This window comes from Cherax quadricarinatus, unplaced genomic scaffold, assembly GCF_038502225.1.
Source record: "Cherax quadricarinatus isolate ZL_2023a unplaced genomic scaffold, ASM3850222v1 Contig1324, whole genome shotgun sequence".
Taxonomy (NCBI): domain Eukaryota; kingdom Metazoa; phylum Arthropoda; class Malacostraca; order Decapoda; family Parastacidae; genus Cherax; species Cherax quadricarinatus.
The window spans coordinates 25,822-95,272 of record NW_027196350.1 but is presented as its reverse complement, the minus strand read 5'-3'; the positions used below and the strand labels follow the sequence as shown (position 1 = coordinate 95,272).

At 45.3% G+C, this 69,451-nt stretch overlaps 1 protein-coding gene across 3 annotated transcripts; it reads right to left on the bottom strand.

Annotated features, from left to right (window-relative positions):
* Positions 1-15,865: 15,865 nt before the first annotated feature.
* On the bottom strand, positions 15,866-38,596 carry LOC138850900 (uncharacterized). 3 transcript variants are annotated; one of them, XM_070080951.1, is made up of 6 exons: positions 38,456-38,596; positions 17,932-19,400; positions 17,787-17,842; positions 16,970-17,075; positions 16,421-16,563; positions 15,866-16,099 (listed from the first exon to the last, which is right to left on the bottom strand). In XM_070080951.1, exons 2-6 carry the CDS (start codon positions 19,388-19,390, stop codon positions 15,923-15,925), a joined length of 1,941 nt encoding a protein of 646 aa, XP_069937052.1. In that variant the 5' UTR covers positions 19,391-19,400; positions 38,456-38,596; the 3' UTR covers positions 15,866-15,922. The 3 variants fall into 3 exon arrangements, with proteins under 3 accessions (XP_069937052.1, XP_069937050.1, XP_069937051.1); XM_070080949.1 differs by lacking the exon at positions 38,456-38,596 and adding an exon at positions 38,378-38,424; XM_070080950.1 differs by lacking the exon at positions 38,456-38,596 and adding an exon at positions 26,973-26,992.
* Between the last annotated feature and the right edge of the window lie 30,855 nt (positions 38,597-69,451).

Below are 69,451 nucleotides of genomic sequence, written 5' to 3'. Positions count from 1 at the left end.
GCCTCCCTCACAAAGTCTATTTTAACTTTAGAGTTACTGTCCGCTGGCATATAAACTCCGATGAAACAAACTCTAACCCCACCCCAATACCCATCCACCCTTACCACCCTTCCATCTCCCCCCTCCTCCCATCCCAAGATGCTCCAAGGGCTGGACTCCTTCACTGCTATAGCCACCCCTCCCTTTAATTTTAAAGAATTACTCATACATTCGGTAGCCTTTCAACCGTAACTCTCTACCAAATTTATAATTATGTTCTTGCATAAAACATACATCCACATCGTAACGACGCAAAAACCACTCCATCCACACTTTTTTTAACTTCAGTCATTAAGCCATTGGCATTGATAGTAACACACTTGAATTTACAAAAAAGGTGGTTTACCTCCATGTTTTTGGGCCTTTCCTGTTCCCACTTGCACATTAGACTGCCCGGCTTTGTCATTCGGCTTCTCGAGACCCCCCCTCCCCCACACTCTACCCTTATGCTGGGACCTTGAAACTATCCCTTCTGTGACAGGCGGCTCAGCCACTTTTGCCCACGATTTCCTCCCTGGGCGCTGTCCTGGTGTCAAGACGTCGTACATATCCGATGCTCCTGCCGAACGTTTGCGGGAGCCATCCACATGCATCTCCTCGCTGGACGAAGCCTCCTGGTGAACCTCCACCACCACCTCATGCGTCCGTACGAACGTGGTTTTGTCCTGCATTTCCAAGTTAGGGGATTCCACAGTCGTTAACTCACGACACGCTGTCGAAACGACAGGACAATGTTCTGTTCCATCTAGAAGGTCCTGCAACATGTCTTCCAGCAACTTATCCTGTGGCAAAACCTCAGGCCCCACAGGATCCACTGTAAGCGTGGGCACGGTCGATGCATCCACAGACAGGGTGGCACACATCGTAGACTGCATGTCCTCCTGTTGCATCTCATCACTCCAAAGCTTGGGAACTTGCCCAGCTGAGGTACCAGGCTCAGTCACGAAAGCCTCAGCCCGTAGGCCCACAGGTAACTGGTCCCGGGAGTGGCCAACCAGTCGACGGGGGCACTGGGCAGCCATATGCTCAAAAGAGTTGCATAGTCTGCAAGTCTTCCTTTGGCCCGCATAATGAACAAACACCTGGGTCCTATATTTCTCCAGACGTACATAAGAGGGAATCGACTGATGGAGCGTCATCTTGATGGTGAAGGAGCCCTCCAGGAACCTCTCATATGGGCCCTCTCTCCACACTCCCTTGGTCGCTGCATGCACCGTTCCGTATCTGCCGAAAACATCCCGCAGATCGTACTCCTCCGCCTCGAAAGGCACATTTCTCACCTTGACCCAGGTGACATACGTCGACACGTCATGTAGACACACTTCCACAGCCGAATTCACTACCATTCTCCTTTCTTGAAAAGTTTCCACAATCTTGTTGTAGAAGCCGGCATTCACGAATTTTATAAATATCCTTGACATCCCATTCAAAGCTACGCCATATAATTCTTCATTGGGGATGCCGTAGACGTCTCGTATAATGTTTGGCATTAATGTGTGCATTGTAGAAACACTGAGGGAGCCTTGTGTGAATGCAACACAGACCGTGTTAACTCTCCTGCCTTGTTGGTCAGCCATCTTGTGACTTATAGTGGTCTGTGAAAACTGCGCAGAAGTCAGTTGAATCAGGAGCTACTGCGCAGCCTGTCTGCACGGCCCAATAGCGATTCGAACAATGCTTGCGTGATAGATGGACTGACTTTGCATTTTGTGGGGAAATACTTAAGCTCGTTGGGACTATACAGCACCTGGGGAATTGGAAGCAATCTTATTTAGTTCAAGGAAAAGGAGGGTAGCTCAGTTCCATTGAATCACAAGCCCTTCTCTGGCATCGAAGGGACTTTCTTCCCTATTACTAGTTTAATTATTTTCTTTAGGGGAACCACCGAGTTCGTAGGGGGTCTCAACACCTGGGAATGAGGCATTCAGGGTTATGCCAAGGAGAGAAAAAGTTCAATTTGTTGGATGACTCACCTCACCGGAATAAATTATTATTATTATAATCAAAAAGAAGCGCTAAGCCACAAGGACTATACAGCGCTGCAGGGCAGGAAGGAAGCGAGGGCATCAGGTGGCAAAAGGGAGATGGATGAGCAACAGGTTACGGATAACAGCGGGGCAGTGGATGGTGAAAGGGTAAAGGGCAGCAAGAGACTGAACCAGAAAGGGCTGGGGGGAGTGCGAAAAGTATCATCAGAGTTTGTGGAGTAAATCAGTCGTTGTCAAGAAGTCAATGAGAGAGTCAGGATTAAAGGAGGGTCCATCAGCAAGAAGGGAAGGTAAAGAGAGAGTAGTAGAACGAAGACGACGTTGGAGGTAAATTCTGCGTGCTCGTTGATAGAGAGGGCAGTCTAACAGAATGTGGCTAATCGATACTGGAACTTGACACTGCTCACAGAGAGGAACAGGGTGCCTCTCCATGAGATACCCATGAGTAAGACGAGTGTGGCCAATGCGAAGGCGGGAGAGAGTGGTCTCCCAACTTCGGCACTGATGACAAGAAGACGGCCAGTAACCTATGCTCGGTTTAATAGAATGAAGTTTGTTACCGAGCAGAGTTGACCAACGTTGTTGCCAATGGGTGCGAAGGTGGGCAGCTATTGCAGCAAAATAGTCCAGAAATGGAACACCTCGATAGGAAATTGGTAGGTCATATACTGCTGACCGCGCAGCAGTGTCTGCCTGTTCATTGCCCTGTACGTTGACATGACCAGGGACCCAACAAAAAACAATATCTTTATGTTTCGTAGAGATACGGCGTAGCCAAAGTTGGATACGGAGAACTAGGGGATGAGATGCATCAAATTTTCGTATAGCCTGCAGAGCACTAAGGGAGTCTGAGACTACTACAAATGATGACACAGGCATAGATGCGATACGAATAAGTGCTGCAAGAATGGCATACAGTTCAGCAGTAAAAATGCTAGCTGAAGATAGTAAATGCCCTCGTACGACGCTGTCCGGAAACACTGCTGCGAATCCGACGCCGTCTGAAGACTTAGAGCCATCTGTGTACACAGCGGTGGCATGAGAATGGGAGTGGAAGTGATCAAGAAAAAGAGAGCGGGAAGCCACCGTAGGCAGTTGAGCTTTCGAGCAAGGGAGTGAGAAAGAACAGACCCGAACAGCTGGAACTTCCCAGGGGGGTAGGGAAAAGTGAGATGCTACATGAACATATAAAGGTGGTAACTGAAGGGAAGACAAGAGTGAATGTAGGCGAAGAGAAAAGGGACGGAGCAAACAGGGGCGGCGAACGAATAAAGAATGTCTACTAATATCGGTGACCATTCTATAAATGGAAGGATTGTGTAGATCGTGAGAGCGTACATAGTAACGAAGGCAATGGGCATCACGGCGATCAGACAAGGATGGAACATTTGCTTCTGTATAGAGGCTCTCAACAGGGGAAGAGCGAAAAGCACCAAGGCACAAACGTAAGCCTTGGTGATGGATAGAGTTAAGGCTAGAGAGAGTAGCAGGAGAGGCCGCGGAATAAATCTGGTCACCATAATCGAGTTTCGATAAAACGAGGGCTGAATGTAGGCGAAGCAGAGTTCGACGATCAGCTCCCCAGGAAAGATGAGCAAGGGTTTTAAGAAGGTTCAGCCGGCTGTGACAAGTTGCCTTCAGAGAGGTAATGTGAGGTTTCCAGGTCAACCGACGGTCAAAGAGAAGGCCTAGAAACCTGACTGTATCACGTTCGGGGATACGGGAGCCATAGAGATACAAAGGATGATCGGAGATAACAGAGCGTCTAGTGAAAGTAATTTGGTGAGTTTTGGTACTTGAAAATTTAAACCCATGTGTGGTGGCCCAAGTGGAAACACGGTCGACCGCATGCTGGAGAGAAACTGCAATAAGGTGACAGTCAGCGCCTGCACAAGCAATAGCGAAGTCATCAACATAGAGTGATGACCAAATATTGGGTGGAAGAACAGAGGCCAAATCATTTATAGCAAGGAGAAAAAGTGTTGTGCTTAGAACACATCCCTGAGGGACACCTTCAGCTTGGACGAAGTCCGGGGAAAGAACATTATTGACTCGAACACGGAAATGTCTGTCAGTTAAAAAGTTCTTAAGGAAGGATGGTAGATTGCCTCGGAGGCCTAAGGAATGGGCCTGGGCCAAAATATTATACCTCCAAGTTGTGTCATATGCCTTCTCAAGGTCAAAAAATATGGCAATAACTGAGTGATTATTCGCAAAGGCATTACGAACATACGTATCCAAGCGTAGTAAGGGGTCTATGGTAGAACGACCCTTACGAAAGCCATACTGACTAGCGGAGAGACTGTTGTGAGTCTCTAAATACCACATTAAACGTCGATTTACGAGGCGTTCCATCACTTTGCAAACTGCACTTGTAAGAGCGATGGGGCGATAGTGGGAGGCATCATGTCCTGTAGTACCCGGTTTGCGGAAAGGGAGAACAATGGCAGATTTCCACAGCTGGGGAAGAACTCCTTGTGCCCAAATAAGATTGAAGAGGTGTAAGAGGACTACAAGGGCTGACCGATGTAAATGTTGTAACATACGAATATGAATGTCATCAGGCCCAGCTGCCGATGATCGGCAAGCTGAGAGTGTTGCCTCCAGTTCTTGAAGTGTAAAAGGCACATTATACTGTTCTTCTCCGAGAGAAGAAAAGTCCAAGGGTACTAACTCTCTGGCAGACTTTGAGGAAAGAAACGAGGGGCATAGATGGAGCCCTCGGGAAATACGGACCAGATGTGTGCCAAGTTCAATGGCAACGTCGAGAGGGTTTGCTATATCAACACCAGTGACCCGTAGAACAGGAGCCGGGTCAGGAGAGTATTTACCACTCAATTTCCTCACTTTTTTCCAGACTGCACTCATAGAAGAAGCAGAGGTGATGGTGGAAACAGTCTCGCCAACAAGTGCGTTTAGCTTCACGGATGACACGGCGAGCGATCGCATGCTTCTGCTTAAAATCAACAAGTCTCTCAGCGGTTCTATTGTACCGGTACCTGCCCCATGCAGCACGTTTCAAACGTACTGCACGAGCACAAGCAGGAGACCACCAAGGCACGCACTTCTGAGAATGCCTGCCTGAGGTTTGGGGTATAGAATGAGAAGCTGCGGTATAAACTGATGTCGAGAAGATGTGTAGGAGCTCATCAATGGAGGATGAAGAAGGAACCTCACTAAAAGCAGTGAGGTGTGAGTAAAGATCCCAATTTGCCCGATCAAATTGCCAGCGAGGGCTACGGAAAGGTGGTGAATAGGAAGGAGAAGTAAGAATGATCGGGAAATGATCGCTGTCATGTAAGTCTGGTAGAACAGACCAGGTGAAGTCTAGTGCAGTGGAGGAAGAGCAGACTGATAGATCGATGCAAGAGAGAGTATGAGTACGAGGATCAAAATGGGTGGGAGTACCCGTATTTAAAACATGGAGGGGGTGAGAGGCAAGAAAAGCCTCCAACTGAATGCCACGTGAGTCACAATGAGACCCCCCCCAGAGGAAATGGTGGGCATTAAAATCACCAAGTAACAGAAGTGGTGGTGGTAAGGATGAAACAAGAAAGGCAAAGTCTGGGATAGAAAATGCTCGAGAAGGAGAGAGATATAAAGAACATATTGTAAACCACTTATTCAAGTGGATACGGGCTGCAGTGTAATGCAGCGAGGTATGGACAAATAGTTGACAGTACGGAATATCATTGCGTAGAAGAAGGGCACTTTCATTAAAGGTCCCATCTGAGAAAGGATCCGAAGAATACAATAAATTATAGCCTGAGATAGGTTGGAAAACAGCCGAGTGTAATTTTGGTTCTTGTAAGCAAGCACCAACAGGGGAAAACCTGGAAAGCAACATCTGAAGCTCACCCCGATTACCCCTGAGGCCGCGGATATTCCACTGTAAATAGGCCATGATTGGCGATGAAGAAAATATCAGGAATCTGTAGGTAAAGGCACCTACGGACTAGAGGGGTTAGAAAAGTCAACGTGTGGTGGCATTGGAAGATGTTCAAGTAGCGAAGGAACGGAGCGTTGTGAAGAATGGGGTTGTGAAGATGGAGGAGAGGGAAGAGAAGGAACAGGAAGTGAATCAGTGTCCATTGAAGGTTTAGTCTCTGCAATATATTCTGAAATGGTTTCAAGTGTTTCTGAATTCAAAGATGTATGGGAGACCATATTGGAGATAGGAGGAGGAGGAGGGTGAGTAAAGATTGGGACAGTAATGGACTGTACCAAAGTAGAGGGGGAGGGAAAAGTGTAAGGGACTGGAGATGAAGTGTGGGGGGGACAGAAGAGGCAGAAACCTGGGAGGTGACAGAAGAGGAAGAAACTTGGGAGGGGACGGGGGTGGAAGGCATAGTACGAGGAGGAGGGTGAATCTCCACACTTGTAATAGAGCCAGAGAGAGGGGAAGAACTAGGTGCAGAGACTGGAAAGGTAAAGTGTGGAGGCGGAAGAAGGGAAGGAAGGGGCAAAGAAGATTTGAGCAATGTGGATTTTTTGGACTTCTGAGTAGAGGGGCGATTGGTATTAGGTGTCGTACGAGGTCTTGTCGATACTGGGGCTTGTGAGGAAGGACGCGAAGATGTGAGAACAGACTGAGTTGTAGTCGGGACGTCAGAGCCAAGGACAGCAAAAGGATTAGATGCCGTAGTGGCTATGGGAGGGGTAACAACAGAGGAGGCTGCAGAAGATGGGACCCCAGAAGTGGGGGGACGTTTGGAAACACGGGAATAAGAAACACAGGGTAGTCTCCCTTGGAGGCGGAGATGAGTAACTGCCATAGCATAAGGGAGACCTTCTGCCTCTTTGAGGCAACGGATTTCACGTTCATTTAAGTAGACCTGGCAACGGCGGGAGTACGAAGGGTGAGCTTCATTACAATTAAGGCAAGATGGAGGTTGACTGCAAGATGTATTAGAATGGTCGTCGGCACCACAGACTGGGCATTCGGCCATAGATCTGCAATATTTCGCTGGGTGACCAAAACGCCAGCAATTTCTACATTGTTGCGGTGTAGGTATCACCTTTCGAACTTGTAACCGATGTCCCGCGACATATACAGAGGACGGGAGTTCTCGGCTGTCAAAAGTTAAATGAGCCACATTGCAAGGGTAACGTCTCCGCCCCTGGGCAGGAAGGACATAAGTGTCTACTTTGAGGATTGGGAGATCCTGGAGTTCCAGCTGTTCAAAAATGTCATTGCCACATGACTGGAAATTCTGTTGGACTATGGTATGGGGCAGAATGACAGTACCACTACAAGAATTGAGAGAAAGATGTTTTTCAATAGTGATAGTAGTAGTATCGATATTCGAAAGGAGAGAAAGATCATGAGCTTGGGTAGCATTCTGGACAGTGACGATGCGCGTACCGCTTTTGAGAGCGTGAAATGAAATATCTCTGCCAACATGATGCAGGAGCGCTTTGGCAATACTATGGTCAGAAAGGTAGGCAGAAGAAGTTGGTCTTAAAGTAAAGAATTTAGTCCATTGTGTGGTCCGAAACTGAGCGTGGAGAGGGAGTGCTTGACGTGTCGGTCGTTTCCGAGTAGAATGGGAAGGTAACGACGGAGCATCATCAGGAGATTGACGTTGGCGTTTAGGAGTAGGACCGGAGTTGGTCCGGCATGAAATGGGTGGGCGATTCGAAAATTGCCGTACCGTAGAGGGAGAAGCCGGAAGCATAGTCAAAGGAGAGCGGAGTTCAGACAAATCGAAGGAGTCAGTCGAAGCCCCGGTACCTGAAGCGGGTGAGGAAACAGCACCAGCAAGAGGTACAGGGGCATCAGGAGTGTCCGAAGAGTGGTCTAAACACAAGGCAGGGTCAGAATGGGGTGCGGTATCAAGAAGGGGCCCGGGGGTAGTGGTTTCATGGACTAGGGCTGCCATGGTTAGGTTACTCCTTTGCTTTTTGTTTTTAAGAAAAAAAAAGAAAGAAGAAAATAAAAATAAAAAAAAGAATAAAAAAAGGGGGGAGCGGGGAGGAATAGTTCCCAGGAGGAATGAAAGGGCCGGAAATCTCCCTCCGCGCCCAAGAGGACTCGACACCGCTAGTAGCGCAGATGCAGCATGGAACCCGTGCCATACCCTACCCTTCATGCCAGTAAACCAGCAATCCGGGATAGCAACCTCACATCTGCCGAGCTACCTCGGTGGACAAAAGAGAGGGCGGCCGGATATCCGCCACAAAGCATACCTCCTTCAGCCACCACCCCCGGAATCCGAAAGGTGGCTTCCAGAGATACACCCGTCGCCCAAAAGACACCCAAAGCTACTCCGGGATACCGGAGAGGGATCGGGACATCCCTAGGCAATCCAGATTCCACGGCAAACTACGCCACCGCCAAGAAACCTCAACGGAATGGGATGGACCCCGGTGTCCTTTCCCCTACCTAGGAACTAGCGCGCCTGTGGGAGAAATCACGAAGGCTAAAAAGAGGAAGGGCAAAAGGGAGGGGTGAGGAGGAGGAGGAGGAATGGAAAAAGGGGAGGATGGGGAGGATGGGATAGGGGAGGGGAGAATGGGGGGTAATTAGGTTCGGTCTGAGGAAGAAGACCGACAGGGCTAATTCCTCAGACCAAGAGCCTCTTCACCACGCCAAGGAGCCCCCCTTGAAGAGGTCACCGGAATAAAGCAGCTCCCATGAGTGGAGGTTTCAATATAGGCATCACCGTATCATAAATTAACCCACACTGTACCACCATTTGTAATTATGTAAGCTTTATAAGATAAATTTAAAACTACAATTATTATACTCAGATATCCATTACCCAAATAATAATCTGTTATTGTCTTCCTAATCTTAAGTTAATGTTAAGTTTGCCCGCAATGCAGTGTATACAAACAGACTTTTGGCATTTACACCCAACTATTATATTCTATTGTACAACTATGTATCATGTCAAAATAAAAATTGTTATTATCCCAATTACGAAGGTTGGAAGGAAATATAACAGTTAACCATAAACTAATGATAGAAAACAAGGATATAACCATCGTTTTCTGTTAAAATTTGGGAAGGGTAGACCAAATTAGATGTTACCGAGACGCTACCATGAACTTTTTTATATATAAAATATATATGTACATATATGTATATATTCCAGTCATAGCTGACATCAATGACATACTACTATATAGAGTCACTTGTTATGCAGAGTATTTCGGGCAAATTAGGTCAATTCTGTCCCAGGATGCGACCCACACCAGTCGACTAACACCCAGGTACCCATTATTATTGATTTATTTATTTATTTATTTTCAATTTGTGCACACATACAGAGGTACAAAAAAAATACAGGTAAGAGCAGTATGCCAAAGCCACTTATACTATGCATAGCATTACGGGCTGGCTTAAAATTAACTTAAGATTAACTAAGCAATGATGAAATCAGTGATAAAACATTAATGTAAACAGATTACTATAAAGCACAAGTGAGTATTACAAAGACAGGTCATATTGTTGCATTCAGTTAGGTAGTGATTCTGTTAGGTAGTGTATTTAAAAAATAATAAAGTTAGATTCGGTTTTAGGTTTAACATTTATATGATATAATTGTGAGAAACATTTAAGATATACAATTTACAAGGTTCAGTTATTCAGTATTTATTTGGTTTTGGGTGAGTAAGTGATCTTTGAGAAGAGACTTGAATTTATAATCAGGTAGTGTTTCTTTTATATTTACAGGTAATGAATTCCAGATTTTAGGGCCTTTTATGTGCATTGAGTTTTTGCATAGTGTGAGATGGACACGAGGAACATCAAAGAGTGATCTGTGCCTTGTGTTATGGTCATGTGTTCTGTTGAGGTTGGCAAGGAGATGTTTGAGGGGAGGGTTAATATCAGAGTTAAGTGTTCTATGTATGTAATAGGTGCAGTAATAAGTATGGATGTTTTGTATGGTGAGTAGGTTTAGTGTATTGAATATTGGTGGAGTGTGCTGCCTGTAGTGAGAATTTGTTATCATTCTAACTGCAGCCTTTTGTTGAGTAATTAGTGGTCTGAGATGGTTAATTGTTGTTGAGCCCCATGCACAAATTCCATAGGTGAGATAGGGGTAAATAAGAGAGTGATATAGGGCCAGGAGGGCTGACTGTGGAACATAGTACCGTATCTTCGATAGTATGCCTACAGTCTTGGAAATTTTCTTAGAGATGTGTTGTATATGTGTATGAAATTTGAGTCTATTATCAAGGTGGATTCCTAAGAATTTTCCCTCTGTTAGTTTTGTGATAGGTGATCCGTTTATCATTATGTTAAGAGGGACATCTGTAGCTCTGTTACCAAACTGAATGAAGTAGGTTTTGTCAATGTTTAGTGTAAGTTTGTTAGTCCTCATCCAGGTAGATATTTTCTGTAATTCGGTATTTACAGTATTGGCTAGCGTGACTGGGCTCGGGTGAGAGAATACGTATGTAGTGTCATCTGCAAATAGTGTGGGTTTGAGTAATTGCGAAGCATTTGGAAGGTCATTTATGTATAGGAGAAAGAGAAGAGGGCCAAGGACACTTCCCTGTGGGACACCAACTGTAATTGGTTGCGCAGAAGAGTTTGCCCCATTTGCGTACACATATTGGCTTCTGTTGCTGAGGTATGACTTGAGGTAGTTGAGGGAGTGCCCTCTTATACCATAGTGTGACAATTTTACGTGGAGCAAGTCATGGTCAACTGTATCAAAAGCTTTACGTAAGTCAATGAAGATCCCCAGTGGGACTTCTTTTATCTCTATTGCAGTGTATATATGTTCTAGCATGTGTATAATAGCATCATTAGTATTTTTATTAGGCCTGAATCCAAATTGGCAGGGGTTGAGTATGTTTTGGGAGATAAGGTAGGAGTAGATTCGTTTATGAATTAATTTTTCAAAGATTTTTGAGAGAGGGTGTAAGTTGGATATTGGCCTATAGTTATTCAACTCTGTTTGGTCTCCTCCTTTGTGGATCGGGGTGACCCTTGCTATTTTGAGTACTGTAGGGAAGGTGGAGGATTCAATGGATTTGTTAAAGAGTGTTGCAATGATTGGTGATAGCACTTGTGACACTTTTTTGTATATAAAGGGTGGTAAGGTATTTAAATCTCCTGCCTTGTTTTTTAGTGCGTTGATAATAAGGGAGACTTCATATGGGTTAGTCGGAGCTAGGAACAGTGTTCGGGTTGTTGCCGGTGAGGTAGTCATTTGGTGGGGTATCTGAGCTTGGGATTTTATTGGCAAGGTTTTGTCCTATAGTGGAGAAGAAATCATTGAGTGTTTGCTGTTTCTGTTGGTGGGAGTTGGGGTTCATCTGATTTTGCTAATTTTATTTCGCTATTTCGTGATATCTTTTTTGTTCCCAGAATTTCTGATAGGGTTTTCCAGGTCTTTTTTATATCACCTCGTAAGTTGGATAATCTGTTCTCATAATACAATTTTTTTGCCCTTCTTATCAGGCTGGTTAGGATGGGTGAACATGGACAACAGGTTTAAGAAAACATGCCCAATGTTTCCTGCCTTGCCGGGAATCGATCCCGGACACTCAGCGCTAAACCTGTTAGGGGCATACAACGCCTGGGATAGGGAAGGGGGGTATACTTGGAGGGTTTCGGGGGTCAACGCCCCCGCGGCTCGGTCTGAGACCAAGACTCGTGATGGATCAGTATCTAACTGACAAAGTGGTACCTAAGCCCTTTACATTAGTGTTATCTTCGCAAGCACTGTTCTTATCTTGGAAATCAGTGAGAATTTTCATTGCTTTTGTACTCCAATTTATCACAATTACTCCAATTTTCTTTAAGTTGTTCACTAGTACTCCCTTTCCCTGATCAACAGCTTCATTTTGACCAACAAAATCCTCAATTGACGACAGCCAATGAAGGCGAGTCTCAAAGGCATTGTCGGGATAGGATTCAAATGTAGTTTCATTGTTTATTATGTTTGTAGATAAATTAGACATGTGCAACTCTTGGGTATCTTTATTGAGGAAACGTTTCGCCACACAGTGGCTTCATCAGTCCATACATAGGAGAAACTTGAACAGGAGGAGAATGAGGTAATCAGTCCCTCAACCTTGAGTCGATGTGTTCAGTCCATCAATCTTGAGTAGAATACGGCAGAAGAGCGGAGAAGCAGCTTATAAACCGTAGACAGGAGAGGTGCAGCAGTCATAGGTGGTGTTACATTTGTTCAATGTGGAAGTAGGTTGTGCCCAAAATTAGGTTGGGCAAGCGAAGAATTCCTAAGTATTAAGATCCCAAGAAGTTGCAGTCTACAAATTATGTTTGTATTCTCATACAGCTCCAAATCCTCACAAATATTTTGATGCAGTTCAACATTGATTTTGACTTTTGGATCTTTTGTTGTCATACCCTGAAAAATGTTGCAAACCACGCATAATCCCTAATATTGCTGCACTTGTGATCAATTATAATCAAGGGGGAAGCTCTAAACCCGGAGGATTATACAGCGCCTGGGGGGGGGATGTGGAAGGCATTCAGACTTAATTCGGGGAACTGGAGCAGATCCAATTCCCTAAATCAAGAGCCCCTCACCAACATCAAGGAACCTTCCTTGAGGGGACTTGTGATCAAGTTTGATCCAAGGAAGATAGCTGAAATTCTTTTGATCAAGAAACCATTATCCGGGGACTTCTTGAGAACTGACGGGTGGACTTTATTGGGTTAAGTTGGGTGGCTAATCTTTTAGGTAAAAAAATCTGAACAAAAGACGAGGATTGAAAATGAAGAATGAAAATGAGGAATGGTGAAAATTAAGGTAAAAAGACTTATGAGAAAAGTGAGAGGGAGAGCGAAAGGTGAACTATAATCACAACCAAGCTCTAAACCAGTAAGGGCCATACAGCATTGCAGGGTAGGGTGTTAATATAACAGGTCGAGTTAGGAAGGGCGATGAGAAGTGATAAAGAAGGTGCATGTAATCAAAGTTGGTGTAAAAGCTGATACTGAAATAAATGCAGAGTGAGTGTCAACGGTGGGACCGTCAGCGAGGAGGGAAGATAAAGTAAGCGTGTTAGATCGTGTTAGAGCGTGTTAGAGCGGTGAAGACGTCAGTTTGAAGGTGAAAATGATTGAAGAATAATGATGACTGCGGCTGCTAGGTCGTGTAAGGCTACTTACCCAGCTGTGTACCAGGGCTGCAATCACCCTTCTCCTAAAAATCCATTTCTTCGAAGATTTGTAGGTTATGTTTATGGGAGCGCTAAACCCACACTGGTCATATCCGAAGGAACAGGAGGTAATTAAGTTCGACCTAATAATGCCAGCTCCAGTTCTTTAAATCGAAGTCCTCACTGGCATCAGGAACCTCCCTCGAGGGCAAACGCTAGGTTGTCATTGTATTAACTCTTATTAAGCAAACACTTTTTTTAATTACCTCTTAGGTGCCTAATCACTGCTAGGCGAACAAGTGCAGCAATATTAGGGATTGTGCGCGATTTGCAACATTTTTCATTGGTCGAGACTGCTACGACCAGGAGTAATATGACGTATTGTACAGGTGCTGGACACAGGTGTTGCTTGTCCTAGCATTTAGGTACTGTATGTCTAGAACTGGCTGTCAGTCACTTTACTAGGTGTCAAGGATATCTCACAGTAGTTACGGTTGATTTATGAAGTGGAAAGCGCCAATCACCGGAATTATCCAGAGCCTAGGAAATAAGAGGCATTTATTTATAAAAAAAAAAGCACAATACCGTGACTGGAACTATACACAAATAACCCGCACATAGAAGAGGGGCTTACGACGACTTTGTAAATGGTCCAAGTCGGACCGAAACGTCGTCGTAAGTTCCTCTCTTCTATGTGCGGGTTATTTGGGCAAGAGGCACTTAAGATTCAATCCAGGTTTAGGATAATTCCTGTTCCATGGGGCCCCAAGACTGTTCAACTGCCTCCCAGCATACACAAGGGGTATTGCCAACAGACCCCTGGCTATCTTCAAGAAGACGATGGACAGGCACCTAAAGCCAGTACCTGACCAACCGGGCTGTAGTTAGTACGTCGGGTTGCATGCAGCCAACAGCAACAGCCTGGTTGATCATGCCCTGATCCACCATGAGGCCTGGTCACAGACAGGGCCGCGAGAGCGTTCACCCCCGGAAACTCTCTCCAGGTATATCTTAATTTTATAGCAAAAAGGGAAGTGGCAAACTCGTAGGGATGATTAACTGAAGACAGGCTGTCACGTTAGAGCCAAAGAGTCCATTAATTAAAAGCTCCACTTTCATGAACCCTCCACTGCAGGGGAGGGGGGTCTTTCATTAAAATAATTATAATCAAAAAGAAGTGCTAAACCTACAAGGGTCATACAGCACCACCGGGCAGGGAAGGATACAGGGTATTGGGTAGAAAGAGGGCTGATTATTAGATCATGGAGTGCAGTGGGGCAGTGGATAGTGCAGGGATAGAAGTAGAAAGAGTGAGGTAGAAAGGGATGCGAGGAGTACTAGAGGCATCAGATTTTGGGCAGTAAATCAGTTGCTGTCAAAAAAGTGACTCTTGGTTAAAAGAGGGTCCATTAGCAAGAAGGGAAGGTAAAGCAAGGACAGTAGAGCGATGACGTTGGTAAATTGTGTGCTCGTTGATAAAGTGGGCAGTACAACAATGTGGCTAACAAACTGGAATCTGACAATTCTCAGTGGAGAAGGGTGCCTCTCCACGAGATACCTGTGAGTAAGAAGAGTGTGGCCGATGCGAAGACGCGAGAGTAGTTTCCCAACTTCGACATTGATAAGAGGACTGCCAGAAACCTATACTGTTTAATAGTATGTAGTTTGTTATGGAGCAGATCAGACCAAAGTTGTTGCCAACAGGTGCACAGGAATTACAGGAAAATAGTCTGAATGGCATTAAAAGCATTAGCCGAGCAAAAAAAATCCTCCCCCCCCCCGCGATTCAGTAAGCTTGTGGCAGATAACCAGGCCTAGGATTTTTTTTAGGCATTGTAGTTTTTACAATTAGATAAATTGCAAGAGGCATCCGTTGCAGGACATCCTCCCTGACACTAACGTGATAAAATCTCTCAACCTACCTTCTCAGTGACATTCTTTACTAGGTAATGGAATTTTTACCTTTAACACTGTATACTTAAAATTCACTTACGGACATTATCCAGCAGCAGGTATCAAAACTATCAAAGAATGGGTAAAACAAGGGGAAGCGGTAAACCTACAGGAGCGATACAGCGCGTGAGGGAATGGAAGGTAATAAAGTTAATAAAAAATCTCTTCCTATGCGTTGCATTAAGGGCCTCTAGTCGAAGAAATGTCATGAAGGATTTAATTAAGGATTCAGTCAAGGAGCACCTTTTAAGAGTATCTACTCGCTGCTTTTCACCAAGTTCTCCTGTCGAACAGTTTCCTAGTGCGCAGCAGCTTCCGTCGAGTCGGGATGGAATTAATTTAACAGTACGCGTGCGCACGACAAATGGCACCAGTTTCCTCTTCCATACTCTGGAGAGTTGCACCTCTCCGAAAAACTCTTAGGTATATCACTGAAGCTGTATATTCTAGTGGTTCATACACCGCCTGGACACTGTCCAGGCGTAGCTGCTCCACTAAGGAGACTCGCGTTAAAGGGAGGGTTAGTACATGGCTTTAATTAGAGCTGTTCATTGGCTAGTAGTAATTGCTTTAAGGGCTATGTAAATGAATTTGCGGACAGACTCGTTAGAATATTGACCAACTAAAAAAACAGGTTAGTCAAGACTGCAAGAGTGGTAGATTCTTTTACTATTTTATCGCTTTTAAAGGCAGACGTAATTTTTAATAAGGCAGTAGTTTGTAGCTTTAACCGCACAATGACCAAAAACTTTGGTCTTTCAGGCTTAGGTACAAGAGAGAATTCAGAAGACTGAAATTTTAAATTTGTATTAAATCAACAGACAAGGGTTTTGGATAATCAGAGCCACTTATTCAGACTTAACATCGTTCGGTGCTGCAAAGTGGCAGAAGCACAGACGTCCCGTGTCTGTGTCGATGATGTGAGGCGCCATAAAACAGCTGTAACAGCAGACTTCTTCACCAGTCTGGAAGGTTACGTATTCTGCACAGTCTCTGCACATCACTCCAGTGACGCACTTCACAGCCTGCAAGAGAAGAACTTTAATTTGACCAGTTAGGTCAGCATGTAAAATACTGAGAAGCACCAACCTACAACTAACACCTGAAGAATGGGAAACCTCATTACGTAATAAGAGGGAGGATTCCCCAGTTGGGAAGAAAAGTTATACAGCAAAAGAAATGGAGGCAGTCAAATAGGAAGAGCACAAATTCCAGCTTTTCTCGAAACTTAACACCCAAGTATAGGTTTGATTCAAATAAGTTAAAATTCCTTGGAAGTTCTTAAACAAAATCCTCTCCTTTAAGAGGAAAGCCTAGTTGTTCATCTTACTACAGGCGTTACTTACCCTAGAATATTTCAACTTTCCCTCCAGCTTGGTCAAGAGATCTTCGTGAATGTGGGTGAAATTTTCAGGAAGTTCAAGAGCTACTTCCACTTCCTTCCAGGAGGAAGCGTTCAGAATGGAAACTCCAACGTGTTCCAAGGCATCTGAATCAAAGATAAAGTAATTAAGAGGAAACAGTAAAGCAGTTTTTTTTTTTTTTTTTTTAGATTTCATTTACTATGTTAACTGTTTAAAAATATATTAAGCCACAACTTTAGACTAGCAAATATTCTTTAGTTAAACCAAGAATTTGTAATTAAGCCCGCAAGGGTTTAACAGGACGTATGGTATAAAATGGTTAATTCAAGGAAGGAAACTGCCGACTACCGGAAGACTTTTAAACAAGTCTTCGATCCAGCAAACAGCTAAGGAAAAAAAAAAAGTTAAAACCATCCCGTTTAAAATAAAACTAATAAAAATTACTCACTAGCATAGAAAATACCATGAGGTGACTGGATAGTGCCCCCCCCCCCAACAAGGGAGATCTGCTCGAAGACCCGGGAGACTTACCTAACTCCTCAGCTTGTGTCTGGGTAGAGTTGGATTCTTCAGAAAGATCCACGTACACACTGGGAATATAGTCGTCCTTGGGGTTGACAATTCTCGGTGAAGATCCCTGTGCATGTATAGTGGTAGAAACTGTGCGTAGGTGGTGCGTACAAGTTTTAAAAATGGTCCATTACTTGTACGACCCAGAAAATAAATGATTTAAAAAATGTGTTAAGTGCGAATTAGTTTAATATGTTTATTATGCACCCCATACCCATCCTGTGGGCGGTAGTCAAAAGATTAGAGGTACATAATGGGTCCAGGGACTGGACTCCAAAGTTTTGATAGTTGAGCAAGTTACAGAGGTAATGAATTCACAATTCACAAATGTAATGAACTCCAGGTAGGTCTAGTCACAATCATGACAAGTTACAAAGGTATTTACAGATTACAGAGGTACACAATGGGTCCAGGGACCCGAATTAGCAGCAAAGATTCTTGCTAAAATATACGCGAGACCCTTAAATATTCATTTTAAACATACTAATTGATGTCCTGATAACTTGTCCATTTACCTATTATGGGGAAACGCTAAATCCGTAAGGATAATAGTTTGTGGGGGGGGGAAGAATGAAAGGCATTCTGGCTCTAAGAATTTGAGCACAGATCCAGTCCTAGATCAAGAGCCCTTCAGCAGAGTCAAGGAACCTCCCTTGAGGGGTTAAGAAGATTGATGGGAAGGGATAATATATGAACCCAATAGACCAAATTAGACATTCCCTTTGATTAAAAATTAGGGAACTTTCTTAAAGGCCAAAGACAATGAATTGTCACTTACCTGGTAACGAGGAACCAAAGGCTTATCTCTCTCTTCCCGATGGTTGCAAAGAGCACCTGTTAACAGGTAAAGTTATTTGCATCTTTCTTTTGCAAATATTGAAACTATTTCATCGAGGAAAGTTCATATTTAAAAAACAACAAACCTTCATCAGGAACGCACTCTTCAGAATGCGTTGAAGTGTCATTCAACCCGTCTTCTCCGTGGACGCCGTCAGAGGTAGTAGCGGAGTCTTCAGAAAGTTCGCTGCTGTAGCCGAAAAATGAAGAAAGTGTATCCCAGAACCCGCCCTGGGTTCTGTATTCTGGGAAAGTTCCATAGGAACTAGCACCTCTTTTACCCCTGGATTTCTTCCAGGGTAAGTTTTTGATGATAAAAGCCAGGTCTTCAGGAAGTCCGAAGTCTCCCTCTCCTTTATGCGCCGCTATAAGTTTTAGTGTAGTGAAGTCAAGAGTAAAGTTAGACACTTCAACCGGTTTTGAGCTAATCTTGTGATAAATATCAACTAATATCTTCAAACGTGACTGAACCTGATAATAGGCTTCAAGAGACTTTGCTTGAGTTAAGAAAGTCAGCAATTCCAAGACTTTCTCCATTTCGTATTTACCTAAAGCTTTACCAAGATCCCAGTGGCTAAACTGGGCCACTTCAGACTCGACAGATGCATTCACCGATATTTCAATTTCGTCAGGTGGGTAAACTACTCCAGTTATAGCATTAAACTCTGGGAATTTCACAGTGATTGGAAGATCATTATATGGTTTAAAATTAATTTTTATTTTATAATAATCAAGTGCGCCTTTTAATAGGCTTGCAGAACCAGTGAAAATGTTGGGATTTGGCCAAGTAATGCCAGCCTGGAAATAGTCTCCTAGTGCAAGTTTATTATTATAAATCTTTGAACATACTCCAAATACTTTGTCCATAGCATTAACTAGATCGGATTTTGAGCCTATTGGTTTTCCGCTGGAATATCTCTTCTTAACGACCTTTAAGAGACCACTTATTTCGTAAAAAACTTTATCCATTGCCCAATCAAATAATCCTACCATGTTGTAGTCTGTAGTAGAAACAACAGACACCAACTTACGTAGTCGAGTCCTGTTTAAAAGGACGTCCGTAAACCTCGTGTAGGAATCTACAATTTTTTTAATATTTATATGGGTTGTGTTTACAAGTTCATTTATTTCCTTAGCTTCTCTTATTAAGGTGAAGAGTTTTCCTTCAGAAGGATCACCAACCTCTTCATATCTAGGAGATTTTGGTATGAATGGAGACGTGTTTGTTAAAATAACTTCTCTGCCATTGATCATGTTCAAGTAATGGGTGCTAAAGTTCCTCAATACCCCATATTCTTTCCTTATCCACTCTGGGGCCTCTTCGCTACCGAAATCTATACTAGAAGTCAGTTTAGTTACGCCCAAGTATACTAAATTTCTCCACAAATAAGCAATAAATAAGGTAGCAATCATAAAGCCGTTGTCTTCACTAGTCAGTAACATTTGACGAGATTTTCCTGCTTCAGGTTCTTTGTGGTTTTCGTGAAGAGCAGCGAAGGAGCAGCACCACAGACCGATCACCAGCATCACCACGCACCTCTCCATCTTCACTAGGCTAAGAAAAAATGTGTAGATCAGTTAGGATTAAGCAGAATACAGTATTATAAATCGGCATGAAAGTTAAGAAATTTTTAGACAAAGGGAAAGGAAGGGGGGGGGGGGGGAAGGACCAAAAAAAAACTTCAGCTTCACGTGGCCTTGAAACGAACTTTTGCAAGTAGGTTGTGGGAGATAAATTTTCACGTCTTTTCCCATTCCTTACTTATCCAGCCTCTTCAGAATTTTTAGCACTTTAATGAAGTCCTACATAGGTTGCAGAAGCATCACCTTCATTCATGATGTGGATTACATTACCCACAAATTTAGATTAAAGTTATAACCTTTTGGTTGTACCAACTATCACTAAAGTAAGAACGTATTTTCTGTCCCAAAACCTATAGTTAACTTAGTCTAGGAATTCCTGGGTGATGTTAATTGTTGGTAGCAGATTTTTTGCGCCAACGTTCAGTCTGTAGTTTGAGGAAAAAAGAAAAAGCAGCATGATAATTATTCTTACAGAATAGGGAAGTAAGTGGGAACTGAAGCTTTTAAGTCCCCCCCCCCCCTTCCTAGTCATGTGTCATCGGGCAGGATGGGAATCATGCATGGTGTTGAAGTCTTAGCCTCGAGATGGCAGACTTCAGTGGAAAGGGTGGGGAGGCAGTGATTTTTTTTTTTGAGGGGGGGGGGGAACTGGAGGTGCGGGCGGTGTCTTGAAAATGCTCTGATCTCAAACCAGACCTAGGTTGGAAAAAAAAAATTACAGGATTAAGAAATTTAGTAAATCCTAGTTTTTTTTTTTTTTTTTTTTTTTAAAACCAACACAGTTGAACAAAAATAAACAGTATGGATCTCAATCAAATTAACTGACAAAACGGCTTGCACCTATATTGCTGCCAAACATACAACAAGAACTTACGGCAAGAACATTAGCTAAAAAAAAAAGTCACAGGGTCATGAATTGACATACACACATTCATTGATGCAAAACCTTGCATGCATGCATATTATATATATAATAATTATATATAATAATTATATATAATAATTATATATATATATATATATATATATATATATATATATATATATATATTTGTACATATAACATGACATCTGACAAAGGCTCAATACACTAGAACATAAAATATACAAAAGTTATATCAGTTAAATCCCATCCTTCGCATTAATCAAAATCCAAAACCTAACATCATAATCTTACTAGAACATCTACATACGTATCCCTAACAATACAGCTTTACATATACCAACATACGATTATACAGAAAAAGAATACAGCTTAGAACAAAAACTGAAGCGCAATACTGTTACAATAAACCCATATACGTAATCTCAGACAAATGGACTACGTCACTAAACTGTATACCATACAAACTAAAACTTAGCATCAAGAACTTAGCATTGACACCAAACCGGTATCAGGGTACAGACCATAATTATAAACTTTAAAAAAGAATCGAATCATACATATATAAAGTATTACATAACGTCTGACCCATGACAAAGGCTCGATACAATAGAAAGGGATATACACACACACAATCACAATAATCAGATGCACAAAGCAAAACAGTATATAAGTATATCATGCAAAAACCCAGCACGTAACAAATTACAAACTAAAACACACTTCATGTCGCAAATAACTTACTACTCAAGAATCGTGTCATACAAGACTGATACACATCAAAATAATACATAAATCTACTATATTATACCTACATTCTGAAAAGTGTTATATCTAACATAATGAGACCTTGAGCTCTACATCCACACTTGGCTGCCATAAAGTCTCGATGAAAACCAGGAAACTTTTCCAAACCCACATTCACAACACTCACGACCTCCTCCCCCCCCCCCAAAGGAGGCGAACCCGTTGTGACCCCCTGACTCCCTCCAACCTATGAAAACCCCTTCACTCACTCATCAATCACAGATTCATGAGAATCCCTAACGTTAGCATTCTATACCCCTCTGAGAAAGCCTGATCCCACCTCCTCCCATACAAATCTGTTACGACACATCGTACGATAGAACGTTACCGCAAGAACCTTTCTTCTCTCCCCCTCATCACCCACGACATATATATATAATCTACCATGATATAATCTAAAGCTCTTATGACACCCTCGTCTAACCCACCCATATCTAGACTTAAAGCACGCAAAACCGACAACCCACCCCCTGTACCAACCTACTTAACCAGCACCTAACCTCCTCTAGCCCTTCACAAAAGTACACTACATGGAACGCTGTCTCATCCCCTCCAGATACCACACCCCCCACCCTCTACAACCTGTCTGTTTCGTGGTATCTCACCAGACTGAAGGATCCCATGCAGAAAACGAAACATTACCTCACGCACCCGAGGGTTCAACTTCATTTTACTAAATCTAAACCAAATACCCTTCCATGCATACATGGGGAACAAACCCTCAACTGGGACAACGCACCTACCTACAAGTAACCTACACAAAACCCTTATACGAACCTTTCTCAGTTCCCTAACCAACATCACAGCCCTCAAAACTATTTCGCATTCCCTCAACTCCATTCCTCGATACCACATACCCAGCCTGTCGTGTATCCTTCCCAACTGCCCCGCGTTCACACCCTCACGCAACACTTACCCATTTAATACACACATTTAGCCCTCCGTCTCAAATCCATCAACCCCAACCCACCCTGACTTACAGGTAACATTACAACTTCCCTCCGTAACCAATCACAACGTGAACCCCACAAAAATTTGTACACCCGTCTTAGAATCCCCGCAATCGCTGTCCCTGTAATTGGGAACAGCTGCAACATGCCAAATCTTACTATACAATAAAATGTTTACGACTGACTATAAGAGTTAGGTGCTGGGGTCTCAGAACACCTAGACGCCCCACGATCCTTTCCAATAATCTATCAGTTTTCCTCCTGCGCCACAACCATGTCATCCTTATAAGTAATACCACATCTTTAAAGACACCGCCCATTCTTTAACAACATTACATCTCCCCCCTACATCCCCCCACCCAAGAACCCCAACCCCATGTACCTTGACTTCGCACTATTTACCTGCATACCCGTGGCACTTCCAAATAATTGCACAACCTCGTCCAACACTCCCATTGACATCCCTTCACGAATGAGCACAGTGGTGTCAACATATCCAATTAAACCCGGCAAGGCCCTCCCACTCCCCCACACTTCCCTCACATGGCGTACATAAGCTACGGTCAACCATTCTATAAAAGGGGTCCTTGAAACACGCAAACAATATTTGGGACATGGGGCATCCCTGTCTAAGGCCTCTACCCATTGCAATATCCCTCCCCATACACCCATTAATCTGCATCCTCATTTTCGCCCCCTTGTATAACGTATTTACCCACTACTATTTCCTCCCCAAAACCCTGTCTCCTAAGTATAACCTGCAAAGCTCCCCTTTCCACTATCATATGCTCCCTGCCAATCTAGAGCCAACAAAGCCGCCCCTCCACCCCAACCCTTGGCTTCCACAAAATTTCTCAGTATCCCATGTCCTTCAATCATCGACCTTCCCGGCAACCCAAACAGATTTTGACACGACCCTTCCCACAACACATTTGAACCTATTACCTAAAATTTTTGCGAACACCTTATAGTCTGCACACATCAGTGATATGGCTCGGTACTCCCGAAGGGTGGGCTGCCCCTTGACCTTCGGGACCAACACTACAACTGCTGTTACCTGCTTCTCCCCCAACTTGCCCTTCTCCTTCATACGATTAAATAACCTAACTATAAATCCCCTTATTAACGTCCAATGTAAATAAAATTCTACTGGGAGACAGTCAATACCCGGCGCTTTCCCCTTCCTCATTCCCCTTAGCGCATTCTCTATTTCCTCTGCCGTAATAGTCCCACCTAAAGCCTTTCTATCACTATTTCCTAAATTACACGTCACATACGTACACACCTTGTCCAACGCCACGTCACCCCCCCCCCATCCCACTGCTCCAGTACTTCTCTTACCAAGCCTCCGCATACGCACACATCCCCTTCGTGGTTAGTATCTCCTGCCCTGGTCTATAATTCCCAACCATCTCCGTTACCTCTAAACATGGGGAATAGCTGTCACCGCCTGCCTTTGCTTTTGATGCCGCAAAACACACGCTGACGGCTTGTCGCCCCAAAGCACTTCTTCCACCCCTGCCTGCACCCTTACAGCTTGAAACCTTTCATTTTGCAACACCCTCAACCTCCCCTTTATTTCAGCTATTTCATCCATAGGAAAATTATTCCCACCTACCCCCCGCCCATAGCAACCTCTTAACCTATCCTCTAAATAGTTAGCCAGTCCATATTTTCAATTATTAATACGTTTTCCTTCTCTCACAAAACTTTCTAATCCTTTCCTTTGCAACACTATCCCACCATATGTCAATGTCATCCACTCCCTGTTCTTCCACACAGCTCCCTCCATAGGACTGAAAACCCCTCCAACCCCTCCTCATCACCTAACGCACATATTTAATTTCCAATAACTTCTATACATGTCTGCGAGTGTCCCCCACCCAACCTCCACCACCACTGCCCTATGATCTGACATTGTAGCCTCCACAGTACTGAAAGATTTAACATCCACTCCCTGAGAAAGGTACACTATCTAGTCTCGCAGCATATCCACTCCTAACAAACATATTAAGTCTCCCACACCGCCCCCCCCCCACCCGAAGGCATCACGTAACCTAACATCCCTTAATAAATCCCTAAGAGCCACAGACATATCCAGCCCCTTTTGGGTCCACATCAGCCACCCTGATTACACTATTCCAGTCCCCACCAACTATTGCCACCTCTGGCAGTGCACTTAAGAAAAACACAAGATCCTCACACACAAAATCATTCTTTACCTTTGTTATTTTCTGTCGGCGCATACACTCGCAAAAGACACTCTTACCCATCCACCACCCAACCACACGCAACACCCTCCCTCCCCCTCCTCCCTCGCTTCTCTGCAAAACAAACTGGCTCGTCTCCCTTATTAAAATTCCCACACCTCCTTTTAGACGGGGAGATGCAGGGGAGATGGCAGGGTAACTACTCGAAATCCTGCCACCTCCAACACCCTACCCTCTTTAAAATTGTGCTCCTGCAGAAACACAACATCCACTCTAGATTTTTTCAGGAAATTACGAAACCAATCTCTTCATACCGCTACATGACCCATTAACATTTACAGACATACACCTAAGGCCTATTAAAGTTTTCATCCCTGCTTCCTCTCGTCACTCTTTACAACTCCAGAGCTTGAATTTAAGTTTGACACCTTCAGATTGCTCTTTCCCTCCTCCTTCCGGTGCCTCCTATAATGGCTACCACCACCTACATCACTACCTTCACACTTCACCTCAGTCTGTTTCCCAGGCCTTTATGCAGGCGTAAGGACGTCATCAGAATCTGACGTAGCCGCCCTCTTTCTCGTGACCGTCGTGTTACACATCTTGGTCAGATGTTGCCTCTCGATGAACCTCCACCTCTACCCGAGAATGGTTTAATGATTCAACTGACGACTCCAAACCACCATCACGTCCCAAATTATCATGTCTCCTACTTTCTGGAAGCGACGGCTCTGCGACGGCTCTCCGATGACACCACGCTCAGATGTAACGTCCCTCTCTGGTGGTGACAGTCTTAACACCTCCACCAATTCCTCCTCAATCTCGAGAACCTTCTCCTGTAATTGCTGCTCCTCCTCATCCACAGGAGACGATACCTGATCAGGCAGCTGGGGGAGGGACTCCAACTCACCGCCAGTCCTGTGTGCCCGATCCACTATCTCGCTCCACAAAACACCACGCCCTCCATCCGATGTTTGCTTTTCACCTGCCACCTTTGAAGCAGGGGCTGCGACATCCACCACAGGTCCAGGCACACGTCTTCGCTTGTCACAGGTCGCCGCTATGTGATCATATTCACCACATAGGCGGCATGTACGTCGTTGTCCTAGGTACATTACCATTACCTGCGTCCTGAAATCTTGTAGATACACATAGTACGGTATTGGGTGCCTCAAAGTAATTTTGAGGTTGAAAGAACCCTCTGGAAAACCAGCATAGGCACCTGCCGCCCACGTACCATGTTGAGCATAATGCACCGTCCCATTTGTCTCACTTTCCTTATATCCGCCTCGTCCGCCTCAAAGGGAACGTTGCGTAATTTGATCCACGTACAATGCCGTGAAACATCTATCAATCTTACACCGACAGCTGGTGTGACGCTAAGACTTACGTCCTGAAACCTGGTGACTAACGATTCATAAGCCGTAGCTGATAGTTTGACGAATATTCTTTGGCTTTCATTTAATGCTACACCATACAAGTCACTATCTTGTATGCCATATGTCTCCCGGATGATCTTTGGCAATAAGACTTGCGCAGAACTAGGCGTTATCGTTCCTTTAAGTAGCTCAATGCCTACAGTATTTATCCGGCGTCTCAGACTAACCGCCATCTTGACAATCACAGTGCACCTATGTTGTTAACAGAGGCGTGACAGCACCACTTCACACCGCTGCAGCCAGGTAACTGACTAGGAAACTCCTACAAACAGCAGAGGGGTGCAGAGCACAACCGCACTCTACCGTGGTCAGGCACCGAATGATATAAAAGAGGTTACGTGTATGATGGAAGTCGAGGTTAAGCGAGATTTAACTATCTCGTGCGTTCAGGATTAGTAATCTTGTGGGAATATTAAGATTCCCAACAGGTTACCATTTCAGCCGACAGCAGTACTTCCCCTGGATGGCTGATGTGAACCAGTCTAATTGGAGTCATTACGATACACTTTACAGTAAACTATAATTTACTATTTCACTGAATCTTATTAAAAAATTAGATGTCTGAAGACTAATTACATTACTGTGACCGACAAGGTTTACAACTTTTATGAAAAAAAAGTAAAATTTGAAGAATTAAAGTGATGGAAAGGAAAGGGAAAGCATACTTAAGGTGGGGAAGGTATAACCAAAAGAGGTAAATTATATTTTCAATGAAAGTTAAAGTCGAGGCCTAGTAGGCAGAAGCTAACAAATTTTCATTCATGCAGAGAAGCTGGGGAAAGGAGAGAGAAAACCACACTTTACTGCTCTTACATGACAGAGGAAGCTTCTATACCACAAGACGGGCAGAAAGCAGCAACTTCACTCTGGCTGTACCCTTCTCCAGAACATCACTACATCAGAGATCATTTATCCCCAGGATGAATGGTCTTGAACACATTCGTACAGCATTTTGATGTCTACGAGATAGTCAGCTGATCAAATGAAAATGTTAGCATAGATGGCTCCAGCTTCATCCTGTTCCCTACTTTTAAGCATCATAACGTAAAAAAAATGCTTTCAAATGAGCTGATGTAGGTAACAGCTCTTAGTTTGTCTAAGTTAGGAATCCTTAACCTAACCTTGTCAAACCCTATGTAGGAAAAAAAAAATTGTTGATACTTTGTGTATACAAGGCATAGAGAAGAGTAGCATAATGAAGGTTCAGTCAGCAAGCAACAGTGCGCCTAAAGATTATCACCGTCAATGCTTTACCTCATCAAATCTGCGAATTAGATTGAAAATCACTTTGATATAAGAATAATGTTATTCAAAGGTACATGCCACCTATGCTGGTACCCATCCGTTTATGCCAGTTTTATTAATATGCGCCTGATTCCTCGCCCAGCTGCCGGTGAGGGTGGACGTTTGCTACTCCTCTCTGACAGGCGCAAGTGCTAGCCAGGCTGTCACAATGGTGGTTGGGGTGCGACGCAGAATTAACACTCTCGGCATAGAATTACTGAGAGGTACAATTAATCAAGATTCGGCGTTGACGTTGTTGCCTCTGATTATTCGAGAGACATATGGGATTGAGGATTGCGACCTTTATGGTGTAGCCTTAAATGGAAACTACCGAATGTTCGTGAAACTGCTGTCATCACACGTGTATGAGGATCTACTTGCTCATTATCAGGATGTTGCTATCGAGGTTAACGAGGGCATCCTGGTAAAGATGGTCGATGTTTCGAGTCAATTATGTAAACTTACGTAATGTGCCTTTCGAGGCAAATGAAGCTGACCTACGGGTGTTCGGGAAGTTTGGAACTGTACACGTAGCTCAAGGCAAGTGGACGGCAGGGGCTTATGTGGGTTATCCAGAAGGTAGTTTTAGCCTAAAGATGACTGAGGCAACCTATGCCTTCGTATGTGTTCTTAGAGGAATTTAGGACAAATACTTGTAACTTACGCTGGCCAACGTAGAACTTGTAGACTGTGTGATGGTTATGATCACATAGCAGCTGAATGTGTGCGGCGGATAACTGGCCAGGGAATACCAAGGAGTGACATTTCGAGGCGAGGACCTGCAGTGACAGATCAGAACCGCCAGGATGGACGTAGGCGTGGTCGGTTGTGGAGTGAGGAAGTGGAGGAAATGCAACGTGAGGTGGAGCATGAGGGTGCAGTGCAGCAATTGAGTGCGTCTGCAGAGGATGTGATGCACGAGGCGGACAAGGACGTACCGAATGACGTAGAAATTGACGTAGTGCTTGAGACAGTTTTGCAGGAGATGTTCCGTAAATCGGAGGAAGCCTTGACAGAGGTAACGACGGGAGACCAGGTACAGGGACGAGGGGAAGCATGCGGGTCTGAAGAAAGGAATATAATGTCGGCTTGGCCAAGTAGTGAGAAGGGGAATGAGGTGATAGAGGTGGAGGTGCACAATGAGGAAGGTCAGGAGACAAGCATGGCGGAAGAGGAAGTGTCGAGGAAGCGGGCAGCTGTCACGTCTGACTCGGATGACGTCCTCACTCCAGCACAAAGACCAGGGAAAAAGGCGGGGATTGAAGGTGTGTGTAGAGGCACAGAAAAAGAAACGCCAGCAAGGAGTTAGGAGTGGAGGGGGTGGGGTGAGTGCCAAGGACGGTGTGTATGAGGCTACTGGATAGTGGAAAAATGTGGTGAAAACGTAAGCAGGCCTAAGGTGTATGACAATTAATGTTAATGGTTTATGCAAGAGTGGTAAGTGTGTATGGTTGCGAGGACTGCTGTATCGTTACAAGGTAGATGTTGCCTTTATACAAGAGCACAACTTGAAAGCAGGAAAATTGCTGGAGGTGGATGGATATAGGGCTTTTGCAACTCCAACGACACGGTTAAAAGGCGGAGTAGGTGTTTTAATTCGTGAGGCAAGCCAGTTTGTTTTGCAAAGGTTTGAGGGGGGGGGGTGAGGGAAGAATAATGAGAGTGGACGGGGTGTGGATGCGTGAACGCGTGTCCTTTGTTGGAGTGTATGCTCCGGCGGAGAACGATGCTAGGGTAAAATCGGCATTTGTAAGGGATGATCTGGTGTATTTCTTGAGTGCGCTGCCCAGGGTTGCATTGATTGGGGGAGATTGGAATTGTATAATACGGAGATTTGATGTGATGCCAGCGGGGGCGGGATATTTTTCAAACGTGTTGCGAGACCTGTGTAGAGATATTGGGGTACGAGATGCATTTTGGGGTGGAATAGGTGAAGTGCAACATACATATGTAAGGAGGGAATACGCAGCTAGACTGGATAGGATCTATATAACGCAAGGGGTTTCAGTGGAGTCTTAACACTATAGAAGCAATTTATTCAGAACACAGGGCAGTGGTGGTAGCATGGGACTCGTTAGTGAAACGGTTTGAAAGCTACTGGAAATTAAACACGCGACTCCTTGAGGATGAGGAAGTGGAGGAGGGGTTTGCTTCGCTGTGGAGGAAGCTAAGTGCGGAGGCAAAAAGGGTTGATAATGTTGTACATTGGTGGGACAGTGTGGCCAAGGAGAGGATTCGTAGGTTTTACGTGGGTGAGGGTAAGCGTGTAAATCGACTGAAGTATGGATTAACAAATTATTTGGAAAGTAGAATAGGATACTATCATGAGCAAGGAGTGGTGGGAGGGGTATTCCAAACAGAGGCAATAGATGATCTGAAGAGCAGGATAAGAGGTGCAGGAGGAGAGATTTCATGCAGTACGGGTGCAGGCGGGTGTGAGGAAGTGCTTTGGGGGGACAATCCATCGGCATGTGTGTTGAGGAGACAACAGCAGGACCGCGACCACAATAGCAGATTTGGAAGTGCACACTGAGATGAAAGGGTTTAGGGAGGGGCAGGTGTTAAAAACAACGGAGGGGATGAGTATGTCCGTGGATACGTGGTATGGGCATTATTGGAAAAGTAAAGGAGTTAATAGGGAGGATCTTGATGGGGTGTGTGCTGTAGAACCCATAGCTCTGGGGAGAAAGGACAGGGAAGCTTTGGGTGGCGAGATTGACGAGAGGGAGATATGGAGAGCGCTTGTAGACATGTGCACAGGCAAAGCACCAGGTATTGATGGACTACCAAGTGAATTTTACTTAAAACATTGGGATCTGTTAAGGGGTTTTTTAGTAACGCTGTTCAATAGAATGAAAGATGGGGGAGAATTGGGCAAGAAGCAAAGTACAGGGGTCGTAGTGCTTGTGCCCAAGGGTAAGAGGCAGAGTACACTTAAGGATTACATGGCGATTACTCTCGTGTGTGCGGACTATAAATTGTTCGTGAAGATTTTGGGGAATAGGTTAAAATGTGTAGTGGGACGTGTAGTTTCAAAAGGTCAACTAGGGATGCCAGGACGGTCGATGGTCATGGGGCACGGAATTCTAAAGGGGTTTGTCGAGAGTTTTGAGGGGACGCAGGCAGGAGGGGGTATGGTGGCGATTGATTGGCAGGGTGCTTATGATCAGGTGGAAAGGGAGGGTTTAAGACAGATCCTTAGCAAACAAGGTTTTGGGGACGAGATTGTGGGGTGGGTTGAAACGTTGTATAAAGGGGCTAAAGCGAGAATTCAGATCAATGGACGTGTGGGAGGTGTGGTGAACATGGATAGGGGCTTGAGGCAGGGTTGCCCGCTATCACAGTTATTTGCACGTGTGCAAGATCCCTTTTATAGGTTGGTCGAGACCAGAGAGTGTGGTGGGGAGGGGTCGAGGGAGGGCTTGATTAGGCATCATGTGGTAGGTTATGTGGATGACACGACACTCCTAGTCCGGAAGGGAACAAGATTGAGAGAGTTGGGAGGGGTGGTTGGCATGTTTGGAGGGGTGACAGGCATGACGGTAAACGTTGAGAAAACAAAGATCATGGGGCTAGGGGAGTGGAGAGAGAGTTGATTGGGACTGATGTGGTGAGAAGGCAGGAAGGGCAGTTATTAATATGTGGCATTTTGTATAGAGCGACCATACGGGAGGCTAGGGAGGCGAATTCGTCGAGAATGGTGGAATGCGTGGAACATCAGTTGGGGATGTTACGGCCTTATCACTTGACATTGTTGCAACGGGCAATTGTTATTAATGTATTGCTGTACAGTAAGGTATGGTATGTAGCAGCAGTTTTTCCATTGCTGAGGGCTGAGATCACACGTATCCTTAGAAGTGTTTTTAGGTTTTTATGGGGCTCAGGATGTGAATGGATGAAGAGGGAGGTGGTGACTTTGCTGGTGAGGAAGGGAGGTTTAGGTTTGTTGGACCTGGGAAGGAGGGTGAAATGCATTTTCGTCAGGTGGGAGTGGAAAAGATTAGGGGGACATGCATGCAAAGGTTACATGATATTTTGAGGGGAATGTATGTGGGTGGGGAATGGAGGGATTGTGAGATTTTGTCGAGGGCACTTTTGTGGGCGTGCGAGCCAGACAAATTAAAGGCGAGGGATTTATATCGAATATTGAGGGTCGAGGAGATGGCCCCAGTTGAGGGGCTGTTCCCGATGTATGCATGGGGAGCTATATGGAGTCTGTTCGGTAAACTAAAGCTAGGGCCCAGGGTGCAAGGGATCATGTTTAAATTTTTACACGGGATTCTGCCTACTGGATCAGTCCTCAGAAATAGACGTGTGGTAGAGGAGGGTTGGTGTGGATTATGTGGAGAGTTGGAAACAGCCTATCACGTGGTTTACTTTTGCGATTATTTGGGGAGTGTGAGGGAATGGCTAGGGAAAGTGGTCAGGAGGATAGGAGGAACTGGGGTGTCAGTGTTGAGAGCGCTGAGTCTTGATATAGGGGAGGTGGGGAGAATGTGGCACGGGGAGTAGCTTATATAATGGTGGATTTCGTGTACATATCGTGGGGAATGAGAGGGGTGGATAATGGGGAGACGAGGAAACGAGTTTTAGCGAGGATTTTTTGTAGGACAAAGAATAGGAATCGGGAAATTTATGGGAGGAGATGGGAGGGAGATTTCACTGAGGGTTACAGGTCCATAACTGTTGTGGAGTTGCTAGAGTTGTGAGGGGGGGGGGGAAGTGGGTTTAGTTTGTGTAAAGCATTCGATAAAAGGGGGGGGGGGGTACCAAACGGGCTTGCCAAACGAAAGATGTTGGTTTGGTGTGCATGTGCGTGGGTGAGTGATAAGTGCAAGAGAACGATTGTGTGTAATTGGGATGTGCATGGGAGTGCTGAGTTCATGCATTCTTAGTAGTTATTTAATATTAATTTTTTTTTTTTATATTTTATTTATAACATACAATACATTAACAGAAGCATACAGCATGAGAGCATCGACAGACAATATAAATTCATCAATTTCTATACACTGCAATATGCAGTAATATGTCATGCAGCTGATAGGTGAATACTGCCATATACATAATTCATTACTTCAAAAAATAACTATTCAAGTAATACAAAATAAAGAATCCTCTTACTCCTTCCCGACTGCTAATTTCAATACACACAATAATTACATGCCGCAAAAATGCAAGCAGTATAATCCCCCCCCCCCTATTTACCCCAGCTCACCAAAATGTAAGCATTTCACCGTTGTTTAACTTATAAACTAACCATACTAAATTAAACTTAACATATTATATTGAAAACAATAACAACTCTACAGTAGTGAAAACGCCAGCTGCTGTCCTAATATTATATATATATATATATATATATATATATATATATATATATATATATATACACACATACACACATACACACATACACACATACACACATACACACATACACACACACACACATACACACATACACACATACACACACACACACACACATACACACATACACACATACACACATACACACATACACACATACACACATACACATACACACACATACACACACACATACACACACACATACACACACACATACACACACACACACTAGAAACTGAATTAGTTTACAATGGGAGTCAAATCCTATCTTTATTGCTGTCCCATGCAGCATTCTCAGACTTGTACTCTTATACGCTACTATGATAGCCTTCAGCAGAAGGCATTAATTAACAATATTAAATAACTACTAAGAACGCATGAACTCAGCACTCCCATGCACATCCCAATTACACACAATCGTTCTCTTGCACTTATCACTCGCCCACACACATGCACACCAAACCAACATCTTTCGTTTGGCAAGCCCGTTTGATACCCCCCCCTTTTTTTTTATCGAATGCTTTACACAACAATCTAAACCCACTTCCCCCCCCCCTCACAACTCTAGCAACTCCTCAACAGTTATGGACCTGTAACCCTCAGTAAAAGCTCCCTCCCATCTCCTCCCATAAATTTCCCGATTCCTATTCACTGTCCTACAAAAAATCCTCGCTAAAACTCGTTTTCTCGTCTCCCCATTATCCACCCCTCTCATTCCCCACGATATGTACACGAAATCCACCATATTATAAGCTACTCCGTGCCACATTCTCCCCCACCTCCCCTATATCAAAACTCAGCGCTCTCAACACTGACACCCCAGTTCCTCCTATCCTCCTGACCACATTCCCCAGCCATTCCCTCACACTCCCCAAATAATCGCAAAAGTATACCACGTGATAGGCTGTTTCCAACTCCCCACATAACCCACACCAACCCTCCTCTACCACACGTCTGTTTCCGAGGACTGATCCAGTAGGCAGAATCCCGTGTAAAAATTTAAACATGATCTCTCGCACCCTGGGCCCTAGCTTTAGTTTACCGAACAGACTCCATATAGCGCCCCATGCATACATCGGGAACAGCCCCTCAACTGGGGCCGTCTCCTCTACCCTCAATATTCGATATAAATCCCTCGCCTTTAATTTGTCTGGCTCGCGCGCCCACAAAAGTGCCCTCAACAAAATCTCACAATCCCTCCATTCCCCACCCACATACATTCCTCAAAATATCATGTAACCTTTGCATGCATGTCCCCCTCTGTCCCCCTAATCTTTTCCACTCCCACCTGACGAAAATGCATTTCACCCTCCTTCCCAGGTCCAACAAACCTAAACCTCCCTTCCTCACCGGCAAAGTCACCACCTCCCTCTTCATCCATTCACATCCTGAACCCCATAAGAACCTAAAAACACTTCTAAGGATACGAGTAATCTCAGCCCTCAGCAATGGAAAAACTGCTGCTACATACCATACCTTACTGTACAGCAATACGTTAATAACAATCGCCCGTTGCAACAATGTCAAGTGATAAGGCCGTAATATCCCCAACCGATGTTCCACGCGTTCCACCATTCTCAACGAATTCGCCTCCCTAGCCTCCCGTATGGTCGCTCTATACGAAATGCCACATATTAATAACTGCCCTTCCTGCCTTCTCACCACATCACAGTCCCAATCAACTCTGTCTCTCCACTCCCCTAGCCCCATGATCTTTGTTTTCTCAACGTTTACAGTCATGCCTGTCGCCCCTCCAAACATGCCAACCACCCCTCCCAACTCTCAATCTTGTTCCCTTCCGGACTAGGAGTGTCGTGTCATCCACGTAACCTACCACATGATGCCTAATCAAGCCCTCCCTCGACCCCTCCCCACCACACACACACTGGTCTCAACCAACCTATAAAATGGATCTTGCACACATGCAAATAACAACATAGCGGGCAACCCTGCCTCAAGCCCCTATCCATGTTCACCACACCTCCCACGCGTCCATTGATCTGAATTCTCGCTTTTGCCCCCATTATACAACGTTTCAACCCACCCCACAATCTCATCCCCAAAACCTTGTTTGCTAAGGATCTGTCTTAAACCCTCCCTTTCCACCTGATCATAAGCACCCTGCCAATCAATCGCCACCATACCCCCTCCTTTCTGCATCCCCTCAAAACTCTCAACAAACCCCTTTAGAATTCCGTGCCCCATGACCATCGACCGTCCTGGCAACCCTAGTTGACCTTCTGAAACTACACGTCCCACTACACATTTTAACCTATTCCCCAAAATCTTCGCGAACAATTTATAGTCCGCACACATGAGAGTAATTGCCCTGTAATCTTTAAGTGTACTCTGTCCCTTACCCTTGGGCACAAGCACTACGACCCCTGTACTTTGCTTCTCGCCCAGTTCTCCCTTATCTTTCATTCTATTGAACAGCGTTACTAAAAAACCCCTTAACAGATCCCAATGTTTTAAGTAAAATTCAATACCTGGTGCTTTGCCCCTGCACATGTCTACAAGCGCTCTCCATATCTCCCCCTCTTCAATCTCACCACCCAAAGCTTCCCTGTCCTTTCTCCCCAGAGCTACAGGCTCTACAGCACACACCCCATCAAGATCCTCCCTATTAACTCCTTTACTTTTCCAATAATGCCCATACCACGCATCCGCAAACATACTCATCACCTCCGTTGTTTTTAACACCTGCCCCTCCCTAAACCCTTTCATCTCAGTGTGCACTTCCAAATCTGCTATTGTGGTCGCTGTCCTCCTCTGCTGTTGTCTCCTTAACACACATGCCGATGGCTTGTCCCCCCAAAGCACTTCCTCCACACCCGCCTGCACCCGCACCGCATGAAATCTCTCCTCCTGCACCTCTCTTATCCTGCTCTTCAGATCATCTATTGCCTCTGTTTGGAATACCCCTCCCACTACTCCTTGCTCATAATAGTATCCTATTCTACTTTCCAAATAATTTGTTAATCCATACTTCAGTCGATTTATATGCTTCCCCTCACCCACGTAAAACCTACGAATCCTCTCCTTGGCCACACTGTCCCACCAACGTACAACATTATCAACCCTTTTTGCCTCCGCACTTAGCTTCCTCCACAGCGAAGCAAACCCCTCCTCCACTTCCTCATCCTCAAGGAGTCGCGTGTTTAATTTCCAGTAGCTTTCAAACCGTTTCACTAACGAGTCCCATGCTACCACCACTGCCCTGTGTTCCGAATAAATTGCTTCTATAGTGTTAAGACTCCACTGAAACCCCTTGCGTTATATAGATCCTATCCAGTCTAGCTGCGTATTCCCTCCTTACATATGTATGTTGCACTTCACCTATTCCACCCCAAAATGCATCTCGTACCCCAATATCTCTACACAGGTCTCGCAACACGTTTGAAAAATATCCCGCCCCCGCTGGCATCACATCAAATCTCCGTATTATACAATTCCAATCTCCCCCAATCAATGCAACCCTGGGCAGCGCTCTCAAGAAATACACCAGATCATCCCTTACAAATGCCGATTTTACCCTCGCATCGTTCTCCGCCGGAGCATACACTCCAACAAAGGACACGCGTTCAGGCATCCACCACCCGTCCACTCTCATTCTTCCCTCACCCCCCGCCTCAAACCTTTGCAAAACAAACGGGCTTGCCTCACGAATTAAAACACCTACTCCACCTTTTAAACGTGTCGTTGGAGTTACAAAAGCCCTATATCCATCCACCTCCAGCAATTTTCCTGTTTTCAAGTTATGCTCTTGTATAAAGGCAACATCTACCTTGTAATGATACAGCAGTCCTCGCAACCATACACACTTACCACTCTTACATAAACCAATAACATTAATTGTCATACACCTTAGGCCTGCTTACGTTTTCCACCCACTTTTCCCCACCACATTTTTCTGCTGTCCAGTAGCCTCACACACCGTCCTTGGCACTCACCCCATCCCCTCCACTCCTAACCCCTTGCTGGCGTTTCTTTTTCTCTGTGCCTCTACACACACCTTCAATCTCCGCCTTTTTCCCTGTTCTTTGTGCTGGAGTGAGGACGTCATCCGAGTCAGACGTGACAGCTGCCCGCTTCCTCGACACTTCCTCTTCCGCCATGCTAGTCTCCTGACCTTCCTCACTGTGCACCTCCACCTCTATCACCTCATTTCCCTTCTCACTACTTGGCCAAGCCGACATTACATAACTTTCTTCAGACCCGCATGCTTCCCCTCGTCCCTGTACCTGGTCTCCCGTCGTTACCTCTGTCAAGGCTTCCTCCGATTTAGGGAACATGTCCTGCAAAACTGTCAAGCACTACGTCAATTTCTACGTCATTCGGTACGTCCTTGTCCGCCTCGTGCATCACATTCTCTGCAAACGCACTCAATTGCTGCACTGCACCCTCATGCTCCACCTCACGTTGCATTTCCTCCACTTCCTCACTCCACAACCGACCACGCCTACGTCCATCCTGGCGGTTCTGATCTGTCACTGTAGGTCCTCTCCTCGTAATGTCACTCCTTTGTATTCCCTGGCCAGTCCTCCGCCGCACACATTCAGCTGCTATGTGATCATAACCATCACACAGTCTACAAGTTCTACGTTGGCCAGCGTAAGTTACGAGTATTTGTGTCCTAAATTCCTCTAAGAACACATACGAAGGTATAGGTTGCCTCAGAGTCGTCTTTAGGCTAAAACTACCTTCTGGTTAACCCACATAAGCCCCTGCCGTCCACTTGCCTTGTTGAGCTACGTGTACAGTTCCAAACTTCCCGAACACACTGCGTAGGTCAGCTTCATTTGCCTCGAAAGGCACATTACGTAACTTTACATACGTAAATTGACTCGAAACATCGACCATCTTTACCAGGATGCCCTCGTTAACCTCGATAGCAACATCCTGATATTGAGCAAGTAGATCCTCATACACGTGTGATGACAGCAGTTTCACGAATATTCGGTAGTTTCCATTTAAGGCTACACCATAAAGGTCGCAATCCTCAATCCCATATGTCTCTCGAATAATCAGAGGCAACAACGTCAACGCCGAATCTTTATTAATTGTACCTCTCAGTAATTCTATGCCGACAGTGTTAATTCTGCGTCGCACCCCAACCACCATTGTGACAGCCTGGCTAGCACTTGCGCCTGTCAGAGAGGAGTAGCAAACGTCCACCCTCACCGGCAGCTGGGCGAGGAATGGAATATTTTTAATTAATGCCTTCTGCTGAAGGCTATCGTAGTAGCGTATAAGAGTACAAGTCTGAGAATGCTGCATGGGACAGCAATAAAGATAGGATTTGACTCCCATTGTAAACTAATTCAGTTTCTAATGTATATATATACATATGTATATATAAATAATATTAGGACAGCAGCTGGCATTTTCACTATTGTAAAGTTATTGTTTTCAATATATTATGTTCTTAAGTTTAATTTAGTATGGTTAGTCTATAAGTTACATAAACAACGGTGAAATGCTGTACATTTTGGTGAGCTGGGGTAAATAGGGGGGGGGGGAGGTTATACTGCTTGCATTTTTGCAGCATGTAATTATTGTGTGTATATTAAAATTAGCAGTCGGGAAGGAGTAAGAGGATTCTTTATTTTGTATTACTTGAATAGTTATATTTTGTAGTAATGAATTATGTATATGGCAGTATTCACCTATCAGCTGCATGACATTACTGCATATTGCAGTGTATAGAAATTGATGAATTTAATATTGTCTGTCGATGCTCTCATACTGTATGCTTTTGTTAATGTATTGTATGTTATAAATAAAATAAAAAAAAAAATATGCGCCTTCCTTATCGTTTCGTGAATGTACACGAAAGACAGATTTAAACACCTTAGCAAATTTACGCTATACTATTGCGACTTAAAAAGAAAAACAAATGTTCCTACATTTCCAGTCAAAAGATGCCGAGTAATTCGTTACTCAAGTGCCCTTTCAAGATTACCACACCCTCCCTACTTCTGCCAATAAACACAAACCACATCACCGCCAGAGTATTGGAAAATCCCATCGTATATACTGTCCTTAGAGCTGGAAAAAAAAAACACACAACTAACCCTCACCGTTCTGGTCAGGTCACTGGCGTCTCTGGCTCACACAAGGGTTCATAATACCTCTCACCCGCCAACTATCAACAACTCGACTCCTGAATTATCGAGCGTTTCTTTTAATATGTAAATGCAGATTTCACCACGTTTCCCGTTCCCCCCACTGAATGGTGAGAAAGTAATAGTTCTAATAATGTGTAGTGTCGTGGCTCTCCTGGACACCATCACATGTATCAACACAAGCTTCAAAGCTTCAAAGCTTCAAAGCTTCAAACCTTCGAAGCTTCGAAGCTTCAAAACTTCATAGTTGACGTCTGAAACTTCGAATTATGTTTCACTAAATGTTTATACTGGTATCAAAATAAAAGATATATACACCTAGGGGTGTATATATCTTGTATTTTAGAGAATATACACCCAGGGGTGTATATTCTCTTGAGTGTATACATTGACATTCATTCATAGTTAAGGGATTCAAATATTTTGACATAAGTGTACAATTATTATTATTATTATTATTATTATTATTATTATTATTATTATTATTATTATTATTATTATTATTATTATTATTATTATAAAAAGAAGCGCTAAACCAATTAGTGTACAATTATTTGTATTTGAAGCCTAAACGACACTCGTGTAGTTAATAGCCTTGACATCTAGCACACTATCTTGGCATCCAAGGCTTCAAATTCTGTATCGTTGTGACACCCAAGGCTTCCCCTGTGTGGCTGTAGTTACGTGAGACATTCGCTGCCTGGATGAGGTAGAGTGCGGTCGTGCTTTGCACCCCTCTACTGTTTTCCCAGACGTGCTACTCGGTCAACAACATGGCGCCAGGTGTTTGCAGAAGGGTGAATACTGTAGGCATTGGGCTCATTAGTGGGGCTTTAACGCCTACGTCAGGTGATTTGTTATTGCCCAAAATTGTGAGAGACATACGGCATCAGAGACGAGGATTTGTATGGAGTGGCACTGAACGGTGTGTATAGAATATTCGTGAAGGTGCTAACTGCTCAAGTATACGAGGTGTTGGTGGATAGTTATCAAAATGTCAGCATTAACGTAACACCGGCAGTGAGGGTCAAGTTGACGGATGTATCACATTATTTGTGGGTTAAGCTCCGAAACGTGCCTTTTGAGGCTGATGAAGTGGATATACGCAATGTTTTCGAACGTTATGGAACTGTACATCTGGCCCAACCTGGTAAATGGGTAAAAGGAGCTTATACAGGTTATCCTGAGGGTTCTTTCAATCTCAAGATGACCCTAAGGCATCCTATACCCTCGTATGTATATCTCGAGGAGTTTAGAACCCAGGTAATGGTAGCGTATGCTGGGCAGAGGCGTACATGCCGACTGTGTGGCGAATATGACCATATGGCGGCAGACTGTGGCAAGCGGAACATGGCTCCTGGGCCGGCAAGGGGCGGAGCACCTGTCCATGAGAAACCGATGCCTGAGGAAGAACGGAGGCAAGGAGGAGGGCGTGGTCGCTTGTGGAGTGAAGAGGTGATGGCTCCTCCTGTGGAATCAGAAGTGGAGATCCATGAATCACCTGGCCCATCAACAGTACAGCTGTCAAGTGAAGAGGTGCAGGTGGGCGCAGAAGTGAAAGCTATTGAGGAGTTGGAGACGGTGATACGGGCTATGTTAGTCTACGGAGGTGGAGAGTCAGTGAGCAGGAACCTGGGATCAGGGCAGAAGGTGTGTGCGGGAGGGGGGAGGATCAGGTGGCACCAGGAGGCCTGGTCACAGACCGGGCCGCGGGGGCGTTGACCCCCGGAACTCTCTCCAGGTAAACTCCAGGTAAAACCTGTGATGGACAGTGTGAGTGCCATGGAAGGACATGGAGGTGGATTAAGGGTGGTAGAGATGGAAGTCCATTGTGCTGGCTCCCAGGACTCGGATATTTTAACTGAAGGAGCTACAAGGAAAAGGGCAGCAGCGTCAGATTCGGACGATGTTCTGACGCCGGCGCAAAGCCCAGGAAAAAAGACATGGGGTTATGGTACTCAGTGACTCTACGAGAGGGCCACAACAGAAAGGGGGGGGGGATGGTTGGGAAGGAGGGTGGAGTATGTGGCAAAGGCAAAGCCCAGGGAAATGGTTTGAAAGGGAAGAGTCATGACATGAGGCGGGGAGGAAAACCTTAAGCCGGCCTCAGGTGTGTAACAATAAATATTAATGGTCTGTGTGATGGTGTTAAAGGTGAGTGCTTCAGGATGTTTTTGAATAGGTACAAGATTGACGTAGCTTTTGTGAAGGAGCACAATTTTAAGCTTGGTCGTGAATTAGAGGTGCCTGGGTATCAGGCTTGTGTGTTGCCGTCTGAGCGCTTAAAAGGAGGAGTGGGTGTGTTGATCAGGGAGGCGAGCCCGTTTGTATTGGACAGGAAAGAGGGGGGGAGGGGGGAGAGTATTACGTGTGGAAGGATGGTGGATGGGAGAGTGGCGTTTGTGTGTATGCCCCAGCAGAAAGTGACGTGAAAGTGAAGATGGATTTTGTGCGGGAGGAGCTCGTGTACTACCTACGCACGTTACCGTCGGTGGCGATTGTGGGGGGGTGGGGGATTGGAATTGTGTAGTTAAGAGGGCAGAGGTGGAACCCAGAGGAGCGGGATATTTTTCCTCAGTCTTGGGAGGCCTGCTTAGAGACCTTCAGTTACGCGATGCTTTCGGGGGAGGTCTGTGGGAGGTGGAACATACGTTTATAAGAATGGGATATGCGGCTCGTTTGGACAGGTTATATTTATCTCAGAGGGTTTTGGTAGTCTTTTAAAACTATTGAGATGGTGTCTTCCGATCATAGGGCAGTATTAGTGGAGGTGGGGTGGGATGCTTTGGCTCGTAGGCAGGGAAGTTATTGGAAACTGAACACTATGGTTTTGAGGGATAGGGAGGGAGTGGAAGGTTTTGCAGTATTTTGGGAACAGCTCTGTGCAGACAGAAGGACTGAGGAGGATGTGGTAGGATGGTGGGATAGTGTGGCTAAGGTAAGAATACGTCAATTTTATGTGAGGGAGGGTAAACGCATTAATCAATTGCGGTATGGTTTGTCAAATTATTTAGAATTTAGATTACGGGATTGTTACGCGGGGGGGCCCGGTGGGCGGGGTGTACCCAGTGGAGGATATACACATGTTGAAGGGCAAGATAAGGAATTTGCAAGAACGTTTTGCAGCGGTACGTGTACAGGCGGGGTTGGACGAAGTACTATGGGGCGACAAACCATCGGCTTGTGTGCTGCGAGGACAGAAGGTACGACAGCTAACGACTACAATACCAGGATTGCAAGTAATTTCTTTGGTGGGGGGGGGGTTTAGAGAGGGACAGGTATTACGGGAAACCACGGGGATGAGTGCATATGCAGATAGATGGTTTGAGGAATATGGGAAAAGTAGTGGGGTAGATGGAAAGGTTCTTGGGCAGGTATGTGAGTATGTGCCATGCAAACTGGGGAGGAGTGATCGGGAGGCACTGGGTGGGGTCATTGAGGAGGAGGAGGAAATATGGAGAGCCCTTATGGACATGAGGAAGGGAAAGGCACCCGGGATCGATGGTTTACCAAGCAAATTTTCTGTACAGCACTGGGGTCTGCTTAGGGGTTTCCTAGTAGTTAATGAATACCATGAAGGAAGGAGGTAAGATGGGAGAATCACAGGCAACGGCGGTGGTGGTGTTGGTCCCGAAGGGTAAATAGCAGAGTACCCTTCGGGATTACAGAGCCATTTCGTTGCTTTGTGCTGATTATAAATTATTCGCGAAAATTCTTGGGAATCGGCTTAAATGTGTTGTGGGGAGGGTCGTGTTTGAGTCTGTTTGGGTTGCCTGGTAGGTCAATGGGCGAGGGCCACGGGATCATAAAGGGGTTCCTGGAGGACATGGAAAGGGGAAGACGGGCATTGGTGGCGTTGGATTGGCAAGGGGCTTATGACAGGGTGGAAAGAAAGGCTTTGAGGGACATTCTCCTACGACAGGGGTTTGGCGAAGAAAGTGGGGTGGGTGGATACGTTGTACTCAAACGCGAAGGTAAGGGTGCAAATCAATGGGTGTGTGGGGGAGGGAGTCGCCATGGAGCAGGGTCTTCGGCAGGGATGTCCATTATCACAACTTTTGTTTGCATGTGTTCAGGATCTCTTTTATAGGATGGTGGAGGATCGTCTAAGGACAGGGGAGGGGGATGGTGAGCAGAAGCCTTGGCCTGGTTTGGTGGGCTATGTTGATATAACTATTTTGGTGAGTGAGGAGACACGGTTAGGACTTTTGGAGGAAGTTGTACACAATTTTGGGAGAGCTACTGGGATGAAGGTAAATCTGGTTAAAGTCAATGATGATGGGGCTGGGAGAGTGGGCAGGGAGATTAGATTGGGGATGTGATGTTGTGCAGCGGAGAACCAGGAGTCTGAAAATCTGTGGTGTCGTTTGAGGCTGACCCGAGTGCTGCAAGGATTAGCAATTCGAATAGGATGGTGGGACAGGTGCAGCGACGTTTGGGAATGCTGCGACCTCACCATTTAACCCTTAGGCAACGTGCAATTGTCATCAATGTATTACTATATAGTAAAGTCTGGCTTGTTTCGACAGTGATGCCGTTAACAGGAACAACGATCACGAGTATTTTTTTTTTTTTTTTATTTTATTTAAAACGTCATATAACAACATATTAAATATATAAAAATCCTCCTTCATTAAACAGGTATACAAAACATAATACATGAACATAATACACCTTATAAAGTATGCTGCAGCACATATCCGATATTTACACCCAAGCCAACTAGTATTTCCCTAAACCATACTTGATGAAATATCATATAAAAGCATACAACAATACCTATAACATTATAACAAAAATTAAAGCCTTAAACATTTTTTTTTTTTTTTATAATTTAAAAAATATACAATACATTAAATAATCATAGGATTACCTATCATTACATTCATAGTAAGTATAATTACAATTGTCAATATATACACTAGAACGGTTATAAATATTCGTCAGTCCCCTATTCATTATGTACCTATCCCAAGGTAACACAAGAATATACAGATTCTTCGTTACCTTAATTAAAACCCTCTTATATACATTATAAACAAAGAGAAACTATTCATCAATAATATGCCTTAGTGTTTGATTTTATGTCAATAAAACCTTTGTAAAGACATAATACATAAACAAGTGCATATATAACAAAATATCCAAAAACGAACGATATGTAATGAAACTGGTAGTCAATTTACTTGATTACTGCAAAGATACAAAAATATTCAGTACATTACACAAAGGGTTCCACTTAATAGCATGAGATAATTCTGAATTGCCAAACAAGTAACATTATGCAACATACACACACAACATTCTTATCACATATACACACACACATGAGAGATTATGTACACATAATACAAAATTGTTACCCTCATATCTGATCACATTCCAAAACATATATCCCAGGAGACCCCAAGCAGAACGTTACCAGGTATCATCCACATGCCTGATACAAGGAAAATATAAAATGAAAAACTATATATATAAGTTGCTCAAGGTGCTTTTACATAACACCTGTCATGCAGTTCATGAGTTTTTTTTTTTTTTTATATTTTATTTAAAACTCAGGTACAAAATATATGGGTACATAATCAATATGTAACAAGATACAGGCAGTGAACAATAATCAACTGTGACTACACAGTACTGAAGAAGCACATATATAATGACAGAACTGGCTGCTGCACTCAAATCAAACACCGCTTGTACGTACTGTGCTTCACATGAAAAGGTGGTCATACATATATACATAAATATATATATATATATATACATACATACACATACACATATATATACATATATACATATATATATATATATATATATATATATATATATATATATATATATATATACATATATACATATATATACACATATATATACACATACATATACATACATATACACACACATACATACATATACAACCCACCCAGTAAACCGTACACTCCCCCCCCCCCATGAAAACGTGCCACTTTCACCTTAGATACACAGTGACAAATCTCTTATACATACACATTTGTAAAAGCATTAAAAACTTCAATGACAATATATATATAAACACAATCCAGCCAGCTAAACGGCTGACACTATAATACAAGGAATGTCTGAACCTGATGGCTCACATCCACCATAGAACACAATCCACCCTACCCTCATATACCCTATGGTTATAATTAATATCGTGCACACTTCAAACCCCCCCCCCCCCACATGCCTAGTAACTGTGTCTGCCGTCACCACTCATAACCACCAACAGTCCTTGATAGTCATTAGCCTCTTATAATATATCACCCTAAAAACACGCTACATACATAAACCTACCACAATAATAAATAAATTTACACATTATTCCCTCCAGCAGACAGATTATTTACACTGTCGGAGATAATCTATACATCACATCCTACAGAGAATGGACAACATTAGACATCTAAAATAATATGACATGTGTATCACATGACCTGCTATTGCAGAGATTACTTAAACTCCTACCCCCCCAAGTGAAAAAACTGACCAGTTTCACCTGGCTATACACAAGATCAAAAACTCATTCACTTGAACATATATAATGAAAATGTGAAAAAAAAACATCTGTAACAATATATAAGCAAAAACACCCCAGGCAAGATCTTACATTATATACAATACCAAAACGTTCCAATAGTTAAAAAACAGGTATGAAACCTCATTATTATGACAAGTTACATTGCTCATATATAGGTAGACATGTATAATTACAGGTTAAAATATGCTTATATACTAACATGCTTATGTACATCCTTACAAAACATGAAGGAATCCTTAGATAAATTATAATCATCGGTGTTCACAATAACACCAAGACATTACATTGAATACCACATTGAATATCACCTCAACATCCTTCCTCACACAATTCCACACACACTCACACAATCGACCTCTGCAACACCCCCCCCCCCTGGGAAGGCCAGCCCGTTCATTCCCCTGACCGCTTATAAAGACCATAAATCCCTCAAAAGAAAGTCCCTGTAGCCCTCCGAGAAATCCCTCTCCCACCTTCTACCATATATTTCCCTGTTGCGACACTTTGTTCTATAAAAGGATGCTGCTATGGCCATCCTACGTTCCTCCGCCCCTTTGTCTCTCATTGCCCATGATATATACACAAAATCAACCATTAAGTAAGCCACTGCCCTTTGAACCTTTACCCCAACCCCACCTACATCTAAACTAAGAGCTCTCAAAACCGACAACCCTTTCCCCCCCACATACCGGATTACTTTCCCTAACCATTCCCGCACAATCCCTAGGCTTTCACAAAAATAAACTACATGAAAAGCTGATTCATCTACCCCACAAACCTGACACATCCCACCCTCCCTTATTCGCCTATTTCGTAAAACAACCCCAGACGGCAATATTCCGTGAAGAAACCTATACATTACCTCCCTCACGCGTGGCCGGATGCGTAACCCTTTTAATCGGCCCCAAATGTCTTCCCATGCGTACATCGGGTACACTCCTTCCGTTGCCACTACCACCCTAGGCCATATCTTCCTCTCCATGGACCCTACCCGCATGTTTCTCGGCTCTCTGACCATCATCAATAGACGCAACAACTCCTCACCATCTCTCAAATCTTGTCCCTTCCACCATCTCCGAAGATCTCCCTGCAGCATCCCCAACCCTCCACTCCCTTCCCCCCGAGCCCTTAGCAACCCATGTTTCACATATACACACTTCAACCTTCTTTCCAAATGAATTAACCCCAGCCCTCCCAAGGCCACCGGAAGTGTTACCACCTCTCTTTTCAACCAATCGCATCCTGAACCCCAGATAAAACGGAAAACTCTGCTCAACAATCTCCGGACATCCCCATACACCAAAGGGTACAAAGCTGCCACATGCCATATTTTACTGTACAAAAGCACATTGACCACAATGACCCTCTGGTGTAGCGTAAGATGTGTCGGCCTCAATCCTGACAATCTTCCCAATACCCTATCTACCACACCCTTTGAATTATTCTCCCTCGCCATCTGAGCATTACCCATATACACAACTCCACAAATTTTCACCCGGTCCACGACACTCCACCTCACCCCCCCACCCCCGCCCTCCTGCCCATCCCATTCACCCAATATCATGAGCTTTGATTTATGCACATTCACTGCCATACCTGTTGCCATCCCAAAAACATCTATAACTCTCTCCAGACCCTCCAATCCCTCCCTCCCACTCACTAGGACAGTTGTGTCATCAACGTAACCTATGATACTGGGACTCCCACCTCGTATGTCCTCCCTTACCCCCTCCTGTATGCACATTTCCACTGCCCTATAAAACGGATTCTGTAAACATGCAAATAATATTTGTGACAACGGGCAACCTTGCCTCAATCCCCTGCCCATTTTCACATGCAACCCCACCCTCCCATTTATCTGTACACACATCCCAGCTCCCCGATATAAAGTACGTGCCCAATTCACAATGTCCTCCCCGAACCCTTGCCACTCCATGATTCTCCACAGAGCCTCCCTCTCGACACTGTCATATGCCGTTCTCCAATCCAACGCCAATACCCCACGTTCCCCCTCTTGTGGACCCTCAATAAACCTTCTAATAACCCCATGCCCCTCATACATTGATCTCCCCGGAATCCCATATTGACCCCTCACTATTACCTTTCCAATGACCTTTTTTATACGATTTCCCAAAATTTTTGCAAAAAGTTTGTAGTCTGCGCACATGAGTGATATCATCCGGTAATCTCTCACTGTGCACTGACTTTCACCCTTTGGCACCAAAACTACTAGTGCTGTCGCCTGCAAAGGTCCCAACGCACCCCTCTCTTTTATGATATTAAATAATTGCACCAAAAAATCTTTTAATACTCCCCAATGCTGTATGTAAAACTCCGCAGGCAGCCCATCTATCCCCGGTGCCTTACCCCTGCTCATACTCATTAAAGCCGTCCACACCTCGTCCTCCACAATAGGCCCCTGTAACTGTTCCCTGTCGTCCCTGTCCAGCACACTCCGCACCCATCCCCCTGTCTCTCTTAAAGCCCCCTCTCTCACACCCACACTCCTCATATGTGCACTAAGCCAAGAATCAACATACCCTCCCATCCCCTCCGTTGTCACCAAGTCTTGTCCCTCCCTATACCCCTCGATGTCCTCAAGAACTCTCAAACCCACCATTTCCATTGCAACGCGCCGGCGCCCCTGCCCTCGCAGGACACACGCCGATGGTCTATCACCCCACATGACCTCCTCCAACCCCCCTAAAACCCTTGCCGCATCAAACCTCTCATTTTGCACTTCCATTAGGCGTTCCTTCACTCCTTGTATGTCAGCCACAGGGGCTCCCATCCCCCCCCTTCCTCTCTCATAATACTCCCTTAACTGCCCCTCAAGATACCTAATAAGCCCATAAGCCAACTGATTCTCGTGCCTTCCCTGTCGGACATAGAACTCTCGAATCCTCGTCTTCGCCGTCACATCCCACCATCTCAACACATCCCCATTGACTTCCATCCCTTCCCATAAGCCTTTCCACCATTGTGCAAATAGGACCCTCCCCTCAACATCTTGAAGCAACCGAACATTCAATTTCCAATAACTCTTATACCTGTTCGGCCGACCCTCCCATCCCAAATCCACCAAAACACCTCTATGATCAGAAAAAAAGACATCCAAAACCCTTACACTCCGCACCACAGCTTTCCTTGTCACGTATATCCTGTCCAGCCGTGCAGCATACCCCTGCCTCACAAAGGTGTGCTGCACCTCCCACGCCGCCCCCCCCCTCTACATCCACCAACCCCACCCCTGTTAACAGGTCCCTCAGAACGCCAGAACAATATCCTGCTCCCCTAGGTTCCACATCCTTGCGGCGTATAACGCAATTCCAGTCCCCTCCCACCACAGCTAATGCTGGAAGCGACCTTAAGTGATACACCAACACTTCACGTACAAACTCATTCTTCACTCGACTGTCCCCCTCCGCCGGACCATAAACACACACAAAAGACATCTTATCTCTTCCCCATGTCCCATCCACTCTTATAACCCTCCCCTCACCCCCCTCCTCACAATGATGTACAGTAAACGGGCTAGCCTCCCTCACCAAAATAGCCACTCCTCCTTTCAATCTCGTTGAGTGTGCCGCATATACAGTATACCCCTCAATCATCAACATACAACCCGGCTTGTGGTTGTGCTCTTGCACAAACACTACATCTACACCATACCTAATGAGCATCTCATGAAACCATTCACACTTCCTAGAATTTTTCAGACCATTAACATTTATAGAGAGACTCTTGAATTTGTCAATGGAGGTTTTCCTTTACGTATTGCACCACCTTTATCCCCCTTCCCCTTTATACGCCCTTGATCTTCAATCACCATTCTGTGATCTGCTTTCACATGCCCCTTGCCCCTGGACCCCCCAGGTCCATGCTCAACCACTTCAGCCCAAACCTTTTTGCCCGAACGCTGTGCCGGAGTGAGCACATCCACATCGTCCACGTCCGAGGGCACTGCCGCTCTCTTCCGTGACACTCGAGCCTTTCTTCCCGCCTCCACCTGGAAGCCATCCCCGTGCACTTCCGCCACCACTGTGCCAATTTGCAACCCAGCCTCAACCTGGGTCTCTGACATGCCTCCCCCCCTCTCACCACCTGGAACCCCAGCAGCATCCAGGGCACCCACAAGCCCCTCAACTGTGACCTCTCCTGGGGTCCCTAACAGGTCGTGGAGGACTGAATCAATGGTAGCCTCCACGGCCCTGTCCTCACCCAGTGACACCACATCTTTGGTCGCCGGTGCCTGCCCGGCAGTGCATGTCTCTCTCGGAAGAGTTACACACTCTTCCTCCCTCAAGGCCTCCTCGACCTCCACACTCCAAGCCTTGTTCAAGGAAACCGACTCAGGTCGTGCCAAATCCAACGTCCCAAGGTCCTCTGATGCCTCCTTATGCTGCTCCTTCGCCTGTGTACCCTGTTGCTTAACACACTGCGCAGCAATGTGATCATATGCACCACATAATCGACAGGTACGTTGTTGCCCTGCGTAAGTCACCATTACTTGAGTCCTGAAGTCTTCTAGGAAAATATAGGAAGGAATAGGATGCCTCAATGTCATTTTTAAGGAAAAACTTCCTTCAGGCATCCCAGAATATGATCCTTCCTTCCATTTCCCCAATGTCGCCATATGAACAGTCCCAAACTTCTCGAAGACGGCACGTAGGTCTGCCTCATTAGCCTCAAAGGGTACATTTTTTATCTTCACCCACGTATAATGGCGGGACACATCATGTAGCCTTACCGTCACTGCAGGATTCACTGGTACACAAAGATCTTGGAACCTGGCGACTATGTCCTCATATACACTTGCATTGAGAAATTTCACAAAAATTCTATATGCCCCGTTCAAGGCTACACCATACAGCTCTTCGTTGGCAATGCCGTATGTGTCCCTGATGATGGCAGGTAATAAAACTTGAGCTGAGTGGGCATGCACAGCCCCACGCACCACTTCAATGCCGACAGTGTTTACCCTTCTTCTTGCCGGCTGCGCCATTTTGAGAAAACCAAGTTGTCACCGGCTGACAGCAGAGGGCAGGCTCAGCTCACGTCCGCTCGTCCCAAAGGTTGAGCGACGAATGTGATCATACCTATCATTTATACATTAAACCGCACCCATACCAATCGTATGCCACCTTCACTCACACATATTCAAGAAGCCAGCCTCGTGTACCCTTTAAGGTATTAACTCCCATAAATCCCTGACCTTGAATCTGCAATATCCCTTTGAAAATAAGAAAAACCATCTATTTCCCGTAATGTCTTTATTTCTCTGTTGTGTACCATAAAATATCGCTACCAGTGCTCTGATTCTCTCCCTTACAGATAAATGCCTATATACCCATGACGTATATACAAAATCCGTCACTAAATATCAGATTACATTCTGTACCGGTGTTTCGACCCCCCCCCACATCTAAACTTAAAGCTCTTAAGACACTAAACCCACCCCCACCCACCATTCTTAACACCTTACCAAACCACAACCTTACGTGTTCCAATCTCTTACAGAAATAAACTGCATGAAAGACCGTATCAGGATCTCCACACACACAACACAGCCCCCCCTCCTGCACGTGCCTATTCGCTAAAACTTCCCCGGACGGCAGTATATTATGTAAAAATTTAAACATTATCTCCCTGACCTTGGCTCGTAACCTTAATGCTTTTAAACGACCCCATATGTCCTTCCATGCATACATTGGAAATATTCCCTCCACCTTAGCCACTACCTCCCTGCCCTCTACCAGTGCCAATTTGCCGATCTTGATCTTGCGTGGATCTTTTACATAAATTAACATCCTCAACATGTCCTCGCATCTCTTTACATCCGTGCCGGTCAACCAACGTACCAAGTCCCGTCTTATCCAGGTCAAACCCGTGCCAGCCATTCTACCCTCTCTCAAGTAGCTATGCTTGACATACATGCCTAACATTCTATTATGCAGATTCATTAGCCCCAGGCCACCCCGGCCAACTGGGAGCGACACCACATCCCTCGTTAACCAATCACAACCTGAACCCCAAATATATCTATATACACGCGTTAACATACGCTTTTCATCATATGGATGTAACGGATAAATACATGCCACATGCCACAACTTGCTGAACAAAATCACATTCACCACAATTGCGCGCTGATGTATAGACAAGCCACCTTCCCTCAAACCTGTTAAACGACCTAAAACCCTCTCTACAGCCTCACTTGAATTCACCTTCCTCGCATCCTGTATGTTGTCACTATGCACAATCCCACACACCTTAATTTGATTTACTAAAGGCCAGCCTTCCCTCTGGCCTAATACCACACCCGCACAATCCCCCACCTCCATAAGCATTGATTTTTCCTTATTAACCGTCATTCCGGTTGCTTTCCCGAAACATTCCACCAATTCGCTCACTTTTCCTAAAACCTTGGCTCCACGAAATAAAACCGTAGTGTCGTCCACGTAACCTATAATTCCTGATTATACCCCCACCCAACCTTGCTTGTCATCCTGTCGTACAATCCCCCTCACGGCTCTAAAAAAAGCGGGTCCTGAATCAACGCAAAAAGAATTTGTGATATAGGACACCCCTGCCGTAATCCCCTATGCATCCTAACAACTTTTCCCAACCTACCGTTTACCTGCACCCTAAACGTAGCCTGCTCGTACAAAACCTGTGCCCAACTAACAATTTCCTTTCCGAAACCTTGCCACTGCATAAACTTCCATAATGCATCTCTCTCCACGCAATCGTATGCAGCGTGCCAATCTAAAGCTAATATTCCACCCTTATTACCCCTCCCGCTTTCCTCAATGAACCTGCGAATAATTCCTTGTCCCACACACATAGATCGTCCTAGCACACCATATTGTCCCTCGTCCAGAACTCTCTCCAAAACCCGTTTTATCCTATTTCCTAATAATTTCGCAAAAATTTTATAGTCGCCACACATTAATGAAATTGCCCTATAATTATGTATATAATTCCCAGATTTTTTTTCGGGACTAGAACAACCACCCCTGTTCTTTGTTGCTGTCCCATAATGCCACTACTTTTCATGGCATTAAATATCACCAAAAAATCGCGAATACAATCCCAATTGTCCTTGTAAAAATCACAAGGGATTTCGTCAATCCCCGGCGACTTCCCTACACTCATACCCTCCACAGCTAACCTAATCTCTTCTTCACTTATAGGTCCATTCAAAGCCAACCTGTCCATGTACTCTAGATTACAACGTACATATTCACCCATTTCTCCCAGCGCCCCCTTAGAAATCCCAGCATTTTTGTATTGCAATTCATACCATGCGTCTACAAAGGTATTCATAGCCTCCGTTGACCGAAGGACCTGCCCCCTACTAAAGTTTCCCAATGACTCCTGAACCTCTAATCCCATTAATTCTGTCGCCTTACGGCGTCTGCCCTGCTCTCGCAAGACAAACACCGAAGGACGGTCACCCCATAAAACCTCATCAATTCCACTTGCTATCCGCGCCGCATCAAAAATACGATTGTGAAAGCCTCTAAGCGTTTTAAATTTTCAATTTCAACCACCGGATACACTCCCCCACCCTTTGTATAACATGCTTGCAGTCGATTTTCAAGATAGTTCAAGAGCCCATACTGCATTCTCTTGTCTTCTTTTCCTTGCTGCTGATAAAAATTCCTCACCTTCACCTTACCGACAGTATCCCACCATTCGACTATATCAATTCCCTCCTGCCATTCAGCCCACCATCCTCTCCAAGCACTCACAAAATCTTCCCTCACACCTCTTTTATGCATTAAACCCACATTCAACTTCCAGAAACCTCTGTAACGCCTCGGTAATCCTACCCAGTCAACATCCCAATGGAAATAAGTCACTCTGTCTGACTTTTTTGGGTTATCCTAGGTTCTCTACACATGTGCTGCTATATATGATAATTCTATGTAACTGTATTTGTGTATACCTGAATAAACTTACTTACTTAATCCGCCATAACACCTCTGTGATCAGAAAAGCTCACATTTAGCACACATACACTCCTGACGCTGACACCTCTAGAAACGTATATGCGATCCAGTCTTGCCGCATACTCCCTTCTAACGAACGTATGCATGACCCCACCCACCTCATCTTCCCCCCACATCCGTAACATTAACACTCCGCAAAAGGTCCCCTAAATATCCTGAAAAAAAACCTCTCCCTCTCGGTTCGACATCCTTGCGACGATCAATGCAATTCAAATCGCCCCCAATAATCGTGACGACTGGCAGTGATCTTAAATGGTACACCAACACGTCCCTAAAAAACGCATTTTTTACACGCATGTCACCTTCCGCCAGTCCGTACACCCCCAGGAAGGCCACCCGCACCCCACCCCACACCCCATCAACTCTAACAACCCTCCCTTCCTCTCCTACCTCATATGTTTGGAAAGAAAACGGGCTAGCCTCTTTAACTAACACTGCTACACCACCTTTCAGTCTATTAGAACAGCCCATGTACAAAATATATTCAGGAATCGGCAATTCACCTAAAGATTTATAATTGTGTTCTTGTAAGAATACAACATCGGGTACATAATTTTTTAACAAAACCTCCAAATACTTACGTTTTTCAACAGACCGTAACCCATTTATATTTAAAGTAATACACTTGAACGTTTCATTGGAGGTTTACCCTTGGATACCTTGACATTCTTGGTTCCCTTGCGTATATCTCCACTTCTTCCCCCCCCCCCTATGTCGTTCTCCTTGACATGCTGAACACATGTAGATTTGCCCTTGTCTCTACGAGTCACATCGCACCATGCTTTGCTCCTCGACCGTTGTCCTGGTGTCAAAACATCTTGAGAGTCAGATATCACCGCCACTCTCTTACGAGAACTGCGGCCAGTATCCATCTCATCTTCAGAACTGTTGTTCCTATGAACTTCCACGACCACAACCTGATGTTCAGCAATATGCCCGGAGGATGCCCCGTCCTTCACACTTACATCCTCTAAACCACCGTGAAGCCCCTCAGATGTGGAAGCATCCAATAAAACATTCAGAACTTCTTGAATAGATTGCTCCACGTCAACCTGAGTATGAACGAGATCTTCCTCTGTCGTCGCCGATACCACGCCCACGTCCTCCACTGCACCAGGGAGGGTTAGACATATCGGCGAGTCTTCAACCTCACCCTCTATCTCGCTCCATGATTTACGAGGCAATATATGTTGTTGTGTAGCAGCAGCATATGAACGCTACTCCGTTGAAACATCAAACCGCCTTACTTCCGTCGTTTTATCACGTCTTGTAGGGCATTGCGCCGCCATATGGTCATACATCCCACAAAGCCTGCACGTACGCCTTTGTCCTGAGTACGTAACGTACACTTGCGTACGAAAGTCCTCCATAACCACATACGACGGAATAGGGTGCTTGAGGGACATTTTCAGGGAGAAAGACCCCTCCAGCATACCAAGTAGAGGACCATCATGCCACCGTCCCATAGTTGCCATATGAACCGTGCCATAGCGTGCAAAAACATTCCTCAAATCACTCTCGTCCGCCTCAAAAGGAACGTTTCGTACCTTGATCCAGGTGTAAAAACGGGAGACGTCGTGAAGGCGAACAGTGACACCAGGATTAACAGTTTTGATCACATCCTGATAAGTGGCAACCATATTTTCGTAAGTACTATTTTGTCTGAATTTGACAAAGCCTCGAATTTCCGTTCAAAGAGACATCATAAAGATCTTCATTATTGATACCATATGTATCTCGGAGTATCGCAGTAAGCAGTAGATGTGTATTCTGATTGTTGAACGAGCCTGTCACCAACTGAAGGCAGACGGTGTTGACTCGCCTACGTGCACCTTCCGCCATTGTGAGTGCACTGAGGAAAACTGCGCAGCAATCAACAGAGTCAGGAGCTACTGCGCAGCCTGTCCGTACGGCCCAAGAGCGATACGAACAATGTGGCACTGGGTGGGGTCATTGAGGAGGAGGAAATATGGAGAGCCCTTATGGACATGAGGAAGGGAAAGGCACCCGGGATCGATGGTTTACCAAGCAAATTTTCTGTACAGCACTGGGGTCTGCTTAGGGGTTTCCTAGTAGTTAATGAATACCATGAAGGAAGGAGGTAAGATGGGAGAATCACAGGCAACGGCGGTGGTGGTGTTGGTCCCGAAGGGTAAATAGCAGAGTACCCTTCGGGATTACCGAGCCATTTCGTTGCTTTGTGCTGATTATAAATTATTCGCGAAAATTCTTGGGAATCGGCTTAAATGTGTTGTGGGGAGGGTCGTGTTTGAGTCTGTTTGGGTTGCCTGGTAGGTCAATGGGCGAGGGCCACGGGATCATAAAGGGGTTCCTGGAGGACATGGAAAGGGGAAGACGGGCATTGGTGGCGTTGGATTGGCAAGGGGCTTATGACAGGGTGGAAAGAAAGGCTTTGAGGGACATTCTCCTACGACAGGGGTTTGGCGAAGAAAGTGGGGTGGGTGGATACGTTGTACTCAAACGCGAAGGTAAGGGTGCAAATCAATGGGTGTGTGGGGGAGGGAGTCGCCATGGAGCAGGGTCTTCGGCAGGGATGTCCATTATCACAACTTTTGTTTGCATGTGTTCAGGATCTCTTTTATAGGATGGTGGAGGATCGTCTAAGGACAGGGGAGGGGGATGGTGAGCAGAAGCCTTGGCCTGGTTTGGTGGGCTATGTTGATATAACTATTTTGGTGAGTGAGGAGACACGGTTAGGACTTTTGGAGGAAGTTGTACACAATTTTGGGAGAGCTACTGGGATGAAGGTAAATCTGGTTAGTCAATGATAATGGGCCTGGGAGAGTGGGCAGGGAGATTAGATTGGGGATGTGATGTTGTGCAGCGGAGAACCAGGAGTCTGAAAATCTGTGGTGTCGTTTGAGGCTGACCCGAGTGCTGCAAGGATTAGCAATTCGAAAAGGATGGTGGGACAGGTGCAGCGACGTTTGGGAATGCTGCGACCTCACCATTTAACCCTTAGGCAACGTGCAATTGTCATCAATGTATTACTATATAGTAAAGTCTGGCTTGTTTCGACAGTGATGCCGTTAACAGGAACAACGATCACGAGTATTCTTAGAATGGTGTTCAAATTTTTGTGGGGCTCAGGGTGCAACTGGTTGCGAAGGGAGGTAGTGACATTGCCGGTATGTAGGGGAGGGTTAGGTTTGTTGGACTTGAGAAAGCGCGTGAAATGTTTTTATTAAGAGGGAAGTGATAAGTGCAGGTGCATGGAGGGGGGGGGGAGCTAGATAAGGACATGCTCACCTGAGGAAATGGTACGGAGGGGCGGAAATGAAGGAATGTGAAAGTGTTACGTGCTTTAGTGTTAGCCAGGGAACCGGGAAAAGTAAAGGTGGGAACTTTATGTAAATTGTTAGAGACACATGTAGTGGCGCCGGTTGAAGGGATCTACCCCATGTATGCATGGGATGTAATATGGCGAAGATTTAGTAATTTTTTTTTTTTATTTTATTTAAATACAGCACAACATATAAATAATTAAAATAACACATGAATTAGACATTTGCAAATACAATGGCCTACCATCAATCCCATTACATATCCTGAATGTTTTGTTCATATTCTTACTAAGGATATTCCATCACCTAACAGAAAGAAAAGAGCAAGATGGCTCCTGCACAAAAAATTACATTAACAAAGTCAAAACCTCACAATTCATGCTTGTGCAAACACAACCCCACCAAAACACTGTACAATAAGACCCCTTGCAAAGTAAACAAAATATAATACAGCATTCAAAAATAGTTATATTACAATAACTTAAACAAAAGGCAAACCTAAGCCTACAATAAACAGTGCAATGACACATACCACAATAAAAACTTCCCGCCTAAACAATGAGCAGTAAACACATAACAGAATGAAAAAAAAAAAAAACCAAGATAGCTCCTGCACAGAAAATGACATTAACAAAACCAAAACCTCACAATTTATGCCTGTGCATACACAAAACCCCCCACAGCTCTGTACAATAAAACCCCTTGCACAAAGTACACAGAAATTATAATACAACATACAAAAAAATATAATTATACATTACATTAGCTTAAACAGTAGGCAAACCAAGCCTACAATAAACAGTGCAATAACACATACCACAAAAAAAAAATTGAGCAGGAAACACCCGCAAATAAGACATAACATTATACATACAATAACAGCCCAACGTTTCTGTAACTTGAATTTTTTTTTTTATTTTATTTAAAATTCTATTACAAGATGCAATATAAACATACCATGAAATGGTACATGTAATGACAGAACATTCAACACTCGTACCACAACGGTCCACTGAGTGAACATACATACAAAATTACCGTAGATAACCTAACTCGACCTACAATCTACCTAGAAACAGTGTTACATAATCACAAAGATCTTCATAATACACTGATGCAAACATTAACATCCAACACTTCCACTATGCCCACCCGCCCCTCGACAAGTTGAAACCCTAGCCATTCTCACGTGGTTAAACACTTTATCAAAATTAAACAATAAACAGGTTAACATCATAGCCACTCTCGTGTGGTTAAACATTATCAATTTTTTTTTTTTTTTTTTAAATTCCAAGGTTTAGTCATCATGGTTTTAAGGTTATCCTGTATGCAGTGAACATAACCATAGATTCCAAAATCATCATTCATCTCCCTTCCACTCTATTCATAACCCTCCCACCATCCACACAACAAAGCCTAAACCAACCCACCCTCATGCATCCCCCGGTAGGAGACCAACCCTTTGCCCGCCCCCTGGGTTCATGAGGAGGCCCCCCACAGTGAGATTCCGGTAACCCTCCGAAAAGCTAACTACCCACCTCCCCCCATAGACGTGCCTATTCCTACACATAGTTCTATAAAATCTCGCTGCTTACGCTTTTATCCTCAACTCTCCCCTAACCTCCCTCATCCCCCAAGATATATGTAAATAATCCGTCATAACATACATTAAGGCTCTACCCACATCACCCGGCACCCCATTTACATCCAACATTAAGGCCCTTAGGAATGGCCATTGCCCCCCCCCCAAAAAAAAAAAAATCTGATAACTCTCACCATCCATAACCTCACCCCCTCCAAAGAGGGACAAAAATATACCGCATGAAAAGCCTTTTCGATGTCTCCACAATGCAAGCACGAGTCCTCTCTCACAAGACCCATTCTACACAACACATCCCTAGAGGCCAATATTCCCATCAGAAAACGATATACTAACTCACGTACCCTCGCTGGTATTCTAAGCAAGCCAAACTTCCTCCATATGCTTATCCAGTCATATGTTGGATATACAGCAAGCCCCTGTAAGACACCCTTGCCCACCACAGCACTTACCATTCGTTTGACCTTTAAAGTGGACACCCGTTTTACATGTAATAAAACCCTCAACATGTCCTCACAATACCTCAAATTCCTTCCACACCACCATTTCCGTGCATCCTCCATTACCCTACCTACCCTGACTCCTCTGTTCCCCCCAGTCCGGATATATCTTTGTTTAATATATAAAGCCATTATTCTCCTGCACTTCCGCCATGTACCATATTCCACAAACCTTAATTCTGTCCACTACTGACCATCCCAACCCCTCCCCCAATCTCCCTCCCACCCAATCCCCCACCTCTAATAGTCTCGACTTCATTAAATTAACTCTCATCCCCGTAGCGTCCCCAAAAATCTGAATGATTCCACCAACTTTCCTTAGATCTTCCTCATGCCTTACCAGCACAGTAGTATCATCTACGTACCCCACAATCCCCCCCCGCCCACCCCCCCTAATCCCGTGTTTATTCATCACCTCGTCCACCAGCCCATAAAATGGATTCTGTACGCAGGCAAACAATAACTGAGAGTGGACAGCCCTGCCTCAAACCTCTCTCCATCAGTACTGGGTCCCCCAACTTACCATTAACCTGTACCCTAATAACTGCTCCCTCATACAAGGTTTGCACCCATCTCACCACATTATCCTCCAAACCCAACTGTTCCAAACAAACTTTTAAGAAATCCCTATTCACACAATCATACGCATTAGCCCAATCTAAACCAAGTATTCCCCCTCCGGTGCAGTCCTCGATAAAATCCCTTATGTGACTATGCCCGTCCCTCATACTTCTTCCCGGAATGCCAAACTGTCCCCCATGTACCACTGATCCTAGAACCTTCTTCAGTCTATTGCCCAAAATTTTAGCATAAATTTTATAATCTGCACACATTAAGGATATTGCTCTATAATCATTCAATACTTTCCCATCCTTCTTCGGCACCAACACAACGATCCCTGTTTTCTGGGTCTTCCCCATCCTCCCACTGCTCCACATATGATTCAAGACTTCCACTAACCCATACCTAATTCATTCCCAATAAACTCTATAAAAATCATTCGGTATTCCATCAATGCCCGGCGTCTTACCCTGACTCATCCCGTAAACCGCCTCCCCCACCTCCTCCTCACTAATACTACCCTCCAGCATTTCCCGTTCCTCTTGTCCCAATACAATAGTATTCTGCATAACCCCAACTACCTCCTCACTGACAACTTCCTTGTTCCTCCTCCATTTCTCCCTAAACCAATAATCAGCATAACCACTAATATCTGTATCGGTAAGACCTTGACCCACCACATAACCCCCCCCCCCCATCAGCGACCACTAGATGCGCTATGGTAGTCACCATCTGCCTTTCCCTAAATTTTCGATCACCCTTTAACACCTCTAATCCTGCCCTAACTCTAATCTCGTTAAACCTTTCATTATGTAATCCTTCAGTCCTACTCCTTAAGCCATCCACCTCACCTCGCACATCTTCCCTCCCCCCCCCCCCGTCGTAAACAGCATTCAGCTGTCCCTCCAGGTAGTTTTGCAAACCATATCTCCACCTTGCCTGTTCCTTTCCACGTATCCTAAAAAACTCTGCTATTGCTGTCTTTGCCCGCATCTCCCACCAGTCATGCAAATCCATCTCACCATCCCTACCCTCCCAGCAATGTCTCCACCATTCCTCAAAGGATGAGCCCTCATCCCCCTCCTGCAGAAGCCTCACATTCAATTTCCAATACCCAGCATATATGCGTACTATACCATCCACCCGCAGATCAGCTATCGCTGCCCTGTGATCCGAAAAACCGACATCAAAAGCCCTCACTCTCTCCACACCTATCCCCTGCATCACATATATCCTATCTAACCTCGCCCCATAATTCCCACGAATGAACGTGTGCTCCACCCCATACTCCCCCCCCTCCCCACCACATCTACAACTCCTACATCCCTTAACGCATCCCTTAGCGCACCCAAAACACATCCTGCCCCCCCTCGGGGACACATCACCATACCTAATCACACAGTTCCAATCACCTCCAATTACAGTTATGGAAGGTAAACCCCGCAAATAATACAGTAAAACATCACGAACAAAATCAACTTTGACTCCAACATTGTTACATGCCGGCATATACACCAATGAAACACTCTCCTCACCCCCCAGTGCCCATCTACCCTTACAACCCTCCCCCTCCCCCCTCCTCCCAACCCATGACTCGCAATGGGCTGGTCTCCTTGACAGCTACTGCTACCCCTCCTTTTAATTGCAAAGCATTACTGATAAACATTTTATAACCCCTCAAACTCAATTCACTCCCTAACCTATGGTTATGCTCCTGCAAAAAACATACATCCACATCAAACCTTCGTAAAAACCACTCTAACCAAACCCTTTTTACCTCAGTTTTAAGCCCATTGACATTTATTGTGACACACTTGAATTTGCCAGAAGAGGGGGCTTACCCCTATGCCGCTGTATCTTACTCACTTCACCTTTCTCAGTACCTGTACCATTTTTATCCTTTTTTCTAACCTGTCCTCCAGCCCCACCTTGCCCCCCCCACTGATCTTCCCCTGTAAACCCCCTCCCCTGCTTGCCTTTTCCCCTACAACTACCCATGACTTCTTCCCGGGTCTCTGCCCAGGTGTTAAAACCTCATCGAAGTCAGAAGCACCCGCAGTCCTTGTGTGCGAGTTCTCACTCACACACAAATCTACCTCCAGCACGTCCTCTTGATGGACTTCCACCACCACTTCCCTTTCCTCTCTATCATTCCTCGAACCCTTCACCTGTCCCTGCTGCTCAACCATCAGCTGTATCTCGCTTGACTTCTCAGGACCATCCTCCCCAGCCACCGTCTCGTCGAAGAACTCCTGCAGCACCGCTTTCAGCAACTTCTCCTGGTTAGACTCTTCCACGTCCACCTGACCCTCAGGCGATGGGGGCCCCTCCCCTGTCACCTCTGGGATGGTTACACAGGTACCGACCGTCGATACTTCCCGTTCTACCTCTTCACTCCATCGACCACTCGTCACTGCTTCCTCCTCTCCCAACTCAGGCATCAACTCACATGGTCTCCGCTCCACTGCCAACGTTCCAGGAGCCCTGGTAGGCTGCCTTCTAGGACACTGTGCTGCCATATGGTCATATGAGCTACAAAGTCGACAGGTCTTTCTCTGGCCGGCATAGTGTACAAAGACCTGCGTCCTGGACTCCACCAGCATGACGTAGGACGGTATAGGCCTAGCCAACGTCATTTTGAGGGTATAAGAGCCCTCAGGTCGTCCCTTAAATGGCCCTTCTGTCCATACTCCCATCGTTGCTGAATGAACTTTACCGTAGTTGTTGAAAACCTCCTGTATACTGTACGCCGTCGCCTCGAAAGGGACATTCCTCGCCTTCACCCACGTATAGTACCTGGATACGTCATGCATAACAACGTCCACTGCCGAGTTCACTGTCACCTTCCTCTCCTGGTACTCTTCAAGTCTGTCGTAGACGCCGGTATGGTTCAGTTTCAGGAATACTCTGGTCATCCCATTTAAGGCAACGCCATATACTTCCTCGTTGGGGACACCATAGGCGTCCCTGATGATAGCAGGTAGCAATGTATGCATCGTTGCTCCAGTAAGCTTGCCACGTACCAGCTGTATACAAAGTGTTAATCCGCTGTCCCACTCGGTACGCCATTTTGTCTTCTAGTTGCTAAAGGTCACCACCAGAGGGCAGGTGTAGCTACTAGGCGTGTGTCCTCTCTCCCCGAAGGTCGAGAGACGAATATGCAATTTTTGTGGGGCTCAGGGTGCAACTGGTTGCGAAGGGAGGTAGTGACATTGCCGGTATGTAGGGGAGGGTTAGGTTTGTTGGACTTGAGAAATGTGTTTTTATTACGAGGGAAGTGATAAGTGCAGGTGCATGGAGGGGGGGGGGCAGCTAGATAAGGACATGCTCACCTGAGGAAATGGTACGGAGGGGCGGAAATGAAGGTATGTGAAACAGTGTTACGTGCTTTAGTGTTAGCCAGGGAACCGGGAAAAGTAAAGGTGGGAACTTTATGTAAATTGTTAGACATGTAGTGGCGCCAGTTGAAGGGATCTACCCCATGTATCCTCTTCAAGGGGGGCTCCTTGGCGTGGTGAAGAGGCTCTTGGTCTGAGGAATTAGACCTATCGGTCTTCTTCCTCAGACCGAACCTAATTACCCCCCAATCTCCCCTCCCCTATCCCATCCTCCCCATCCTCCCCTTTTTCCTTTCCTCCTCCCCCTCCCCACTCCTCCCTTTTGCCCTTCCTCTTCCACAGGTGCGCTAGTTCCTAGGTGGAGGAAAGGATACCGGGGTCCATCCCATTCCGTTGAGGTTCTTAGCGGTGGCGTAGTTTGCCGTGGAATCTGGATCGCCTGGGGATGTCCCGATCCCTCTCCGGTATCCCGGAGTAGCTTTGGGTGTCTTTCGGGCGACGAGTGTATCTCTGGAAGCCACCTTTCGGATTCCGGGGGTGGTGGCCGAAGGAGGTATGCTTTGTGGCGGATATCCGGCCGCCCTCTCTTTTGTCCACCGAGGTAGCTCGGCAGATGTGAGGTTGCTATCCCGGATTGTTAGTTTACTAGCATGATGGGTAGGGTATGGCACGGGTTCCATGCTGCATCTGCGCTACTTGCGGTGCTGAGGTCCTCTTGGGCGCGGAGGGAGATTTCTGGCCCTTTCATTCCTCCTAGGACCTATCCCTCCCCGGTCCCCCCTTTTTTTTTCTTTTTTTTATTTTTATTTTCTTTTCTTCTTTCTTTTTTTTTCTTAAAAACAAAAAGAAAGAAGTAACCTAACCATGGCAGCCCTAGTCCATGAACCTGGTACCCCCGGGCCCCTTCTTGATACCGCACCCCGTTCTGACCCTGCCTAGTCTTTGGACCACTCTTCAGACATTCCTCATGCCTCTGTACCTATTGCCGGTGCTGTTTCCTCACCCGCTTCAGGTGCTGAGGCCTCGACTGACTCCTTCGATTTATCAGACCTTCGCTCTCCTCTGACTATGCTTCCGGCCTCTCCCTCTACGGTGCGGCAATTTTCAAATCGCCGACCCGTTCCACGTCGGACCAACTCTGGTCCCACGCCTAAACGCCAACGACAATTACCTGCTGATGATACTTCTCCACCTTCTCGTTCTTCTCAGAAACGATCGACACGTCCTTCACTACCTTTCCACGCTCAGTTTCAGACTGAACAGTGGACTAAATTCTTCACTTTACGACCAACTTCCTCTACTGCCTATCTTTCTGACCATAGTATTGGCAAGGCACTCCTACGCCATGTTGGTAAAGATATTTCTTTTCATGCTCTTAAGAGCGGTACGCACATCATTACCGTACAGAATGCTACCCAGGCTCGTGAGCTCTCTCGTCTTTCCCATATCGATACTGTTCCTGTCACTCTTGAAAAACATCATTCCCTCAATTCTTGTAGTGGTACAGTCATTCTGCCCCATACGATAGTTCAACGAAATTTCCAGACATGTGGCACTGACATTCTAGAACAGCTGGAACTCCAAGATCTCCCAATCCTCAAGGTAGACACTTATGTTCTTCCTGCCCGTGGGCGGAGACGATACCCTAGCAATGTGGCTCGTTTAACTTTTGACAGCCGAGAACTCCCATCCTCAGTTTATATAGCAGGACACCGGTTACAAGTTCGAAAGGTGATCCCTACACCACAACAGTGTAGAAATTGCTGGCGATTTGGCCATCCAGCGAAATATTGCAGATCTATCGCCGAATGCCCAGTCTGTGGTGCCGATGACCATTCTAATACGTCTTGCAATCGATCTCCCTCTTGCCTTAACTGTCATGAGGCTCACCCTTTGTACTCTCACCATTGTCAGGTCTATTTAAACGAGCGGGAAATCCGTTACCTCAAAGAGACAGAAGGTCTCCCTTATGCCATGGCAGTTTCTCATCTCCGCCTCCAAGGGAGACTCCCACGTGTTTCTTATTTCCATGTTTCAAAACGTCCCCCCACTTCTGGTATCCCATCTTCTACACCCACCTCTGTGGTTACCTCTCCCATAATCACTCCTGTATCTAATCCTTTTGCTGTCCTCGGCTCAGACATCCCTACTTCAACGCCTCAGTCTAATCTCGCTTCTTCGAGTTCTCTCTCACAAGCCTCAGTATCGACGAGACCTCGTACGACACCTCCTCCCAATCGTCCCTCTACTTCTCAAAAGTCAAAAAAAGGTCCGGTAACACCTCCTACCCATCTTCCACCTCGTCATTTTACCCTCCCTGTCTCTGTCCCTAGTTCTTCCCCTCTCACTGGCTCAGTTACAAGTGCAGAGGTTCACCCTCCTCCTCGTAATGTACCTTCCTCCCCTGTTCCCTCCCAAGTTTCTTCCTCTTCTGCCACCTCCCAGGTTCCTGCCTCCTCTGTCCCCTGCCACGCTTCTCCAGTTCCCTCCACCCTTTCGCCCCCCCCTACCTTGGTACAGTCCAATACAGTTCCAATCTTTACTCATCCTCCCCCTACCATTCCCAATATTGTCTCCCATACGACATCTCTGAATTCCGAAACACTTGAAGCAATCTCTGAATATATTGCAGAGACCAAACCATCAATGGACACTGATCCACCTTCCGCTCTTTCTCTCTCCTCTGCTCCATCTGCGCAACTCCTTTCTTCACAGCGCACCGTTCCTTCGCTGCTTGAACATTTTCCACTGCCTCCGCATGTGGACTTTTCTAACCCTTCTAGTCCGTAGGAACCCTTACCTGCGGATTTCAAGTATCTTTATCATTGCCAATCATGGCCTATTTACAGTGGAATATACGTGGCCTCAGGGGTAATCGGGGTGAGCTTCAGATGTTACTTTCCCAGTTTGCCCCTGTTGGTGTTTGCTTACAGGAACCAAAATTACACTCTGCTGTTATTTCTCACATCTCAGGCTATAATTTATTGTATTCTTCAGATTCTTTTCCTGATGGGACATTTAATGAAAATGCCCTTCTTCTCCGCACTGATATTCCGTACCATCAGCTATTTGTTCATACTTCGCTGCATTACACAGCAGCTCGTATCCACTTACATAGGTGGTATACGCTCTGTTCTTTATATCTCTCTCCTTCTCGGGCATTATCTATTCCGGATTTTGCCTTCCTTGTTTCGTCATTACCGCCACCGATTCTGTTACTTGGTGATTTTAATGCCCACCATTTCCTCTGGGGGGGGGGGGTCTCACTGTGATTCCCGTGGAATTCAGTTAGAGGCTTTTCTTGCCACCCACCCCCTCCATGTTTTAAATACAGGTACTCGTACCCATTTTGATCCTCGGACTCATACTCTCTCTTGCATCGATCTCTCAATCTGCTCTTCCTCCGCCGCATTAGACTTCACTTGGTCTGTTCTCCCGGACTTACATGACAGTGATCATTTCCCAATCATTCTTACTTCCCCTTCATATTCGCCACCTCTTCGCACCCCACACTGGCAATTTAATCGGGCAAATTGGAACCTTTACTCACACCTAACTGTTTTTAAAGAGGTTCCTTCTTCGTCCTCCATCGATGAGCTTTTACACCTCTTCTCGTCCTCCGTTTTCACCGCAGCTTCTCATTCTATACCCCAAACTTCGGGCAGGCATTCTCAGAAATGCGTGCCTTGGTGGTCTCCTGCTTGTGCTCGTGCAGTACGTTTGAAACGCGCTGCATGGGGCAGGTACCGGTACAATAGAACCAGAGAGCGACTCCTTGATTTTAAACAGAAGCGTGCGATCGCTCGCCGTGTCATCCGTGACGCTAAACGCACTTGCTGGCGAGATTGTCTCCACCATCACCTCTGCTTCCTCTATGAGTGCAGTCTGGAAAAAAGTACGAAAACTGAGTGGTAAATATTTTCCTGACCCGGCTCCTCTTCTGCGGGTTGCCGGTGTTGATATAGCAAACCCACTAGATGTTGCCAATGAAATTGGCAATCATCTGGTCAGTATTTCTCAGGGACTCCATCTATGCCCCTCATTTCTTTCCTCAAAGTCTGTCAGAGAGTTAGCACCCTTGGACTTTTCTTCTCTCAGAGAAGAACAGTATAATGTGCCTTTTACACTTCAAGAACTGGAGGCAACACTCTCAGCTTGTCGATCATCGGCAGCTGGGCCCGACGACATTCATATTCGTATGCTACAACATTTACATCAGTCAGCCCTTGCAGTCCTATTAAGCCTTTACAATCTTATTTGGTCACAAGGAGTTCTTCCACAGCTGTGGAAATCCGCCATTGTTCTCCCTTTCCGCAAACCAGGCACTACGGGACATGAAACCTCCCACTATCGTCCCATTGCTCTTACCAGTGCAGTTTGCAAAGTAATGGAACGTCTAGTAAATAGACGTTTAGTGTGGTATTTAGAGACACACAACAGTCTCTCCACTCGTCAATATGGCTTTCGTAAGGGACGTTCTACCATAGACCCCTTACTGCGCTTGGATACGTATGTTCGTAATGCCTTTGCGAATAACCACTCAGTTATTGCCATATTTTTTGACCTTGAGAAGGCATATGACACAACTTGGAGGTATAATATTTTAGCCAAAGCCCACTCCTTAGGCCTTCGAGGCAATCTACCATCCTTCCTTAAGAACTTTTTAACTGACAGGCATTTCCGTGTTCGGGTTAATAATGTGCTCTCCCCGGACTTTATCCAAGCTGAAGGTGTCCCCCAGGGATGTGTTCTGAGCACAACACTTTTTCTCCTTGCTATTAATGATTTGGCCTCTAGTCTTCCATCAAATATTTGGTCATCACTCTATGTTGATGACTTCGCTATTGCCTGTGCAGGCGCTGACTGTCACCTCGTTACAGTTTCTCTCCAGCATGCAGTCGACCGTGTTTCCAATTGGGCCACCACACATGGGTTTAAATTTTCCAGCACTAAAACCCACCAAATCACTTTCACTAGACGCTCTGTCATCTCCGATCATCCTTTGTACCTCTATGGCTCACGTATCCCTGAACGTGATACAGTCAAGTTTCTGGGCCTCCTCTTTGATCGTAGGTTATCCTGGAAACCTCACATTACCTCTCTGAAGGCAACTTGTCACAGCCGGCTGAACCTTCTTAAAACCCTTGCTCATCTTTCGTGGGGAGCTGATCGTCGAACCCTCCTTCACCTACATTCCACCCTTATTTTATCGAAACTTGATTATGGTGACCAGATCTATTCAGCGGCATCTACTGCTACTCTCTCTAGCCTTAACCCCATTCATCACCAAGGATTACGTTTATGCCTTGGTGCTTTTCGCTCTTCCCCTGTCGAAAGCCTCTATGCAGAAGCGAACGTTCCATCCTTATCCGATCGCCGTGATGCCCATTGCCTGCGCTACTATGTACGCTCTCATGATCTCCGCAATCCTTCCATTTATAGAATGGTCACTGATATTAGTAGACATTCTTTATTTGTTCGCCGCCCCTGCTTACTCCGTCCCTTCTCTCTTCGCCTTCATTCGCTCTTGTCTTCTCTTCAACTACCACCTTTCTATGTACATGTAGCATCTCACTTTTCCCTACCCCCCTGGGAAGTTCCAGCTGTTCGAGTCTGTTCTTTCTCCCTCCCTTGCTCGAAAGCCCAACTGTCTACGGTCGCTTCCCGCTCTCTTTTTCTTGACCACTTTCACTCTCATTCTCATGCCATTGCTGTGTACACAGATGGCTCTAAGTCTTCTGACGGCGTAGGATTCGCAGCAGTGTTTCCGGACAGCGTCGTACAAGGGCATTTACTATCTTCAGCTAGTATTTTTACTGCTGAATTATATGCCATCCTTACAGCGCTTATCCGTATTGCATCTATGCCTGTGTCATCATTTGTGGTTGTCTCAGACTCCCTTAGTGCTTTACAGGCTATACAAAAATTTGATACACCTCACCCCTTAGTCCTCCGTATCCAACTTTGGCTACGCCGCATCTTTACTAAGCATAAAGATATTGTTTTTTGTTGGGTCCCTGGTCATGTTGACGTACAGGGCAATGAACAGGCAGACACTGCTGCGCGGTCAGCAGTACATGACCTACCAGTTTCTTATAGAGGTATTCCATGTACGGACTATTTTGCTGTAATATCTTCCCACCTTCACACCCGTTGGCAACAACGATGGTCTACTATGCTCGGCAACAAACTTCAGTCTATTAAACCGAGTATAGGTTACTGGCCGTCTTCGTATCACCAGTGTCGAGGTTGGGAGACTACTCTCTCCCGTCTTCGCATTGGCCATACTCGTCTTACTCATGGATATCTCATGGAGAGGCGTCTTGCTCCTCTCTGTGAGAATTGCCAAGCTCCATTATCAGTCAGCCACATTCTGTTGGACTGCCCACTTTATCAACGAGCACGCAGAATTTACCTCTGTCGTCGTCTTCGCCCCGCTGCTCTCTCTTTACCTTCCCTTCTCGCTGATGGACCCACCTTTCATCCGGACTCTCTCATTGACTTTTTGACAACGACTGACTTACTTCACAAATTCTGATACTTTCAGCCCTTTCTACTTCAATCTCTTGCTACCCTCTACCCCCGTACTATCCCCTGCCCCGCTGTTTTCTGTAACCTGCTGATCATCCCCCCTCCCTTCTGCCATCCAATTCCCTTGCTTCCTTCCCTACCCTGCAGCGCTGTATAGCCCTTGTGGCTTAGCGCTTCTTTTTGATTATAATAATAATCTGCAAACCAGGCACTACGGGACATGAAACCTCCCACTATCGTCCCATTGCTCTTACCAGTGCAGTTTGCAAAGTAATGGAACGTCTAGTAAATAGACGTTTAGTGTGGTATTTAGAGACGCACAACAGTCTCTCCACTCGTCAATATGGCTTTCGTAAGGGACGTTCTACCATAGACCCCCTTACTGCGCTTGGATACTTATGTTCGTAATGCCTTTGCGAATAACCACTCGGTTATTGCCATATTTTTTGACCTTGAGAAGGCATATGACACAACTTGGAGGTATAATATTTTAGCCCAAGCCCACTCCTTAGGCCTTCGAGGCA

Excerpts from the sequence above, each read along its gene's own strand:
- LOC138850900 (XM_070080949.1), bottom strand. The coding sequence starts at position 38,409 with ATGGGATTTTCCAATACTCTGGCGGTGATGTG. Across the intron at positions 17,076-17,786 it reads CTTTGGTTCCTCGTTACCAG|GGATCTTCACCGAGAATTGT; the intron begins GTAAGTGACAAT and ends ATACATGCACAG. Across the intron at positions 16,100-16,420 it reads GAAAGTTGAAATATTCTAGG|GCTGTGAAGTGCGTCACTGG; the intron begins GTAAGTAACGCC and ends CTTCTCTTGCAG.